General features: G+C 50.3%; 5 protein-coding genes across 5 annotated transcripts in view; 3 read left to right on the top strand and 2 right to left on the bottom strand.

The window, feature by feature from the left end:
* The window catches only part of Dpp3 (dipeptidyl peptidase 3), a 23107-nt gene extending 7334 nt beyond the window's left edge, over positions 1 to 15773 (top strand). The window contains 13 exon segments of the mRNA XM_051145858.1: positions 2142 to 2272; positions 2368 to 2498; positions 2630 to 2688; positions 3459 to 3653; positions 3823 to 3935; positions 4297 to 4338; positions 4340 to 4390; positions 5640 to 5702; positions 5792 to 5916; positions 6026 to 6146; positions 7573 to 7752; positions 13053 to 13215; positions 15489 to 15773. Of these exon segments, the coding sequence (XP_051001815.1) occupies positions 2142 to 2272; positions 2368 to 2498; positions 2630 to 2688; positions 3459 to 3653; positions 3823 to 3935; positions 4297 to 4338; positions 4340 to 4390; positions 5640 to 5702; positions 5792 to 5916; positions 6026 to 6146; positions 7573 to 7752; positions 13053 to 13215; positions 15489 to 15664 (1550 nt within the window). The 3' untranslated portion in view covers positions 15665 to 15773.
* Positions 15774 to 17279: 1506 nt separating this feature from the next.
* Positions 17280 to 32699, top strand: Bbs1 (Bardet-Biedl syndrome 1). The gene is made up of 16 exons (XM_051146888.1): positions 17280 to 17313; positions 17429 to 17466; positions 19567 to 19839; positions 20229 to 20275; positions 20360 to 20398; positions 20514 to 20586; positions 22486 to 22617; positions 23821 to 23927; positions 25257 to 25377; positions 25517 to 25675; positions 27846 to 27915; positions 28485 to 28643; positions 30344 to 30477; positions 31387 to 31521; positions 32143 to 32229; positions 32445 to 32699. The coding sequence occupies exons 1-16, from the start codon at positions 17280 to 17282 to the stop codon at positions 32529 to 32531; spliced, it is 1695 nt and encodes a 564-aa protein (XP_051002845.1). The 3' UTR covers positions 32532 to 32699.
* A 6326-nt stretch (positions 32700 to 39025) lies between these two features.
* On the bottom strand, positions 39026 to 45213 carry Zdhhc24 (zinc finger DHHC-type containing 24). Its single transcript, XM_051145857.1, has 3 exons — positions 44892 to 45213; positions 43535 to 43812; positions 39026 to 40115 (listed from the first exon to the last, which is right to left on the bottom strand). Exons 1-3 carry the CDS (start codon positions 45170 to 45172, stop codon positions 39820 to 39822), a joined length of 855 nt encoding a protein of 284 aa, XP_051001814.1. The 5' UTR covers positions 45173 to 45213; the 3' UTR covers positions 39026 to 39819.
* An 836-nt stretch (positions 45214 to 46049) lies between these two features.
* Actn3 (actinin alpha 3) lies at positions 46050 to 62333 on the top strand. Its single transcript, XM_051145855.1, has 21 exons — positions 46050 to 46216; positions 50922 to 51036; positions 51288 to 51407; positions 51726 to 51812; positions 51892 to 51979; positions 52615 to 52693; positions 52769 to 52850; positions 54468 to 54553; positions 54830 to 54922; positions 55438 to 55668; positions 55757 to 55904; positions 57770 to 57920; positions 58466 to 58574; positions 58662 to 58802; positions 59094 to 59276; positions 59672 to 59806; positions 59901 to 60080; positions 60879 to 61025; positions 61114 to 61179; positions 61934 to 62092; positions 62174 to 62333. Exons 1-21 carry the CDS (start codon positions 46073 to 46075, stop codon positions 62330 to 62332), a joined length of 2703 nt encoding a protein of 900 aa, XP_051001812.1. The 5' UTR covers positions 46050 to 46072; the 3' UTR covers position 62333.
* A 550-nt stretch (positions 62334 to 62883) lies between these two features.
* Positions 62884 to 67673, bottom strand: Ctsf (cathepsin F). Its single transcript, XM_051145854.1, has 14 exons — positions 67446 to 67673; positions 67142 to 67240; positions 66764 to 66842; positions 66605 to 66666; positions 66407 to 66482; positions 65672 to 65785; positions 65419 to 65564; positions 65232 to 65328; positions 65071 to 65151; positions 63994 to 64113; positions 63848 to 63912; positions 63659 to 63749; positions 63201 to 63259; positions 62884 to 63121 (listed from the first exon to the last, which is right to left on the bottom strand). Exons 1-14 carry the CDS (start codon positions 67656 to 67658, stop codon positions 63047 to 63049), a joined length of 1377 nt encoding a protein of 458 aa, XP_051001811.1. The 5' UTR covers positions 67659 to 67673; the 3' UTR covers positions 62884 to 63046.
* Between the last annotated feature and the right edge of the window lie 714 nt (positions 67674 to 68387).

Genomic DNA, 68387 nt, shown 5'->3' with positions numbered 1-68387 from the left:
GGCTGTTTTTACCTATCCACATCCCCAGCTAGCCCCCCGCCGCCAGCACTCTGCTCTAGCCATGGTCGGCAGCTGTGGTTCCTACATCTTGTCACCAAGTCTTCATATGTGTTGTATGAAGTACCTGCTCCCGGCTCGGAACAGCTCCTAGCCCATTGGTGGTCACCGGCACCCTTCTTCATTCCGTGGCTGGATGTAGACGGCACCTTTTCAGGGACCTTCCCCAGTAGTTTCCTAGTTGGTCTTCTGTGTCTTGCAGACAAGCCCTCTGCCAGGATGGGCCATGTGTTTTCTGTCACTGTCTTTCCTGCCTCCTAGTGCTTGATAGTACTCAGGTGACCAGTGTGGAAATGTGGGGGCATATAGCAAATGAATATAGATAGCGTATACACTCCAGGTGGAGGGGTACAGTGAGCTGCAACAGGGGGAGTGGAAGCATAGGGGGCACGCAGCCTGTTCTGACTAAAAAGGGACGCATCGACTAGAGAGATGGTTCAGTGGTGAAGAGCACTTCCTGCTCTTCTAGAGGACCTGGCTTAGGTTCCCACCACCCACATCAGGTTAGCCAGAACTCCAGTTTCAGAGAGCACCCAACACTCGCTTCTGGCTTTCCTAGGTTACCAGGCATGAGTGTGGTGCACATGTAAATACAGGCCTTCATTCATATACACAAAATATAGAAACAAATAAAGCTTATAAAAAGAAGGAAAGAAAAGGGACACAGGTCCAGGAAACAGAAGGGGATCATGTTGGAATGGAAGCAGGAACACATCCCGTGCTAGCGGGGCAGGCGGCAGGGGAGGGCAGTAGCCAAGAGTGGCTTTGGGGCTGGGAATGTGGATCACGGGTAGAGCGCTGACCTAGCATGTTCAAGGCCCTGAATTCTATTCTCCATACTAAAAGTTTGCATTTCCAGCTTCTAGTGTCTGTGACCCTTGGCTCTCGGTTCCTTGTTTCGCATAAAGTCCTGTCATCAGCTCTCATAGTTTTGAGATGTGGCTCTTTTTAAAATATTTTTTTTTTCTTTCAAGGATTTATTTCTTCCCCTTTTTTCTTTTCGAAGATTTGTTTTTATGTGTATAGATATTCGAGGAGACCAGGAGAAGGTGTCGGCTCCTGTGAAACTGGAGTTAAAGAGGGCTGTGAGGCACCTGATGTGGGCGCTGGAACTGAACCTGGGTCTTTTGCTAGAACAATCAATATGTGCTCCCCACCCACCCCACCCCGCCACACGTATATAACTTCTCTGTATAGCCTGGAACTCCCTCTGTAGACCAGACCAGGCTGGCCTCCAACTCAGAAGAGATCCACCTCTGCCTCCCAAGTGTAGGGATTAAAGGCATGCATCACCACTGCCCAGCTGGAGTACTGGGTCTTTTCGAAGGTTGTTTTTTTTGTGTGTGTTTTTTGGTTTTTTTTTTTTGAGATGGCGTCTTCTGTAATCTTTGAAGATACCCTGAAACTCACTCTGCATCTGCCATGATCCGCAACTCCTTATCTTCCAACATCTGTTTCTCAGCCGATGGTGTTGCAGGCGTGCAGTGCCATACCCCTCTGCTGCTTGTGCTTCCTTCCTTCTTCCTTCTTCCTTCCTTCCTTCCTTCCTTCTTCCTTCTTCCTTTCTTCCTTCTTCCTTCTTCCTTCCTTCCTTCCTTCCTTCCTTTCTTTCTTTCTTTCTTTCTTTTTAACATTTAGCATTTGCATACATGTCCCGGAATAGTCGTGAGAGGATGATGATCCACACAAGTTGGTTCTGTCTGTTCTCCATGTGGAGGACCTAGGGACTAAACTCCAGTCCTCAGCCTTGATGGTTGGAACTTATACCCTCTGACCCATGTCGCTAGCCCTGTGTTTTTTGAGACGAGGTCTTAACTCTAGCTCAAGTTGGCCTCAAACCTAGCATGATCCTTCCTGTTTCCACCTCCCAAGCATCACAACTCCAGGTGTGCCCTACCATGCCTGGTTTGTGCAGTGCTGGGTATCACACCTGGGCCTTTGTATATGCTAAGGTGAGCCCTCTGTCAGTTGAGCCACGTTCCTGGCCCCTAATATGTGCATTGAAGTTGTTAATAGGCCGGAGTGAGAGGCCTACTGAGGTGCCCCACACCAGCCTCTTGCCTGAGTGTTGCCTTGTTCCTCAGACCCCGCTCTCAACTCTGAATTGACTTCCAAGCTGAAGAGATATGAGTTTCAGGGGAGCCATTTCCAGGTCACTCGGGGAGACTATTCCCCCATCCTCCAGAAGGTGGTAGAACACTTGGAGAAAGCCAAGGTAGGGCTGTCTGGGGCCTGAGGGGGCAACTCACAACCCATCTGGGCAGCAAAGGTGGATGGTCCAAGGCTGACCAGAGCCCTTTTTACCCCCAGGCTTATGCAGCCAACAGCCACCAGGAGCAGATGCTTTCCCAGTACATAGAGAGCTTCACCCAGGGCTCCATCGAGGCCCATAAGAGGGGCTCCCGGTTCTGGATTCAGGACAAAGGCCCCATTGTAGAGAGGTGAGGTGCCGGGCTCTGCTTCCCATCCCCCACCCCCCTACCCCCCCAAACCCCAACTCTTCACCCTCCCATCCCCCCCCACCCCGTGCCTTCTGCCAGATCACCTCCATCTCTCTTCTTCTGCCCTCTAGTTACATTGGCTTCATTGAGAGCTACCGTGACCCCTTTGGCTCCCGCGGAGAGTTTGAAGGTAACTGCTGTGGAGCAGGGAGGGGGGTGGAACTCCCTTTTGCCAGGTCCAAGTTCACACTCCCACTCTCCCTTGAGGGCTCTCTCCTTCCCTCCTAGAAGCAGTAACAGCAGCTCTGGGTCAGCTTACTTAAAGTGTCCCAGGCATTGTGTAGTACAAAGTTAACCCGAGGCTTTTACCATAGCGGTGACTGAGCCCAGCTACGCCAACTTCAAGCATTTAGCCATTTTGCTTTCTGTGCCTGACCTGACAAGGCTCTCGGTAGACAACCTGCCAGCATGATTTCTTAGCCTGCATTTGCCCATCTGTGACCATAAGCTAAGTGGTCAGACCTGTGAGCGTCACAGTCTCGTGTACAGTGATGTGCTTGGTAGCCAGGAGTGGATATGCCACACCTGTGACGCTTCATGTGGTCTGCTGTCATCCCCAGCTGATGGCTGACTGCGTCTGTCCTCATCCCACAGGCAAATCATGGCTGGAGGACCCAGGCTGGTCTTGGCCTACACTCTCGGCCTCCCCGTTCTGTATGGACAGGCTGAATATCAAGTTGCTAAAGGCAGAAATTAGGCTGGCAGGAGGCAGGAAATGCCTACCGTACCTAGCAGCTCAGACCTGAGGTCATAGGAACATGAAGGAGTTCTCACACCTGCGGCCAGGAGCAGGCTGCTGCACACAGCTGCGGTCAATTATACATGTGATGCCTGGAGGGACTAGGTAGGATACAGTGGGATCCCGGGATGCTGCCAAACCACAGCCCTGCCTCCCCACAGGCTTCGTGGCCATGGTGAACAAAGCCATGAGTGCAAAGTTTGAGCGGCTGGTGGCGAGTGCTGAGCAGCTGCTGAAGGAGCTGCCTTGGCCTCCTGCCTTTGAGAAGGACAAGTTCCTCACCCCTGACTTCACCTCCCTGGATGTCCTCACCTTTGCTGGCTCCGGCATCCCTGCCGGCATCAACATCCCCAACTGTGAGCTCCCTTCATATCCCCCCAGCCCAAGGAAGTCCCCATATATTCTTCCCCCTCCACACATGTTTCTGCCACCAACTATCTTTGCCCCTCCCCACTTCTGTCGGGGTCCCTCAGGGTCCCTGGACCTCTGTCCCTCCCTCTGTCAGCTCTCTTCCCTGTCTTCTAGATGACGACCTGAGACAGACAGAAGGCTTTAAGAATGTGTCCCTGGGGAATGTGCTGGCTGTGGCCTATGCCACGAAGCGGGAGAAACTGACATTCTTGGAGGAAGACGACAAGGTAGGCACTGGCCGCCTAAAGCATGCAGGCTAGGCTATATACTTGGCTTCCTTGAGTCTGGGCAGGCATATGGACCAACACTGTGGTGAGGGTCAGAGTCCAACTTTGGTTCTGGTTTAGCCACCTCCCTGCCATGTGACTCTCTGTCACTCTGAGCTTCCTCACAGGATGCGCAGTAGAGGCAGTCCCTCCCTCTGTGTCGTTGTGAAGGTGAGATGGGCTGCCCCATGCGGCGTGGTGGAGTGAAGTGAGCTTGACTTCCAGAAAGCACACCCCTCACGTGGGTCTTGCCGGGAGGGCTGGTTGTGCTGTGTGCCCACAGTGAGATGGTGGTCAGTGTGGTCCTTGTTTGTCTTGGCAGGACCTGTATATTCGCTGGAAGGGGCCGTCCTTTGATGTGCAGGGTGGGGTTACACGAGCTGCTGGGCCACGGCAGCGGCAAGCTCTTTGTTCAGGTGAGAAGGGCCAGCAGGGACCACCTGACCTGTGAGTGAGGCTGGTCATCTCTAGGGAGACATTGCTGACGTTGGTATCTGGAATAGTCAGGCACAAGGTGCAGAGTCAGATGGCGCAGGCAGTGGCAGAGACTGTTCTCCCCGCTGGCCCCCCCCGCCTGGTCTCTGTCTAGGGGAGTTTGACTACCTTCAAGGGAAACTTCCGGGGCCAGCAGTCCCTCTTGGTCACCAGTCACTAGTCGAGCTGTCTTGGGTAGCCGTCTTTACCCATTCATTCATCTGGGCTCCTGGAGCATTTGATGGGGAGGTCAAATCTGTCCTGCTTAAGGGACTGTCCCCCCAGAGCACTTCTTCCCCAGTGGATGCAGTGCCTAGAGCCCTTGGCTTGCATTGGGGGAATGTGGAAAGGCCGACAGTGTTTCTTCCCAGCAGGCTAAGGAGACTCATGTGCTCCCAGTGTGGAGCCGCATGGCTTAACTAACCAGAGGAGAGTAAGGACCATCAGTGAGAATGGGGTTCAGGGTTGGACTTGCTCCCACTGGTTGGGACTGCCTTCCTGGATGAGGGAGGGCTGGGCCTGGGCTTGGTAGGTCAAGAGAATTCAGAGAGCAGCTGAAGGGGCAGCAGTCCGGCATGGAGTCTCATCCAGTCTTTCCTTGGGCTTAAATAAGTCTTTTCTTCTGGCTGGTAGGACTTCTGATGCTGTCATGGGAACTGTCGTGACGATTAAAAGGGGAGGCGAAGTGGAAGCTCTGGTGCAGTGGGTTCTTAGCAAGCATGTTAGAATCAGGAGGCACAGAGGTTTACTCGGCCTGATTCCATTTCGGGGCTCTCGGTCCCTGAGCCTCAGTTTTCCCACCTGCGTTGTGCGGTGACGATAGAGCGTTCCCCAGGAAGGATACAAGAAAGATGCTCGGCATATGGTGGAGTAGGGAGGATCACATTGGCAGCAGGAGTGTCAGGTCCAGGAAGCACATATTGGGGTATTTTCCACACAGGTCTAGAGAGTCTGAGTTCACATACAATTTCAGGTGGTCCCTCCCTTGGCTGGACCCCAGTTTCCCTCTTTACAGTGACGTGAGTGGGTGGTTCCTAACTGCTGAGGGAGGGATTTTGAGGAGGTGGTTGGCCTCACAGAGCTTTGAGGGTTGCCAGCCTGTTCCCCTTCCTTTTCTCTCTGAGCCACTGAGACTCTGCCCAGGGACACTGTCCCCTAGCCCACCCCACACTCATGACCTTTATTCTACAGGACGAGAAAGGCGCGTTCAACTTTGACCAGGAGACCGTGACCAACCCGGAGACTGGGGAGCGGGTAAGGAGAGCCTCTGTGGAGTCACGCCACTCACTGGGACAGGGGACACAGGCAGAGCCTGATTCCTAGGTCTTGCGTCATCCTTGTAGATTCAGAGCTGGTACCGGAGTGGAGAGACGTGGGACAGCAAATTCAGCACCATCGCCTCCAGCTATGAAGAGTGCCGGGCGGAGAGCGTGGGCCTCTACCTCTGCCTCAACCCTCAAGTCCTGGAGTAGGAACCGTGGGCTAGAGGGGCGGTGGGCTGAGTCCCCCGACACTGGTCAGCTCTGGGGATGTTCTGCATAGGGATAATCTGGTCATCCCTGTCCTCCCTCCACCAGGATCTTTGGCTTTGAGGGAGCTGATGCCGAAGACGTCATCTACGTGAACTGGCTCAACATGGTTCGGGCGGGGCTATTGGCCCTGGAGTTCTACACCCCAGAAGCGGCCAACTGGCGGCAGGTGGGACTGATGAGGAGCCTGCCGTGTGACCACAGTCAGGGTTCTGAGTGAAAGGCTGGGACAAGTGCAACCCCCTAAGACAGATAAACTTAAATCTACCTCTAGACTCTACTGTGGGGAAAGCCATATCACATTTCTGCTAGAAAAGGCGAGTCAGGGTTCAAATCCATGAGGCCTTCCTTCTTAGCCATTGGACTCGGCTACTCAGCCACAACAAATAGTTTTTCTGTCTTGTTTCAAGTTCTTTTTTTTTTTTTTTGAGACAGAGTTTCTCTGTGTAGTCCTGGCTGTCCTAGAACACGCTCTGTAGGCTAGGCTGGCCTCAAACTCTGAGATCTATCTGCCCCTGCCTGGGATTAAAGGCATGTGCCACCAAACCCAGCTTTATTATTATTATTTGTGTGTATGAGCGCATACACACCAGAGGACAATTCTGTAGAGCAAGTTTTCTTCTTCGGCCTTATGAGTCCTGGGAGTCGGGCTCCGGCTGTCAGGTTTGCACGGCAAGTGCTTTACTTGTCACGCCTCTTGTCCGTCCCTTTCCATCGTTCTTTACAAAACCACGTAAATACACTTTGTGGAGCCATGTCATCAAAGGGCGCGCACTGTGAAGCCTCTCAGCCACTGGGGAGCTGGGACAGGACATTTACTTGAACCCAGATGGTCCTGGGAAGCCAGGGCAACACAGCAAGATCCCATCTCAAAAGAGAAAAGAGGGCTGGAGAGACGGCTCAGTGGTTAAGAGCACTGTCTGCTCTTCCAGAGGACACGGGTTCAATTTCAGCACCCACATGGCACCTAAGAAAATGGTTAACTCCGGTTCTAAGGAACCCAAAACTTTCTGGGTTTCCACAGACACCTTATGTATGTGGTGTACATATATGCAAGCAAAACACTCTGTACATATAAAATAAAGATGAAGTAATTTTTTAAAACTTTAAAACAAAAAAAAAAGAAAAAATAAAAGAAAATCATGTGCACACACACATAGAAGAATACACATTGTAGAGTGTGGCCCGAGCTTTGCCTCCTTTAGCAGCTGTTTGGCCTTGAACCAGTCACTTCACTTATTAATGTTTTGTTACATGTAGAAGTGGGGATAGCAATGCCCATGTGGTTCCATTGTCGAGCACAAAAATGACTGGGAAAGGGAGACCTCAAGGTCTTTACTGAGGGGGCCTCATCAGTAGATGCTGTCTGGGGCATTAAGAGCTGTGGTAAGTGATGAGGGGGCATAGGGCACAGGCTTTCCACACACAGTGAATACTCAGTGAACACAGAAGAAAGGAATTTGGGTAGAAAGGACCACAGGGTAAGAGGGAATAAATGGATGATGACAACCAAATAGCACGTTGAACACGTCAAAAAGCTGTGCATCAAACCCTCAGTATTGGCTACACATGGACCTCTTTCCTCTGGCCCGCAGGCCCACATGCAGGCCCGGTTTGTGATCCTGAGGGTTTTGCTGGAGGCTGGTGAAGGACTCGTTACCGTCACTCCCACCACAGGCTCTGATGGGCGACCAGATGCCCGGGTCCACCTGGACCGTAGCAAGATCCGGTCAGTGGGCAAACCTGCCTTGGAGCGGTTCCTACGGAGACTCCAGGTAAGTGAAGGTCTCTCAGCCTGACTACCGCCAACCTCTTTTCTGTCCCTCCCTCCCATCGTGTCAATACCTCTTAACCTCCTGGCCAGTTTCTTCATTCAGCTCATCTTTCTAGTGACTGAAAATAAGCTATCGTGGTCATGAAGGAATGCAGACAGCAAACAGGGAAATAGCAAGTAAACAGGATAATGCCTAGAGTCTGGCGAGAGCTGTATGGCGGTAACACTGCTGGCTGTGATGGTGAGCAAGGTTGCAAAGGAAAGGCCTGCTGCTTGCAGAGACCAGAAGAGGTTGGGGTTGGAGTTACAGATGGTCATGAGCCACCGTGTGGGTGCTCAGAATCAAACTCCAGTCCTCTGGAAGAGCAGCTAGTGCTCTTAACCACTGAGCCATCTCTCCCGCCCCATGGGAAACCTGTCTTTATGGTACTTTATTTTTTGTTTTTGTTTTTGTTTTGTTGTTTTTCAAGACAAGAGTTTCTCTGTGTAGCCTTGGCTGTCCCAGACTCAATTTGTAGAATAGGCTGGTCTCAAACTCACCGAAATCCACCTGCCTCTATCTTCCGAGTGCTGGGATTAAAGGCGTGTGGCACCGCACCTGGTTTGGTATAGTACTTTCTACAAGAATAGGGCTGTATTGGGTGTTTTCAACAACTCACACATCATAAACCAAAAATTATGATTGTCTGAACTAGGAATTAAAGTGTGTCTTTGTAATTGTATGCCCATCTGTTTCCAGGAAGGACCAAAGCATCTTTCCATAAAATGTGGGAGTTTGGGGTGTTTTTGTTTTGTTTTTAAAGTGTGTGTGTGTGTGTGTGTGTGTGTGTGTGAGAGAGAGAGAGAGAGAGAGAGAGAGAGAGAGAGAGAGAGAGAGAGAGAGAGAAGAGAGAGAGAGAGAGAGAGAGAGAGAGAGAGAGGAGAGAAAGAGAGAGAGAGAGAGAGAGAGAGAGAGAGAGAGAGAGAGAGAGAGAGAGATTTTGAGGGGCTTTGTTATACAGATTTTGGGGATCAAGCTGAGGTCATCAGGCTTATGTGACAAGTGTGTTTATCTGCTAAGCTATCCCACTAGCCCTGTTTGTTGATTGTAGTTTTTCATTTTCATTTGTTTTTTCATTCTTTAGAAAAAGTTTTGTTTTGCTTAATATTTTGAGACAGAGTCTTACATGTGTATCCTTGGATAGCCTAGAACTCACTATGTAGACCAGGCTAGCCTTGAGCTTGTTTCCTCCTGCTCTGTCTCTGACTCCCAAGTGCTGAGATGAAAGGTGTGTACCACCCTACCCAACTAAAACACATGTTTATAAAGTTAAATAAAATTAAATTTAGGGTTGGTGGTAGAGTATGTGCTTAGTATATGTGAGACCCTGGGTTCCATCCCTTCACTGCCAAAAAATAAGTTAGGGTAAAAGCCACTAGATGAGAAACAGTGTCTGGTGGATTCTGGGATAGGAAGGGGCACTATTGGCCGAATTAATGAGACCTAGGTGGGTGGGGCTTGGAGAAAGCTGTGCTGACAGCTTCTGGAAGTTCACTGTACCATCTTTGCAACTTTTTTAGAAATTGGTGATTTTTTTTTTTTTCCTGCAAATGGCAAGAAAGAAGGAGCTGTGCCAGAATATTAGGTATAGGAACCAGATTGATCCGCTCCTAAGCTGCTGAATCAGCCCCTTTTAGAGACTGAGCCAGCTGGTTGTTTTTTATTTGTTGATTATTTTTGTTCTTGTTTTGATTTGAACAGAGTTTCACTATGTAGCCCTGGCTGGCCTGCAACTCTCTGTGTAGACTAGGATGGCCTGGAACTCACAGAGACTGACCTGTGTCTGTCTCCGTAGTGCTGGGATAGTTATGGCCGCCGTGAGCAGCCCCAGTTTGGCCCTTGTACAAAGGGGAGTCTCGCAGCATCGCCTCATCACCTGCAGGTTCCCCAGCAACGGTTTGGTTTGGGTTGGGTTTTTGTTGTTGTTGTTCTTTTGGTTTTTCGAGATATGGTTTTTCTTTTCTTTCTTTCTTTCTTTCTTTCTTTCTTTCTTTTTTTTTTTTTTTTAAGATTTATTTATTTATTTTGTATACAGTATTTTGCCTGCATGCCAGAAGAGGGCACCAGATCTCATTATAGATGGTTGTTGGGAATTGAACTCAGGACCTTTGGGAAAACAGCCAGTGCTCTTAACCTCTGAGCCATCTCTCCAGCCCCAAGAGATATGGTTTTTCTGTGTAGTTCTGGCTGTCCTGCACTCACTCTGCAGGCCAGGCTGGCCTTGAACTCACAGCAAACTGACCACCTCTGCCTCCGGAGTGCTGGGATTACAGAAGTATGCCACTGTACCTGGCTCTTCCTCAGCAGTGTTTTATAGAAAGGTGCAGCTGTTTATTGTGTCAGCCATGTTTTTTTAAATTTGTTTGTTTGTTTGTTTTTTCTTGCTGGTGTTACGTATGAATCTGTATTTGTGGCTTCTTGGAACGTCTGGCAACCTTGGGCAATTCCTATGTGACTAACTGGCTGGAACTGAGTAGCACCCCCACATTCAGACATGGCCTGCACTTCTTCATTTTGCCCAAGGACTCCCCAATTCCTGTTGGTCCTATAGTCCGCGTTCTGTATCCCCCAGTTCCACGTCCATACATTCCACCAACTTCACACACACACACACACACACACACACACACACACACACACACACACACATTCAGGAGAATCATCTTGTATGTACTAGACATCCACAGTATTTCTTCTTGCCATCATCCCCTAAATACCATGGAATAAGAATTAATTACATATATCGCATTGTCTTGGGTATTATAAGTAATCTAAGGGCCTGGGCTATTGGGCAGTGCTTACCTAGTGTACATGTGATCCTGGCACTCAGGAGTGGAGGCTGGAGGATCAGGAGTGTAGACGGTCATCCTTCACTACATTATGACTTTGAGGCCAACCTAGGTAGGTTACATAAAGCTCTGTCTCAAAAAACAAAACAAAAGTAGGGCTGAAAAGATGGTTCAGTGGGTAGTAATGCTTGCTGCATAAGCATAAGGACCTGAGTTCGAATCCCAACACCTATGTAGAAAGCCAGGCCTGGTTGCATACACCTGTACCCCCAGCACTTCGAGGGGCAGAGACAGGAGGCTCACTGGGGCTTGCTGGCTCCAGGTTTAATGAGAACTTCATTTCAGGGGAATAAAGTGTAGAGTGATAGACCAGGATGCCTAATCCCTTTCTCTGGTTTCCACTGCACACACCAAACACACGTGTGCACATACACCAAACACAAACATACAAATGAATCTTTAAAATTTGTAAGAAATCTAAGTGTGACTTAAAATATGCTATACTAGAAGATGCACGGAGGCATATGGATATAGCACACAGGTTATATACATGTGTACAGCACACGGGTTGTATGTGTACAGCACACGGGTTGTATGCATGTAGTAGACGGGTTATATGTGTATAGCCATGGGTTATTTGCGTATAGCACCCCATTTTGGATTAGGGACTTGAACATTCAGGTTTTGTTATCCACACAGGGCACTGAAACCCATTCCCCGTGGACTGTACCTGGCTGAGTCTCTTCTGATACTACCATGTTGTTAACTCTCCAGTCTGAGCTCCCTACGTCTAGCTTGTTGGCTTGATCATGTATGAAGGGATTACGTAATACCAAGAAATGAGAGAGATGATCTGAGTCAACCCAGAGTCCACATGGCAGAAGGAGAGAATGGATTCCCACAAGTTGTGTACACACACACACACACACACACACACACAAATAAACATAAAAGTAAATTTTAATAAAGAATTAAATAAATCTCCTGGAAGGAAGGCTTATAGGAAAGACAGTGTAGATCTAGCCGAAGATAAAAAGAAATAAAACCATGGAGTAAGCCAGATGTCGTGGCGCACGCCTGTAATCCCAGCACTTTGGAGGCAGAGGCAGGCGGATCTCTGAGTTTGAGGCCAGCCTGGTCTACAGAGTGAGTTCTAGGACAGCCAAGGCTACACAGAGAAACCCTGTCTCAAACTTCCCCTGCCCCCCAAAAGAAACATGAAGTAGGAAAAAAATTGGTGCAGGGGGGTGGAGTGGGGTCAAAACTAGGGATTGAGCGTAGGGTTTTAGTCATGCGGGCTGAGTGATATACCATGAGCTACATCTGAAGCTTACTAAGAGAAAGCTTAAAAGTTGAGCAGTGTTCTTGAGACTGAGGAAGTCTAATATAACCAAAGTTCAAGTCGTGCAAGAAAAAATGTGAGAGGAGACAATGTAAGAGTAGAAACAATGTTGTTGGAAGGAAACGGTGGGTATGCTTCCATAGCTGCCTCTGTGTGGGCCTTAATCCCATTTACAACGGAGAAGCGAGAACGCTTTTTAAAGCCCCACCTCTTCTTTTATTTTTCATTTAAATTAACTTTTCGTGTATGCATAAATTGTTTTGAGTATGTTGTATGTGGGGCATACGCACATATGTGTACCCTGTTCCATCACTCTCTGCCATGTGCCCTTGAAACATGATCCTTTACTGAACCTGGAGCAAGGCTGGCAGTGAGCAAGCCCCAGTGATCCTCCTGTCCCCTGACCCCTAAACTCACATGGGATTACAGGCCATGTGTCAGTGCCCAGCTCTTTATATATGGGGACTGGGGATTTAAACTCATGATTGTGGTTCTTACCCACTGAGCCAGCCCTTTAAAAAATTTAGCTGTCAGCCAAGCATGGTGGCGCATGCCTATAATCCCCAGACTCAGGGAGGCAGTAAGGCAGATCGCTGTGAGTTTGAGGTCATCCTGGTCTACAAAGTGAGTCCAGGATAGCCAGGGCTACACAGAGAAACCCTGTCTCGAAAAACCAAAAGAGAGGAAAAAAAAAAAATGTTAGCTGTCAGACATTCTGCTACCTTCCTTTAATCTCAGCACTCAGAAAACAGAAACAGGCAGTTCTCTTGTGAGTTCAAGTCCGGCCTGTTCTACGTAGTGAGACTCTGTCTTTAAAAAAAAAAAAAAATCTAGGATTTTTTATTATTTGTTTTTAAGACATTTTTATGTGTCTCAGGCTGTACACCCTCTATTGCCAAGGATGGCCCTGAACTATTGATCTTCCTGAATCCACCTTTCAAGTACTGGGATTATAGGTGTGTGGCACCATACCCAGCTTAGCCATTAAGTTTTAGCACCGAAACTTTATAGAAGACAAACCATAACACATCCTATCCAGACCTAGGCACACGTGGCCATGGCCTGCTGGCAGAGTCCTGTGGATGCAAGATGAGTGCCCATCCTCGGAACTTAATTCCTCCTTTCTGCAGGTGCTGAAGTCCACGGGAGATGTGGTCGCAGGGCGAACCCTGTATGAGGGATATGCAGCAGTCACTGATTCACCCCCAGAATGCTTCCTCACCCTCAGGGACACAGTACTGCTACGAAAGGAATCCCGGAAGCTTATTGTGCAGCCCAACACTCGTCTTGAAGGTAATGGGTGTTACAGCGTTTATGGAGCTACCCAAGGTCTCCCCAGAGAGCAGATGATGCACTCGGTTCGGGGGGACCCCTCTCTGCCATGATATTTCCAACAGACCTCAGGCCTAGAACCTTGGCATTGTCCATCTCACACACACAGGGACACTGATTGTCAGCAGGAGAGCTCAGGAAGGCCAACAGAGTAGGAGCTTGTGGAGGCTAGCCAGGACCTTGCGGGAGGTAGAGCCAGGCAATGACCTGGGACTGCGCAGTCCAAGTAGGACCTAAGAGAATTTGAATCAGCAACATTCAGGGTGGAGATGTCCTCGGCCGTCCCCTTTCTCAAGTAACATTTCCATTTCCAGAATCCCTGTCCCTGCCTGCATGGTGCTGGCACCTTGTGTGCCCTGCTGTCTCTGCAGTGCTCCATGTCCGCTCTGCTTGCTAGCCTTTGTACACGCTGTTCCCTCTGCCTGGCACAGTTCTTGTTGGTCAGGTCCCTGTTACGTGGCACCTTCCTGAGACATGCTATCTGCAGTCCCTCAACACAGTGACACTTTTATCTCCTAGTGTTATTTTCTTTGTGCTTTGATACATCCAGTCCAGGGAGGCCACTGAGAGATGGAGCAGTGGGTGGGACCAAGGCCATTCCCTCAAGCAGTTCAGAGCCCGTTAGGAATGAAAACACACAAGCGAAGCATTAACGAATGTTTAAAGGGTGCTAACAGTGCTCTGAACACTTGGATAAAGAGCTCATCTGTAGCTTCAGAGTGTCTTGGGAGGAAGTGGTGGTGTTTAAACCAGACTCGAGGAGCAGGTTGGGGTTTTTAAAGGTAGTGGTGAGCTGGAGTGTGACCATGGTAGAATTTGCCCAGTATGTAATAGGCTGTGGGTTCTACCCCCAGCACTTTGGTAGCTGGGAGTAGTGGTGATAGTGGTGGTGGAGGATTTGCAGGTCCCGGGTACTGAGTGAAATATTTTCACAATAGGTTGGGATGGTAGCTCACTGGCAGCACGCTTTTCACAGCTATATAAGGACCTAGGATCCATCCCCAGTACTGAAGAAGAAAAAAAGAAAAAAAAGGGGGAACTTTTCAAGAATTACCTCCCCAAGCCCAGTGAAGAATGGTTACTGTCCCTTCACCAGTTCTCAGCTGGGAACTGAAATCCTCACACACAGTTGGTCTTCACCTTTGCCTCAGCCCATACAGCTAAGTAGGAGCAGAGTCAGGACTTGAACTTGGGCTGTTTTAGCCTGAGCTTAGCCATGTTAGGAGGACTCTTAGCTACTGTGTACCTCTCAGTGCCACATGCCACACAGCTGGAAAGGTAGAGCCGCTGAAGAGTGATTAAAGGGGGTGCTTCCCACCAAAATTAAAGGACCCTGAGACAGGTCCATTTAACAGGTAAGATGTTCAGCAGTCGCATCAACACTGCCCGTGAGGCATCCAGCACTCACTGAGCACCCAGCCGATGCTACATCAGCACTGCCTGTGAGGCAGCCAGCACTCACTGAGCACCCAGCTGATGCTCTAGCATAGTAATCACCCTAGCACCTTGAGGAGAGAGATACTGTGCACATTCCCCACTTTACCCACAAGGCACTGAGGCTTACAGTAGCTGGGAAATTTGCCCATGGCCTAGACATATGAGCAGCTGCTGAGCTGTATTGGTTCCTCTAATAGAGCACTTGAAAAATGATTTTAGGTTTATTTTATGTTGGGTTTTTTGCCTGCATGCATGTGTGTGCACCGTGTGCATATGGTGCCCTCAAGAGGTGCAGAGATCACAATAGGGCATTGGATCCCCTTGGGACTGGAGTTACAGATGGTTGTGAGCCACTATGTGGGTGCTGAAGGCCAAGCTAAGACCAGCCTGGTCCTAAACAAGAGCAACAAGTAGTTTTAACTCCTGAGCTATCGATCTCTCCCGCCCCTGACACAGCACTTTTATCAGTCATTTTTGCTAGTGATTGTTGAGGTCATATTGGTTTTGTTGAGACCAGGATTTTCTAGGCTAGCCTTAAAATTAACAGCCTTCCTTCCTCAGCCAGTTGAGTTCTGGGATTATGGTGTGGGCTACCATGCCAGGTTTGATTTAAATCTTGATTTAAAGGGAAAGATGAAAGCAGGTAGCAGTTCATTTAAACATCCCCCCACTCCGCCCCCCCCATAATCCTGCTTCTCTTGCAGGGTTATTCTAATGCCTAGAAGTCGCCGTTCCTGTCACTACTTCTCCCCCAGTCAAGTCTTCTCTGCTGCTGTTCCCTCTCTCTCCTCTCCCAGGCTCGGAAGTACAGCTCGTAGAGTATGAGGCCTCAGCCGCTGGTCTCATCCGATCCTTCTGTGAACGTTTTCCCGAGGATGGGCGTGAGTTGGAGGAGGTCCTTACCCAGCTGGCCACAGCAGATGCCCGGTTCTGGAGGGACCAGGTCAAGGAGGCCCCATCTGGCCAGGCTTGAGAAGGAAGATCTGTGTGGCCTTTCCCCACTCCATCAAACCAAGGCTGTCAGTGGCCCTGAACTGTGTGTGTGTGTGTGTGTGTGTGTGTGTGTGTGTGTGTGTGTGTGTGTGTGAGAGAGAGAGAGAGAGAGAGAGAGAGAGAGAGAGAGAGAGAGAGAGAGAGAGAGAGAGAGAGAGAGGAGAGATACTGATTTGGAGTCGGGGGAGGGGCAGGAGCTTGGACTTTGGTGCTACCTCAGCTGAGGGTGGTGATACTAACCCCTTCCATTTGTCAGCACTTTCCAGTTTACCAAGTGCTTCCTCGATCTGCACTGCCACCTTTGCGGGGAGCTCCACAGGGTGCCTAGTCCAGTTTCCCACATGGGGAAATGGAAGTTCTGAGAAGCGACTGGTCTTGATCTGGCAGGTGGCATGTGACAGAGCCAGGGCTCAAAGCATTCTCACCAAATCCAGTGCTCTTCCTGTATTACTTTTATAGCCAGAAAAATAAATACCACAAACAACCATCGTCTTTGCAATGTGTGTGGTTCTTCCTGTCTGCGTTCAAACCCTGGGAGGGCACAGTACATCATCTCTGGCTTCCAGTCCACAGTAGGATTTTGATACCATTTCCAAAGCAGAGCACAAAGTTACAACACGAGTTCTGCAGCTCTCCTTGGTGACATATTTAAGATTTATTTTTATGTATATGTAGGCATTTTCTCCGTGTGTGTGTGTGTGTGTGTGTGTGTGTGTGTGTGAGAGAGAGAGAGAGAGAGAGAGAGAGAGAGAGAGAGAGAGAGAGAGAGAGGATTGTGAGCTGCCATGTGGGTGCTGAGAATCAATCCAGAGTCCTCTGCTAGAGCAGCAAGCATTTTCGTACTTTAAAATATGTCGCGAGCTTAAGAACTAGAACGCACTAACTTGAGATCCTGTCCTTTAATTTCCTTCTCAACCTGGACCTCTACAGAAGACAGTCAGAAAGGACAGGGACATTGAGGCAGTTTATCTTGGTTATATTAGTCCCTTTAAAAAGTGCCTCCCCACGCCTCGAAGCCAAAGTTCCTGTTTTAGATGCAGAAACCGTAAAGAAAACTGGCTATTATTTTGTCTGAGCTGGGACAATTTCATTCCGGAACGTTTGTTCCTGTGCTTTCGGATGCCCGGATTCTATTGGGCGTTGCGCGACGGCTGAGCTGGTTGCCAGGGTGACGCCAGAGAAGATGGCTGCAGCGTCTTCACATCGGATTCTGACAGCGGGCGAGTTGAGAGGTGAAGTTCCGAGCCCTCACTGCTTCCTTTCCCGCAGATGGCTCCTGGGTGCCAGGTCCCGGGCTCGTGCTCAGGCAGCTCTGGAAGTTCTGGAAGGGCCCTTTAGAAATCAGATACGGAAGCCGATGACCAAGAAGTGTCTGTGTATGTGATTGGCTGGTTGCTCTGGGCGCCAGTTGAGCCCAGATTCAGATTTACGGCATTATCCTTTTCCCTTCCGAGCTCCATCCATGCTTTCAGTCTTACGCATCATCTCTCTCAGAGATTTCTTCCTTTCCCATGGGACTCACTTTCCAACTGTCTTCTCCTTTGCCTCGCAGCAACGAAAACAGTTCGAAATGGCTGGACGCACACTACGACCCTATGGCAAACATCCACACCTTCTCCTCCTGCCTAGGTGAGTCACCAGACCTAGGAACTCTGGGTTCTAGGGGGAATGGGAGGATCAGGTAAGGGTTCCATGGAGAAACCTTTGGAATTCTGAGACTGATGCACGACCCTCTTGTGTTTTCTAGCTCTGGCGGATTTGCACGGCGACGGGGAGTACAAGGTAGGCAATCAGAAAGCTGGGTGGGGAAAACGCTGAAGTGAGATTTGCGACATGCTCTGGAACTCACTAGTACGAAAAGGCACATTTAGTTAGAGCTACGTTCTTTTAATGATTTATTTATTTTCATTGTATGTGTATTGGTGTTTTGCTTGCATGCGTGCTTGTGGGAGGGTGTCAGATCCCTTAGAACTGGCGTTACAGACAGACAGTTGAGAGCTGCCCTGTGGGCGCTGAGAATTGAACCGGCGTCCTCAGGAGAGGCAGCCAGTGCTTTTAACTGCTGAGCCATCTCTCCAACCATGGAATTCCTTTTTAATTCGGAAAGTGAATATTAATTTTGTGATATGGTCTACAAAAATAAAACAACAAAATGTTATAGTTTTATAATACCAACACATAGGATTCTCTAAAAATTAACTTGAGGGCCGGGAGTGGTGGAGTATGCCTTAAATTGCAGCGCTTGGACAACAGAAACAGGCAGATCTATGAGTCAAAGGCTGGACTGTCAAGTTCAAGGCCAGCCAGGGCTACATAGTGAGACCCTGCATCAAAACCAAAAACAACTAACAAACAAAACGACCCCCATCCCAAAACAAAATTAGCAACAAAATTATTTTTGCGATTTATTTATTTAGTGTGTGTCGGGGGCGGGGGGGAGGACACATGAAGTGTGGAGGTCAGGTGACAATTTTTGAGATTCAGTTCTCTGCCGTGTAGATTCCAGAGTTTGAACTAAAGTCACCAGACCCCTTTACCCACCTCAGGCCCCAGTTCTTTATATCTAATTGTTTTTCCTCAATTTTTTAGTTTATCATACAAAATAATGGGCTTAAAATGTGCAATGATTGACAAAGCTGTGTGTCTTCCTTCCCCCCCCCCCCCCTTCTGGCTGTGCTGGAACCCACTATGTAGTCCAGGGATCCAGGCTGGCCTCGGACTCACCTGTCTCTGCCTCCCAAGTGCTGGGATTAAAGGTGTGGGCCAGCATGCCTGGTTTCTGTGTGTCATCTTTGAGTAGAGACCATCTATGCTAATAATATCATCTATATCAGCCGGGTGGTGGTGGCACACGCCTTTAATCCCAGCACTCGGGAGGCAGAGGCAAGCGGATCTCTGTGAGTTCGAGGCCAGCCTGGTCTACAAAGTGAGACCAGGACAGCCAAGACTACGCAGAGAAACCTTGTCTCGAAACCCCCCAACCCTCCCTCAAAAAAAAAAAAAAAACCCAAAAATATTTTCTGTATCATCCAAACTTTAGTAAATGTGCTGCCAAAGTGAGCGAACAGCCTCCTAGCTTAAATGCTGTGCCATTGCTTCTTTGGTGCAAAGGAAAATACCTTGATTGGCAGTGGGCAATAGTGCCTCCTGGGGCAAAGGTACTTGCTGCTAAGGCTCATGACCTGAACTCAATCCCCTAAATGCGTGGGGTAGAAGGAGAGACCCAACTCCTTCAGGTTGCCCTCCGATCTACATACAACACATGAGCTGGGATGACCCACACACACATATAAATATATGTAATTTAGAGTATGAAGGGAAACAAAACTCAGGGACGTGAGAGTTGGTTTTTTGTTTTTATTTTTGTTTGTTTTTTCTGTTTCTCAAGAGGACATAGTTTATCAAGAGGCTGGTAATTATAGAAGCTGGTTATGTTATTATGGAGGTCTATAATACTTTTTCTCTCTACTTTATAATTGGAAATTTTCCTTAGTAAAAATTCGATTTAAGATAAATATATCTTCGCCTCATAACAGAGAAGAATATTACAACTATGAGCAAAGCTCTGGGTTCAATCTCCACCACAGGAAAAGAAAGCGAGTGAATAATGAAAGACAAACTCCCTCATCTGTCCCTGAGCAGTAACCAGGCACCATAATTCAGGATTTCATTTGATTTTCTCCAGCTGCCATGAGGTGGGCGGACCCACTTTGCAAGAGGGAAGCCTGAGCTCAGAATGGTTAGGTAGCTCTCCTCAGGGGATGCCTCTTCTGAGCCTTTGTGAATGTGAGGCGGACCTGCAGGCACCAGGCAGAAGGCTGAGCCTAAGAAGAAATCAGTAAAGAAGGTAACCGTTATGCTGAACTGTGTCCTCTCCTGCAGCTGGTGGTGGGAGACCTCGGCCCTAGTGGGCAGCAGCCCCGCCTGAAGGTGCTCAAAGGACCAACAGTGCTGACAGAAAGCCCACTGCCTGCCCTGCCGGCCTCTGCTGCCACCTTCCTCATGGAGCTACATGAGCCCAGGACACCTGCCCTAGCAATTGCTTCGGGACCTTGTGTCTATGTATATAAGAATCTTAGACCCTACTTCAAGTTCAGCCTGCCCCAGCTACCTCCAAACCCATTGGAGCAAGACCTTTGGAACCAAGCCAAAGAGGTAAGTGACATAGGGAACAAGAGTGCAAAGATGGCAGCTACTGAGAGAGCAGAAGCCAGAGGACCCTCTGCACTCGCCACATCCCCGCCTACGTGTGTGTGTGTGGGGGGGGGGTGGAACCAGAGGAAGGGAGAGGCTCCCCAGAGTTGGTGGGGATGACCTTGGCGAGCAGGGATACCTTGGGGATGCAATAGAGGATGATGGGCGTGAACATGATCCTGAGAGGGATTCAGATCAAGATCTTGGACGTGGGGTTCAATGACAGGCTGTTGGGAAGAAAGCGGAGAGGAAGGCCTGCTACTTGTCCCCAAGTATGGATGTAGTGAGCTGGCTGAGGACACGGCTGCTAGAGCTCACAGGTTTTCTTCCTTCTCCCCATATTCACACAGGACCAGATCGACCCACTGACCCTGAAAGAGATGCTGGAGGGCATCAGGTGAGAACCCACACCCCCACATTCCTCTCTTCTCCTTCCTTTGACCCCTCCCCAAACCCGCCATGTCGGCCACTCTCGTTGCAGGGAAAAGGCAGAGGTGCCTTTGTCTGTGCAGTCACTCAGGTAGGAGTCTGTGGCCGCAGAGTGGAGGGGGTGTCTGTGGCCTGGCACCTGGGGAACCTGGGGCACCTGGGGCACCTGGCCATGGCACGCTGGTGCTAGTTGTGCATGTGTGCAGGTTTCTGCAACTGGAGCTGAGTGAAATGGAGGCGTTTGTGAACCAGCACAAGTCCAAGGTTATAAAGCGTCAGGTAAAATGCCCTTTGTTTTTATTGCCCTATAAAGGTGCTTACATTTTTAAATTGTGTATGTTCATGTATGCATAGGTGTGTGTGTGCGTGTGTGTGTGTGTGTGTGCACATGCACATGAGTGTGGAGGCCAGAGGATGACCTCAGGTGTCATCCTTAGGAATGACATCCATCTTCTTTGGGATAAAGTCTCTCTTGGCATAGAGCTCACCAATTACCCTAAACTAGCTGACCAGGAAGCCCCAGGGATCCATCTGTCTTTGCCTCCCAGCGCTGGCATCACAGGGACATGTCACCATACCTGGCATTTCTTGCATGGAATCTGAGGATCAAACTCAGCTCCTTCTTGCCAGACAACAGAAGTATATTCCCAATTCCAAACATTTACATTAAAAAAAAAAAAAAAGGCCATGTAATCACCAGTTCATCCTAACATCAGCCCTGGCCAGTGGCATCTGCAGTTTTCCTTCCAGCCACACTGCATGTCTAGGGTCTCAAAGCAGGTGCATTCTACATTTCTAGTTAGCAGGATGGCTATGAAACAGCTATGACATAATATTATCAAACTTATTTTCTTGAGGGTAAGGATAATTACGTTCTTACTACAGAATATTCAGAAATAGAGAGAAATACAGGGATGATTTCATGACCTACAGACACCCACTTCTTACCGTTTCTGTGCATCTCCCTCATGCTTGTGCTTTTTATGCTGCTCCCCTTGAGTAACATTGTGAGCCTTGAGTAACATTTTGAGCCTTGAGTAACATTGTGAGCCTTGAGTAACATTGTGAGCCTTGAGTAACATTGTGAGCCTTGAGTAACATTTTGAGCCTTGAGTAACATTTTGAGCCTTGAGTAACACTGTGAGCCTTGAGTAACATTGTGAGCCTTGAGTAACATTTTGAGCCTTGAGTAACATTGTGAGCCTTGAGTAACATTTTGAGCCTTGAGTAACATTGTGAGCCTTGAGTAACATTTTGAGCCTTGAGTAACATTGTGAGCCTTGAGTAACATTTTGAGCCTTGAGTAACATTTTGAGCCTTGAGTAACATTGTGAGCCTTAAATAGCCTTTGAGACCTTTAGTAGTTCATTAATTATTTAATTGGTTATTTGTGATTTCTTTCATTTATTTGATTTGGCTGATTGCTTTTTTTTTTTTTTTTTTTTTCTTCTTCTGAGACAGGGTTTCTCTGTGTAGCCTTGGCTTGCTTTTGTAGACCAGGCTGTCCTGCCTTTGTCCCCCTGTCTCCCGAGTGCTGGGATTACAGGACCTCCACAAGAACAGTGCTCTTAACTGCTGAGCCATCTTGCCAGCCCCTGGTTTTGGTTTTTGGTCTTTATCTTTGTTTTTTGTTTTGTTTTGTGTGTGGGTTTTTTTTTGGCGGGGGGGGGGGGGGGGGGGGCAAGCAAGGTCTTGCTAAGTAGGTCTGGCTGGCTTGGAACTGGATTTTTAAGCCAAACTGGTCTTGAACATGGAGCAATCCTCCTGCCTCTGCTTCCCTAATCCTGGGACTACAGGTGTGAGCCATACCCAGCTCTTAAATGTTGGTTTTGACTATACAAATAGCTCATAAGTGGACTGGACAAAATTTACTGTGAAAAAGTTAGATTTGGCTGGGCGTGGTGGCGCACACTTTTAATCCTAGCACTCGGGAGGCAGAGGCAGGTGGATCTCTGTGAGTTTGAGGCCAGCCTGGTCGACAAAGCAAGTCCAGGACAGCCAGGGCTACACAGAGGAACCCTGTCTCAAAAAACCAAACAAACAAACAAAAAGTTAGGTTTGTTGCAAAAACCCCTTTGCCATCAGCGTCCAGGCATGCCTCTCAGGTTCACTCCTCTCTTGCCCTCCCCCTCCTCTCCTGTGGTCTGGGGTGCCTGGGACATGGTGGGGCTTCTGCAGACAGTCATCACCACCATGACCACCCTGAAGAAGAACCTGGCTGATGAGGATGCAGTGTCCTGTCTGGTGCTAGGCACCGAGAACAAGGAACTCCTGGTGCTTGACCCTGAGGCCTTCACCGTTTTGGCCAAGGTCAGTATCAGGGCTCTCCCTGGCCGTACACAAGGTCCAGGCCACATCCCCCCCCCCCCCCCGTGCTCTCCCAGCACGGGCAGTAGTAGCCATTCACTGAAGAGAACTGTGAGACTGTAGCTAAACATAAAGAAGAAGATCGCTGTCCCCGAAGCTCACTGCTACTAAACCTAGTGTAAAAGCGTTAGCATGGATCCGCCAGGTGTTTTCACGTGCGCATTGGTTTTCTAGCTCGATTTAAGCTTTATCGTTTTATATACAGGTATGTCTCTAGTTTCATTTCTGCTGCTGTGATAAAATTCCCTGACCAAGAGCAGCTCAGGGAGGAAGTGGCTCGGTTGAATTACATCTCCAGGCCACAGTCTGTCATTTCACTGGAGTCACGGCAGGAACTCAGGCAGCTAGTCACATCACATCCACAGTCTAGACAGAGGGAAGGAGCACACGCACGCTGCCTGCTGGCTCGTGCTTATGCGGCAGCTGGCTCTCTGCACTCACAGTTCAGGCCCACTCTCAAGGTGTGCCTCGACCCCTCAATTAACAACCAAGACGTCTGCCCACAGCCAACCTGGAGAATGCCTCGTCTGAAACTTCCCACAGGGAACCTCGGTTTGTTAAGCTGAAAGTGAAGTGCCACATGTGCCCTTAGCTGAACAGGCTCGTGTGCAGAATCCAATAGTTTGCTCTTTTCACGTCACTGTATGACATTAGTGTCTTCCCATGTTCACAAAACCATGTCAACCTTTTTATTGTTATGCTTTGCTTTATGCACTGTAGCCCAGGATAGCCTTGAACTTGTGATCATCCTGCCTCCATCTCCCAAGTGCTGATATTGTGGTGTATACTACCACTCCCAGATGCATATCAGCCCTTTAAAGCCACCACAGAGGCATTCTCTATGGAGACATACATGTAAATACATACGTAGATGTATTTACCTTGCCGCCTGGTGTCTACTTAACTGTTTTCCCATTATTCATGCTACTACAGTGGCCTTCCTTGTTCAAACACCTTTGAATGTCTACTTAAATAATTCTCATCCTTTCCTGGAGGTGGCAGAGTTTAGCCAAATGGTATAGACTTAAAGCTGCATAGGAATTTAGGCTGTGACCAGTAGGAAGTGAATGAAGAGATCAGGATTTTAGTCAAGAATTAACAGTTTCTTCCAACTATGGTCAGTAGGTTTGGGCCTTTTCTCTGCAGATGAGCCTGCCCAGTGTTCCTGTCTTCCTCGAGGTTTCCGGCCAGTTTGATGTGGAGTTCCGGCTGACTGCTGCCTGCCGAAATGGGAGCATCTATATCCTGAGAAGGTAGCTACCTACAGCTGTGACCTCAGAGACCTCGTGGATTCAGAGGCTTGCAAGAGGAGCAGGAGGTTTGGGTGCTGGGATTGAGGATTGAAAAGATATGAGAATTCTGTAAAGGAAGTTGAATTGGTGAGGGTGGAAGGAAGGAGGAAGCTGGTGAGGGGAGAGCCTGGCATGATGGCTGGGATACACAAGCAGTGCGGTTAAAAGGTGGAGGAAGCATGTCATCTCTTGGGTTTTATAATGTATGTAATACATGCATTAGTCTGATATTCCAGACAGCTTTGTTTGTTTGACACAGGGTTTCTCTGTGTAGCCCTGGCTATCCTGGAACTTGCTCTACAGACCAGGTTGACTTTGAACTCATAGAGATCTACCTGCCTCTGCCACCCAAATGCTGGCATTACAGACATGCCATGACTTGGTTAAATTATTTTGTTTATGAGTATTTTGCCCATGTGCATGTCTGTATACCACATACATGTGATACCCACAGAGGCTAGAGGAGGTCATCATCCCCCTAGGACTGGATTTTCAGATGACTCTAAGCCATGATATGGATGGATGCTGGGAATCAAACCTGGGTCTTTTGAATGGTTCTTACCCTCTGAGCCATTTCTCTGGCCCTTCATACAGTCTTTAACTCAAGACATTGAGCATCTACCATCCATTCAGCTCTGTATACAGAGTGTTGGAGATTCACTGGTAAGTGGGGTGTTATAAATATGGTTCCTGCCTTCATGGGGAAGACATATATTAAATATATTCTAAGTTAGATGAGTACTTATAGAGGAGAAATGGAGGCTCAGCAGGGAAAGAAACATCACCCGTGGTGGTGGCTTGAAGGGGGCATGCACCTGTAGCCCCAGCATTTGGAAGGTTAAGAAAGGAGAATTCCCAGACCCCAGACCATGTGAAACGCAGTCATTACACTGGAGAAAGTGAGTCACAGCCTATGGTTGAAAGATAGAAATTACCCCCAGTCTCTGGAAAAGGAAAACTAAGATTGAGAGACCAGAAAACTGAAGGTGAAATCAAAGTAAATGTGCCATCCTTTTCTCGAGCACTGGCTAGGCCACACTAAGGTACTCTGAAATCCCAGGCTGGCACACTTGTCACCATAATGACGGGCAGGAGGGGACTGTAGGAAGACATATTTGGTGTAATCCGAGGTCACAGATCTACTAAGTGGTAGGTGGAGAACTAATCCCATCATCTACTTAGGACCAAGGATGCTTTCAGGTTAATCTCGGGGGCTTACAAGTCATGGGCCAGCCAGGCAGATGGAGGCAAGGCTTCTCCGGGCAAAGGGATTGTGCCTTTATTCTACAGAGACTCCAAACACCCCAAGTACTGCATCGAGTTGAGCGCTCAGCCTGTGGGCTTGGTCCACGTCCACAAGATCCTGGTGGTGGGCAGCACCCAGGAGAGTCTGCATGGCTTCACCCACAAGGTGTGGTCTCTGGCAGTCCCCACCCCTCACGCCATCTGCCCCACAAACCCATTGCTCTCCGTTCTGTGTCACTCCAGCCACGCCTTCTTTCCACGGGAAGGCCTGAGGTCCCTGCAGACACTGGCTGCTTTCTTGCCAGGGTAAGAAGCTGTGGACAGTGCAGATGCCTGCAGCCATCCTGACCATGAACCTACTGGAACAGCGATCCCGGGGCCTGCAAGCTGTCATGGCTGCTCTGGCCAATGGGGAAGTCCGAATTTACCGTGACAAGGCCCTGCTTAATGTCATTCGTGCCCCGGTGAGCATATCTCCAGCATTTGTTGCTGGCTCTTCCTTCACAGGCGTTATTTTTTTCTTCTTCTTCTTTTATTTAGTCTTTGAAAGTTTCATACATGTACATAGTTGATCTCATTCACCCACATTCCCCTCTGATCCTCTCCAATTCCCTCTGACACCCCTTTTCTCAAGAGGTCTCCCTTCTGTGTGTTTTTTTTTTTAAATAACCCACTGCATTTAATTAGGGCTATCTGCATGTGTAGGGGGTGGGTTTATCTACTGGCTCATGGCCAACTTACTGGTGGCAACACCCCTGAAGAGAAATGACTCCCCTGCCTCCAGTAGCCCTTGACTGCAGTAGCTCCTTAGCCCAGGTGGGCGTCATCTGCTCTGTCCCCATCTGTCCAGCCCTGCTTCTTCACTGTCTCCCCTGACCCCAGAGGGATGCGTCTCATGATGTGCATTTGTCACATGAGGGGGATAAACACGACTAAGCCCTTGTTTCCAGGGAGCTTATGTGTGGTGACAGCTGGCCAGAGACAAGTGAGCACAGCGGATGGGAGCCGAGCACCAGAATGCAGAGGGGCCATGTGACTCATTGGCAGGGGGCAAAGCAAAGGAACATTCTAGACCAGGAGCAGCATGAACAAAGGCTGAGGAGCATAAAAGTTCTTTTTGTTTGGTTGGTTGGTTTTTTGCTTGTTTGTTTGTTTTGAGACAGAGTCTCACTGTGTAGCTCTAGCTGGCCTGGAATTCACTGTATGGACCAGGTTGGCCTCTGACTCACAGAGATCCACCTACCTTTGCCTTCTGAGTGCTGGGATTAAAGGCACGCGCCACTGTGCCCTGCTCTTTATTAGTAATATTAGTACAATTACATCATTTTCCTTTTCTGCCCTCCAACCCTTTGCATGGACCCACCCACCATCTTATCTTTGCTGTCTTCAAAATTGTGGTCTCTCATTTAGTCATTATTCTCTCTCTCTCTCGCTCTCTCTCGCTCTCTCTCACAATCTGATCCATCCATTTAATGTGTATATGATTTCAGGACTAACTACTGGGTTTTTGCTTTGTTTTGTTTTGTTTTGAGACAGGTTTTCTCTGTGTAGCCCTGGCTGTCCTGAAACTCACTCTGTAGACCAGGCTGGTCTCAAACTCACAGAGAGCCACCTGCCTCTGCTTCCCAAGTGCTGGGATTAAAGGTGTGCTCCACCACACCTGGTTTTGTTTTATTTTAATTGATTTTGTGTGTATGGCTGTTTGCTTGTAAGCATATCTGTGCATCATGTGTGTACAGTTCCTATGGAGGCTGGGAGAGGAGAGGACATAGGATCCCCTGGGTCTGGGGTTACAGGCCACCATGTGGATGCTGGGAATCCGATCTCGGTTCTCTGGTCAACCAGCCAGTGCCTTTAACTGCTGGTCCACCTTTCCAGTTCCAGGGCTCTTTTTAAAATTAACATATTAAAAAATATATATTATTTATATATATATATATATATATATATATATATATATATATAGTGTGTGTGTGTGTGTGTGTGTGTGTGTGTGTGTGTGTGTGCGCGCGCGCGCGCTCTAGAGTGAGCGTGTGGAAATCAGAGGACACATTTCATAAATGGGCGCCTTCCTCCTTGGGTTGTGGTGAATGAGCTCAGGTTGTCAGACCCCCACAGTGCGTGCTCTTACCCTCTGAGCCTTCTCACCAGCCCTGGCAAAAGTTCTTGATACAGAAATCTAAGTGGTTTGACGATTGCTATATAAAACCAGACAGCAGTGGTTGTGCCTTAGGTTAGGGGGAGAGCTAAAGAGGAGAAAACTGGTTAAGGCAGACTGGAGTATGATGTGGAAGACCTCAAACATCTCGCCAAGAAGAGGAAAAGCCTTTGGAGGTTTGTGGTTTTGAAAGGTAGTAGTGACAACCAAGGACACAGTGGAACACAGATCAGGTGGCCCAAGAGACCTATTAGAAGGCCACCCCAAAAGAGGGCGAGGGGTGTTTAGTGTAGAACTTCAGCAGGGCCAATGAGATCAGAAGGGAGATGGATAATCCTTAGACATATTTCCAAGGCAGCATTGCTGCAGTGTCTCCTCATGTCTTACCCATCTCAGCCTCATCTGGGCTCTCCCGTAACCTATCTTGCTTTCCTTCTCAAGATATTTTCCCAGCTAACAGCTGATTTCTCATGTAGGATGCAGTAACCAGCCTTTGCTTTGGCCGGTACGGGCGAGAGGACAACACGCTCATCATGACTACTCGAGGTGAGGACTCAGATCTGGGAAGGGCAGCAGGGACGGAGTAAAGAGGGTGAGATTCTGTGGGGAAGGAGGGCGTGAATGACAGGTGGAAGCCAGGCCTGTGGACATGCCCTCTGTAAGGTTGGGTTAGCTCATCGGCAGTTGGATTCTCCTGCCTAGGAGCTAATGTCAATCAGGCTGTGCCTCTCCTGTCTGCACCTTCAGCACCCACCATAGTGCCAAGAGCATCACAGTACTTTGTAAACAGCAGCTAAGTGAATGAATGAGCGAGTGATAAGGGACTGCTGAAAGCCAAGTGTGCTGTCACACGCTATAACAGCAGCACTTGGGTAGGTGGAGGCAGGTGGATCAGAAGTTCAAGGTTATGTCCCCCCACAGAGGGAGTTCAAGGCTATCCTGCGATACATGGGTCCCTTCAGGAGAAAAAGACAGATTAGGAATATTCATTCCTTTTAGAAAGTGGGTCTCGTCAGAAAGGCAGACATGTCTGTACAAGAGTTTGATTGTTTTGGGAAGAATGGGAGTGTGGGGTGGGATGGGGATGGACAGGCTTTCCTTTGCCCTCCTCTCAGGTGGGGGGCTGATCATCAAGATCCTGAAGCGCACAGCAGTGTTTGTGGAAGGGACAGGTGAGGTCGGCCCGCCACTGGCACAGACCACAAAACTCAATGTGCCCCGAAAGACCCGGCTGTATGTGGATCAGACCCTGCGAGAGCGGGAAGCTGGCACAGGTAAGACCCAGGGAAGAACACGGGGCACCCCTACGGGTGCTTTGAGCATGAGTGAGACCTTGGCCATCAAGGAAGGCCAGAGGGTGCTGCTGGTGAGTGCCAGCAGTGACTTCCAGATGCAGACATTCTCAAAAGTAGTGTCAGCAGGATTCTTCCACTGTTAAGTTTCCTGCTCATGCATTTATTTGTTAGCTATAATGACACCAGGCACACAAAGTATCTTGAATTTGGCGTCCCTACCTTGGGAGCTCAGTCCCCTGGCCAGCTTCATGTTAGGTACTAGATGTTTTTTCCAAGGGTTTCTAGAGCACATGCAGGGGAGTAAAGTATACTGTCTGGGGCATGATGATAGCACACGCCTTTAATCCTAGCACTTGGGAGGCAGAGACTGAGTTTGAGGTCAGGGAAAGTCACATCATGAGACCTTGTCTCAAAAAGAAATCAGACAAAATAACAACAAAACATGTAAGTGAAAAAAATAAATAAAATGTCAAAAAATCAATAGGGAATTAAATTTTATAAGATGACTAGATATAAAATTCTTAAAAATAAGCTGGGTGTGGTGGCGCATGCCTTTAATCCCAGCACTCAGGAGGCAGAGGCAGGCAGATCACTGGGAGTTCGAGGCCAGCCTGGTCTACAAAGTAAGTCCAGGACAGCCACGGCTACTTAGAGAAACTGTGTTTTGAAAAACCAAAAATAAAATTTAATTAAACAAAACTTAAGAATCCTAATTTTAAAAAATATTTATCAATATTGACTGGCAAAAATGATGTGGAAAGGGTCTCTTCACAAAAGCAAAGATATCCCTAGAAATATGACAAGAAAATGTACAAACTCTAGTAAGGAAAATTGTAAAGCTGTCTTCATGCTGTATGTGGTAGAACGCGTGTATAATCTCAGCTCTTGGGAGGTGGAAAAGAGGATATCAAGTTCAGTCAAGTTCATGATCAGCCTTGGCGACATAGTGAGACCCTGACTCAAAACCAAAAAACAACAGCCATCCCACCGCACCCCCAAAAAAGCACCAAGGCAATTAGAGTGGGTGCTGTGGCTCTGGAACTGGATTTGAAGAAGAGTCATCTGCACCTGGCAAATCGTTAGGGGTAAGGGATGAACCAAGGGGGCTCAGGGACAGGGGTGCAGTGAGTGGGACGGGAGCAGTGAGGCAAGGCCGTGAGGCTGGCTTCCATTATGTTGAACTTGGGTTGGATAGGCCCTCAGATGGAGATGACCGAGAGGCAGTTCAAAGCAGAGGCAGGACTGAGCACCCACAAGCTGCTGGGGACACACCAAAGAGTATCTGCATAGCTGGGCCTTAACATGTGGATTTGAAAACAAGTCTGAAGCCTTTAGGAGCTGGAAGCTGATGCTCTTTGGGGTGACAAAGTCAGGACAGGTCCTGTAATAGCCAGAGAACAATGTGGTGGGTGAGAAGGCCAAGGCCAAGAACAATCTTGACACTGGGAACAGGAGCCTGAGGGCTGGACAGAAGGAGCAGGGATGGAGATTGTGTGAGCAGTGAGGTGGTAGGAGAACCAGGAAGGAGGAAGTAGGGCATGGTCCACAGCATATCTCTGTATTCCCAGCTTCTGACTTGCGCCTGCCTATCATGCCTTCCTTTTCCCTTCTTCTCATGTAATCTGAGCAAGAGGACTCTCCCCTTTCCACTGCATCGGCACTTGTGTCCCCCTCTGCAGCCATGCACCGGACCTTCCAGACAGATCTCTACCTGCTGCGCCTGCGGGCCGCCAGGGCGTATGTACAGGCCCTGGAGTCCAGCCTGAGCCCCATGTCAACTACAGCTCGGGAGCCACTCAAGCTGCATGCTGTGGTAAGCACCTCTGTGGCTGGCTACTGAGGGGGACATCCTCCTGTTCCATGCTGTACCTCAAGCAAACCCCTAGGCCAGAGGGGTGTAAGCACAGAGTAGTTGTGATGGGACATCTCTTCCCAGGAATGTGGGGAGATTCTCCTGGCCACAGACCAAGGAAAAGAGTGACTTCTGTTGGTATAGGCAGCCTAAGGGATTAGACTTCCTGGTACATGGAAGGGCAACCCTCACCTGGGTGACCTGGGCATGTACGTATGTACACACACACACACACACACACACACACACACACACACGCAACTTTAAGACCCACAGGGCCCCAACCAGTTCTAAGAGAGCCTGAGTGTGTTTTCTCGGTGTGTATTCTAATCACTCCTTTTCTCTCCCCACACCCTGAAAGACAAGGTTTCTCTGTGTAGCTCTGGCTGTCCTGGAACACACTCCTCAGACCAGGCCGGCCTTGGATTCAGATCCACCTGCCTCTGCCTCCCACTTGCTGGGGTTAAAGGCGTGCGCCACTATGCCCAGCTTCAGTTGTTTCTTTTCTGAGGAGAGTGGCTAGATACAGAAGAAGAAAGGGTCCACTTAAAATTGGGGGTGGATGGTGGCATTTAAACCATTGAGCCATAGGATGAGTGTAGAAGGCAGCCAAACCCTGGGGTCAGCGATGAGCACAGCTGTAGCCCCAAGCCAATACTTGGCTTGCTAAGTAGTGTCCATCGAGACCATCCCTCATCTGTGCCTTGCCCATCCTGTCCACTCTCTGGGCTTCTGTGCCCTGTAAGAAGCAGATGGAGAGAACTGGAGAAGGGTAGCTTGAGGCCTTCGATGGGGAAACAGCAGGCAAGGTGGTATTTGGTGTTGAAGGCCAGTAGGTCCTTAGGGCCTCCCCATCTGCTCTCTCTGCAGGTTCAAGGCCTGGGCCCCATCTTTAAGCTCACACTTCACTTGCAGAATACCTCCACGGCTCGGCCAGTTCTGGGGCTGCAGGTCTGCTTCCTGTACAATGAGGCACTCTATGCCCTGCCCCGGGCCTTCTTCAAGGTATTGGATGGGTCTCGGTGCTGACATGGACGCCAACTGTCAGGGCTGGGGCTGATGAGGTACCCTAAATGTTAGGTTGAGGTAAGGGAGTGGCCTGCAGACCAGCACAAGCCAGAGACCAGACTCAGCCACTTGTCTCCCCTGCCTTTCTCCTAGCCAAAGAGACCCCAGGGAGCCACACAGAAGGAGCTGGAAAATAGCAGAGTTCTTCCTCTGCCCCTCGATGCTGTTAGGGAGGACAGGGGTCTGCAGAACTCATGGTGTTTCCCAGCTGTTCCTGCTGGAGGAAGGGAGCCACTGTCTGCCTGAGTCACTCCAGAAGCCAAGAGCCTAGTTTTCCTCAGGGTCCAAGGTGTCCTCAAGTTGGGAGAAACAATAACCAAGACCCTCAAGTAGAGAGGAATTAGCCCTGGCCTTGGTAGGCATCAGACACACGTGGGCCCCGGGCATGCACTTCCCCTCCCTGCTGCACCTTGTTCCCTGGATCTGGCTGGTCGTCCCTACTCAGGCTGAAGGGTCCTGGGACTCAACTGAGGGAGCAGGTATAGCCGCTTTGGAATCTGCCAACACTGTCTGGCTACATGAACTTTGAGGGCTGATTAATTTCTGTCCTCCAAACAGGTCCCCTTGCTGGTGCCAGGACTCAGTTACCCACTGGAGACCTTTGTGGAGAGTCTCAGTAACAAGGGCATCTCAGACATGATCAAGGTAGGGTGCCCTTCAGGATTTCAGAGGCAAGTGGGACCCTGGGGAAGACAATAGGACAAGGATGGACAAGACTGTGGTGGCTGTGGGCTGTGGTGGGGTATGTCAGCACAGCAGAGGCCTCCGAACCTTCCTGTCCCTTTGGCAGATAGTCTGGGAGCCAGCACGGACAGATTTGGTCAAAGTGTGCATCCTCTGCCATGTCTTCTCCTTCCTAGGTGCTAGTGCTCCGGGAAGGCCATAGTGTGCCCCTGCTTAGCGCCCACATCAACATGCCTGTGAGTGAGGGGCTGGCAGCCACCTGAGCCCTGGGCCAGCATTCAGCCTTCCACAGAATGGAGCCAGCCAGATCCTGAGACTTCCAGTGTGCCCAGCCCACTTCCCCCAACAGCAGTGTAGTGAGGCATCAGTTCCCTGTTCCTCTCTAAAACAGTCCCGTGCTCCCCACTTCTGCCTCTGGGCTTGAGCAACAACGGAGTACTCAGATCAGCTCCTTCTCCCTCAGAACCCACCCAAGCACTGCCCCTCATTCCTGCTGCCGACCACCTGCCTAGCTCTTGAGAGAAACCTCACAGGTCCCATTAAGAGATCTGAGGTGGAGCCGGGCAGTGGTGGCGCACGCCTTTAATCCCAGCACTCGGGAGGCAGAGGCAGGTGGATCGCTGTGAGTTTGAGGCCAGCCTGGTCTACAAAATGAGCCCAGGACAGCCAAGGCTACACAGAGAAACCCTGTTTCGAAAAACCAAAAAGGAAAAAAAAAAGAGAGAGAGAGAGATCTGAGGTAGTCAAGGGGTGAGCATAGGTCCAGTCCTCCCTCCCTCCCTCCCTCCCTCCCTCCCTCCTTCCCTTCTTTCCTTCCACTCATATGTTTCAGATCAAGACCACAACTGGACAAAGCCTTGTCCTGGGAACTTAGCTGAGACTGAGCCCCCTGTTGCCCTTTGAGGCTTCAGGGACATGGCTGCTGCCAGCTTAGCTCACAGGCACATGTGCTACGTTTTCTCAGCTGCAGGAGGGGCTCCACTCTCTACCCAGCAGCCCAGGAGTCACAGCGCTGTGGCCCCAAATCTTAGACTAACCACAAAGATTGCCAGAGGAGCTAGTGTAGGACAGAGAGGGGGTCCATGTGAGGAGCTAGTGCAGGACAGAGGGGGGTCCATGTGAGGAGCTAGTGCAGGACAGAGGGGGGTCCATGTGAGGAGCTAGTGCAGGACAGAGGGGGGTCCATGTGAGGAGCTATGGAGTTAGAGAGCCCAGCCTTAGCCAGAGCTCCCACACAGCAGCTACTCCTGACCTGCAAGCTCATGTCCAGAGACATGAAGTAGAAAGCCAAGCTAGACAGCAGAGCTAGGGCTGGTGGCACGAGGAGCGGTATTTGATGCCTACAAGTACCTGTCAGGATGCACTTAGGCCCAGGAGCCCATGATGGTCCTCGGGGGGCGGGGGATGTTTACTGTGCAGTAGCCGGAATATGGCCAGAGGTCACTGAGAAGGTACACACCAGAGGATGGAATGAAGCTGAAGACTAAGTGAAGATGTGTTTAGATCTTAAGTGCCAGGACCATTCTGAATCACTTGAGAACCAAGGGTTCTGTCCTTGGAGACCAACATTTTCTCCAGTCTGACCAGGTTCAGCCTAGTGTGTGGCACACAGCTCAGGCCTGCAGACCTCCACTTCCTCTCTGGTACAAGAAGGCAGTCTGAATGGATTAATTCTATACCACTGTCAGCTCTAGCACCATCAGAGCTTGGCAATTCCTCAGGAGGAAGGGAAGAACAGGTCCAAAAAGGTGATGCTGAACTGCACAACTTTTGTCCACAAAACCAATGGCCACCACTGCCCAATAACAGCTTCTGTGCTCACTTGGGGACCAGGGTGACACTGACGCCTTGACCCTTCCAAAGAGTACATCAGTGAGCAGACTAATAGACAATGGGCCTGGACCACAGAAGCAGCCCAGCCTCCTTCCCATATTGCCCATCCCCTCACGGACAGGCTCTACCTGAACAAGGATGGCAAAGGGTTTCTGCATCATCCCGCGGAGGCACAGCCGGAACGCGGAGGAGGTCTGACTGGAGATGGAAAGAGGAGAGGTGGGGGGATTGCCGCTGTCAGTCAGAAACCCAGCCTAGCCTGCAGAGCTAAATGGGCACGGAAGGTCTGCCCAACATATCAAGCCCCTTGTCACTGGCGTTACGTGAATGGGGCTGTGCTGTCACGGGGCCAGCCTATATATTGGATCATGTGACATTCCAGTCCCTTTCACCCCAGTCAAGCTGTGAAATCAGGACAATCCATAGCTACTCATGATGTTACAAGGGGAGAGACATGCCCAGGCCCTACCATGTGACACAATGTCGTACCGTGCTTGGTTGGTAAGAAATGTATGACAGGCACCTTAGTGGACATGAAACAACATGAAGTGTAATCAGTGCAGAGTGGCCAGCACACACAGGAGGGAGAGCTCTAAGAAACTGTCAACACTAAGGATGAGAAGAGTATCTTTTTGTAATACTTATTTTGAAACACACACCTATGTAGTGATCTAGAATAGACTATATAAAATAAAATGTCCTCTTCCCATCCCACAGGAGCATACCTGTGCAACAGCCATTTTCACTAACTTTTAAAAATACTACTTTTTTAAAAGATTTTTTTAAAGCTAGGCGTGGTGGTGCATGTCTTTAATCCCAGCACTCGGGAAGCAGAGGCAGGTGGATTGCTGTGAGTTCGAGGCTAGCCTGGTCTACAAAGGGAATCTAGGACAGCCGAGGCTACACAGAGAAATCCTGTCTCAAAACAAAAACAATGATTCCTTTAATTATGTGTGTGTGTGTATGGGGCTTGTGTCTGTCAGTACCGGTGCCCAAGGAGGCCAGAAGAGGGTGTTGGATCCCCAGCAGCTGGAGTTACAGGTGGTTGTGCGCTGCCCGGTGTGGGTGCTGGCAGCCACACCTAGGTCTCTGCAAGAGGATGAGCACCGAGCCACTGAGCCGCCTCTCCAGCCCTGTGCTGCTCTCGCCTCAGTGATCATTCTAGGCCTCGTCTGTTGACTCCCTGGTGAGTCATTAGTGCTCTTGAGACACCTCCCCTGCTTTCTGTGCTTTAGGTAATCAACACTCCTGCTTATGTTAATATGTGAAGTCTTCATAAAGCTGAGAATAACTCTAAACCATTTTTGAACTTTTAGACGTTTTCATGGAATTGGTACTTTGATTTTTTTTTCTTTCGTTGCTTAGATTTTTAATATACCATTGAAAACTCTCCCATCCAGTCCCAGTTTCCCCCCGACACTTACTTGAGGCCTTGCTTCTGTGTAGACTCCCCACTGAGAGTTCCCTTCTCCCTCTTCCAGGCTTAGACACCTGCATTCATGAGTTCCATGTTTTCTTTCCTTTTCTGCCCTCATTTGGTAAAACATTCCCGAGAGTAACTTCACTTAAACACCCACCCGTCATTATAGCATGGCCTGTCTGGACAGCTCACTGTGTAACTGTTTGGGTGGTAACCCAAAGCTGGGAACAGTTTCCTATAGATAAAGATCCCATGTCTTCTGCGCTGTTTTTCCTCAGTCCTGATTGTTGCTCTGTGAGGTGGGACAGATGGCCGTTCTCTCTCTGGGACTCCAGTGAAGCCCAGCAACTGACAGAGGTCGCTCCTGAGAGGACTAGGCTGCCACTAGCTTTGATCCTACTTTTCTTTCCTCATCTTTCATGGTCATCTTTTTGCTTTGTTTTCTGAAAATGAGAAATTTGTCAACTTTTCTTAGGTTTCAAACTGTTCTTCTTAGTTCTCAATTCCTGTGTTCAGTCCTTGCATTTTCTTCTCTTTATTTTTTGCATTTATCTCTTAGCGTGTGTATCCTAAGAGCATCTAATTAAACAAAAGCTCATACTGAAGATATTTAATGAACAATCGATTTCCCCTAAAGTCAGAACTGGGCTGGAAGGGTGGCTCGGTGACTGAGAGCCCTGCGCTCACTTCCCATATGGTTTGGCTCATGTGGTTTTGCCAGTTTCAGGACTCTGACTTCTTTTGGCACTAGGCACTCACATGATTCATGTGCATATACACGTAGGCAACATACACAAAGTTTAAAATAAAGTAAAAAAAAAAAGGTGTATTCTACATTGCATAGTGGTCTCACCCATGCAGAGTTACAAGAAGCATAAAAATATAAAATGCAAAAGGCAGCCAGATGTGGTGGCTCACATCTCTAATCCCAGAATTCAGGAAGTTGAGGTAGGAATGTCAACGTTCAGGGCCATCCTGGGCTACATAGCTTCAGGCCAGCCTGGACTGCTGTCTGTATCAGAATAGTTTTTTAGAGGAAGAACAAAGATGATATGATTACAAATACAGCAAACTGTAGACTCGACAGTGTGGGGCCAACTGAGACAGCTCAGCAAGTAAAGGCACCTGCCGCCAAACCTGGTGACCTGCGTTCAATCCCAGTGGGAAGAACCAAGTTACCTGCTGACTTCCACACAAGCCATGGCATAGATATGCCCCTCCTATGCACACAACAATAAAATTTTAAAAAATCTAGTGATCTTTATGTGTGCTCAACAGTCTTCATAAGTCATGTATATAACATTAAAATATGAAATACAAAAATAAAACCAATCAAAAGACATGATCTTTATCAGAAAACAAAAAGCTTTATTGAAAATATTTAAAGATGGCATGGTGGTACACATTCCTAATTCCAGTGCTTAGGAGGCAGAGGCAGGCTGATCTCTGAGTTTGAGGCCAGCCAGGTCTACATAATAATTTCTAGGCTAACCAGAGCTACAAAGTGAAATCCTGTGTCAACAAGTAAGAAAATATTCATTGAGGAGATAAATCATGTTCCTGACCTGGAAAGTTGGATCTCACATAGATTCTGGTTTTCTTTTCTCCACGCTAATGTACAGTCCATTGGGTTCCACTGGTTGGACTTTGGTGAAATCTGAGGAGCTTATTCTCAGATTGGCATGGAAGAGCAAGGGCTCCTAGCATATGAAACCCCCTAAGTGGGTAGGGATAACAACCAGTGGAACAAAATAGAAAATGTTTGGGTGTGGTATATTCAGATCTCCATGTGGAATAGAAGGAGTACCACACCACTACATGCAGTAATTTGGACACATTTCAGAAACTACGAGTGAAAAGGCAAGCTACAGAAGAATAAACTTGGTCATTGCATTTATATATAAACAAAACATGCAAAACAATACAAACACATAACACAACCAAAGCAAAGCAAGGGGATGATTAAGACCAGAAGGGGAGGGCACAGCAAGGACTTCAAGGAAGAGCTTGTTTTCCCGGACAGTCTGTGGTAAGGGTTATAAGGAGCCTCTTATACTCTTTTAAACAAAAATATGAAAATGAAGATATTGTACAGAGCGAGGGACGGCAGATCTGCCTGCACCACACATGCACCACCTGCTCTTCACGTCTCTTTATTGTTTTGTTCAAGACAGAGTTTCTCTGTATAGCCTTGGCTTTCCCGAAACTCACTTTTACAGGCCAGGCTGCCCTCAAACTCAGAGATTTGCCAGCCTCTGCTGGGATTAAAGGTGTGCACCACGACAGCTGGGACACTAGTGTTTTCTTAAAGCAACAGAGCATGTTGAGTGGCAAACAGTGACCTCTGGGAGTACAGGCAAAGCCCGTCAGAAGGGTAGGCTCCTGGGAACTCAGTGTATGACTATCTATGGATGACAGCCAGTGTTTGCTGTGGACGTTTACTTAGCTCTCTTGTGATCCAGCCCTGATTCCTGCCTTTCTCATTGCCCTTGAGATTCAGAGCTTTCCTGGTCCAGGCTGTCCTTACCACCTTACCACCTCGTCCCAGATACCACCTCGTCCCAGAAGGGTGGCTGCAGGGGTGGATGTGGTCTGTCGGGAGGACCAGACTGCCCAACACCCCACCCAAGACTGGCCCAGAGTCTCTCAGAGTGCTGGGGAAGTTATGCCTTGCTTATCCACTGCTCCCTTGAGGAACACGTGATTTTGATTTTTAATTCTCTGCTAAGCTCCCAAGCTGTCATGTTTCAAAACATTGTCAGGGTCTTTAGTGTACAAACATCTATCTTCTTTCCCCTTATAAATTTATATTATTTTTACTTCTCTATTGAGAGAACCTCGGGGCAAACAGAGATAACGTGCACTGAAGCCTGTTTAGCTGCTTATTACAGTTACATCAGAAGCTGAAAGCTGGGTGTGTCGACTCACCACACCTGGAATTCCCAGTGACTGGGAAGCTGAAGCAGGAGGATTTCTGTGAGTCCCAAGCCAGCCTGGGACAATAAGAGACTCTGTCTCAACAATAGTAATGATGAATTAAAAAGCAAAAGCTGGGTGTGGTGGCACACGCCTTTAATCCCAGCACTTGGGAGGCAGAGGCAAGTGGATTGCTGTGAGTTTGAGGCCAGCCTGGGCTACACAGAGAAACCCTGTCCTGAAAAACAAAAAACAAACAAAGCAAAAATATGGGGGCTGGAGAGATGGCTTAGTGGTTAAGATTGTATATTACTATTGAGAAGACCCAAGTTTAGTTCCCAGCACCCACATCAGGTGGCTCACAACAGTTTAGTTCCAGGGAATTCAATGCCTGGTCTCCATGGGCACCCAGATGTACATGGCCATGCATGCACACAAGCGCTCTCTCTCTCTCTCTCTCTCTCTCTCTCTCTCTCTCTCTCTCTCTCTCTCTCTCTCTCTCTCTCTCTCTCACACACACACACACACACACACACACACACACACACACACACACACACACACACAGATATTAAAATCACCCTGTATGGAACACCTGGAAGCTGGTTATTTTTGCACTAATGTTTCTCCTACTCACTTCAGCTGTGCCAAAGTAAAGTGGATTCAAGACCTGGGTTCATAGCTAACCTCTTAGGCCAGGTGTCCTGTGGAATGCCTTTAACCCCAGCACTCAGAAAAGAGAAGCAGGTGGATTTCCTTGAGTTTGAGGCCAGTGAGGGCTACCTTTCTATCCCACAATCTTGTCATGTGGTCTAGCAGGGCTTTTGTTCCTTACAGAACAAAGATCCTAACTGTGGCCCCACATACAGGTGAGCTACAAGAGCTTCCTGAGACTCCTGCTGCTGACATATTTGTGTGGAGTGCTACTCTCTAGAACACACTTGGATTCTCCTTGCCCGCATCCCACCACACCCTGCCAGGGACGGAGGAGGCAGAATCTTCGCCATTGGGATCTCAAGCTTTCATAGTCTCCAGGCCTGACAATCATGAGAACTTAAAATAGCAACCAAAACAACAAAGGGAGGGATAGGAACCCAGCAAAGATGAGGGAGGCCAAGAGCCAGGTGGGCACGATACCAGCTTGGTAGAGGGGCAGACAGGCCAAGGAGCCCCCTTGCCAGACTCTCCTCTGCCAAAAGGGGCCAACCCTAGAGACAGAAGAGCCAATGCTGGGAAGGTCCAAGGAAGGAGATAGAGCTGCCCACTACAGGCACGAAGGGCCAACCTGGCCTCCTTCCCGTGACTGGCATGGAACTGAACAAACATTCTCAGTTTCCACCTCTGCTCCCTTCTGCCATTTTCAATTCTGGCTCTACCTGGACTCAGGAAGCCACAAGACCCACATCAGCTGGAGTCTGGAAAGAGATCCCATCTCCAGGCAAAGGAGAGGCAAGGAAAGGCCAGAACCAGACTAGGGCCCAGCGTGGCCCCAGAGCTGCCTGCAGGTTGTGGCAGGTGCCCAGGTCATAGGAGTGGTGACCCCGAGCCCACTCCCAGGTGGTCTGGCCCCGAAGCAGCAGCATCCCATGGAAAAGCAGGCCAGCACCACACAGCAATGCACCTGCCACACACGTGTCCACCACGAAGGCTAAGAAGAACTGGGCCAGAGACACTTTGCCTGTGGGGATAAAACAGAAAGGGTCTTAGGGAATCGCAGTTAGCTGGCCTTCCCTATCAAAGTTAATTTTTTAAGTCTGTGTTTGTTGTTCAGTTTCTCTCTTAACCCGGCTATCACCCAAATAACTGAGACTCATGTTTGTTTAATAATAAGTTTCACAGCACAATAACTGAGCAGTTATTACTCTATTCTTAACCCTCTAAGATAATCTGGTTTCCTCCCAGCATATAGCCCAGAGATACTTGTACGATGCAGCTTTCCTTGCTCCAGCTCCTCTCCTGATGTTTCCTGGACTACTATGGCTGAATCCCCCACTTAGTCTTCTAACTCCTCCTCCTCTGGCTGGCAGGAAGTCCAGCCCTATTCTCTCTCCTGCCCAGCTATTGGCTGTAAGCTGTCTTATTGGCATATCAGGGGACAATTGAGGAGCAGTGTTTTACACAACCTTGAGACAGGAGATTCTCAGAACAAGGATTGTAACCAGATATGGGGGTGGGTGTAGGGGGTAGGGGTGAGTATCCAAAAATAAGCATTTTATTTACACAATAACCCTTATACTTAAACTTCCCAAACCCAAATCCCGCCCTCCTCCCACCAAAGAACCAGGACCCATTCCTCCACTCTGTAAATTCAGTTACTTAGCTACACCTGGGATCTGTGTTGCATGAAAAAGTTTATTATCTTTTACCATCTCGGCCTCAGCAGGCAGCTAGTTACTGCTGAGTAATTAATTGCCCTCCAGAGGCCATGGAACACTGTGCTAAGTGAAAGAAACCAAGCATGAAGGGCTGTGGGACATGCTTTCTTTGAGCTGTCATGAATGGACAAACACATACACATGACCTAACAAGGTCAGGGCTGAGGGGATTTAAGGAGTCATAGGATGGGCTGCTTACTGGACAGCATTTCTCTCTGGAGTGAAAATGTTCTGAAATAAGATAGTGGTAATGGTTGCACTACACTATCTATATACTAAGTATAGACACTTACAAATATACTAAAATCTACTGAATTGTACACTTTCAACCGGCTAAAATGATGTGTTTTGTATCAATGAAAGAGAACTTGGTCTGAAGAAATGGCTCATCCAGCTTCTTGCCCTTCCTATATGAGGCCCTGAGTTCAGATCCACAGGAACCACATAAAAATTTGGATGTGGTGACATATGCCTGTAATTCCAGCAATGATTGGGTGGGCGGAAGAGACAGATGGGTCTCTGGAACCTATTGGCTTGCTGGCCTGGCCTATTTGGCAAAGTTCCAGACCAAAGAGAGACTGTCCCAAACAGAAGGCAGAAGGTACCCAATGTTGTCTTCTGACCTTCACATGTGCGTGCGCACGCACGCACACACACACACACACACACACACCACATACATGAACACACGTGCACCCAACCCCAAACCTTGGCAAAAATGCTATGCAAAAAAAATACTAAGGGCTGGGCGTGGTGGCGCACGCCTTTAATCCCAGCACTCGGGAGGCAGAGGCAGGCGGATCACTGTGAGTTCGAGGCCTGCCTGGTCTACAAAGTGAGTCCAGGATGGCCAAGGCTACACAGAGAAACCCTGTCTCGAAAAACCAAAAAAACAAACAAACAAAAAACTAAGAGTAGAAAAAATAGACTTCATCTATTTTAATAAAAGGGAGAGAGAACATCCTGTTCAGAAGAGACTCCTAGGAGGCAGTGTCAATGGCCTGGCAGTTTAAGAAGCTCTGCTGCACAGCGGGTCTGTATGCAGCAGACACCTGAAGGACATGCCAGAGTGAGAGTAGCTGTCTCCTACACTCAGGTACAAGTTACCAAGTCTGTGGAGAGCAGATGAAGGAAGACCCAAAAGGAAGGTAGAGATGGAAACATTGAAGTCTGAGCTGCAGGTGATGCCAAGAGCAAAACATGTCAAGAATGTGGGCCTGGAAGCTTCTGAGCCTGAGAGGTCCCCTAACTCTAGACAGCCTGGTTTGTGCCGCTCTAGGAGGAAGGGCAGAGCAGAGGCCAGGTGGGAGCAAGGAGAAAGCAACTGTGCGCCTTCACAAGTCCTTTGGAAGGAGTAGGCAAAATAAGGAAGATGTCTACACATGGCAGGGGAGGCCCAGGAGCACCAGTGAAGAGAGCTGAGGCTCAGGAAGAAGAGTGGACAAAACAAGCAGAGGCCTCCAGGAAGGAGGCAACAGCTGTCAAATGCCATGGGCCCTCCAACGCACCTGGGAGTGTTGAACACAGGAACACTGTTGCTCTTTGTTTTTGAGACAGGGCCCTGAAATACATAGCTCAGGCTCACCATTCGCTTCATGTGTAACCCAGGCTGCCCACAAATTGGCAGTGCTCCTGCCAACATGGGTTTCATATGGAAAACCAGGCGAAGCAGAGCCTTGAAAATGGCATCGTGCACATCTGTTGTACATGCACAGCTCTCAGTAGCCAGGAGAGGGAAGATGAGCTAGGATGCTTGAGATGGTGGCGGGAGAAAGGGAGGAATGAAGGGCTTCAGGCTAGACAGGAGCAGGGAAGACGGGACAGAGAAGATGGGACAGGGAAGACGGGACAGGGAAGACGGGACAGGGAAGATGAGTAGAAAGGTAGAAAGGAAGAGGGATGGCCAATGGAGGTGACACGTCCTGGGCTTCGACAAGACGTAGGGGCAGGTGTGAGAGGTGTGTGTCAGACAGATAAAGGGCAAGAAATGGCAGCACATGCCTGCAACCCCAGTATTTGGGAGGCTGAGGAAGAGCACTGTGAGTTCAAAAGTCAGCCTGAGCCTCGCGTCAAGACTGTATAGGAAAGAAGGGAGGAAGGAAACAAAGAAGGAAAGGAGGAATATCAAAGTAAGCCATCTGTGCGTTGGTAGAGCTAATGGCAGTTTTGGTGCTTTTGGTTTCAACAGGTCCCAGGGCTGAGACTTGAAGGCCAAGTTGGTGACTAGGGACAGTAAGGTAGGCTATGATGACCTAGTTTCAAAAAATGCAGAACCACAGAGAAGAGCCTGTAAAAGAAACCAGCACGAGCACCTCAATGGACTTCCAGAGGCTGTGCGTGTGTGTGTGTGTGTGTGTGTGTGTGTGTGTGTGTTTTGTGTGTGTTATTTGGGACTGAGGCCTTAGGCCCTTCTTCGCTAAGATAACCTTCTAGCATCCCAACAACTCATGGGCTCTCACACTCGCCTCTCCTCTTCTGTAGCGAGAGCCCTGGGGCCTTTCTTGATTCTGGGGGCCAGTACTAGGCTCTTGTCTTAAAGTACAGCACGTCACACTCAGCGAGGTACCAGGCTTCCCTCTTGTCTTAAATGATGCTGGGACTGGGTCCCCAGAGCACTCCCCAAGAGAACCAGCTGGGCACACCACCTTTCATGGGAAGGGGCCTAGCTTCCCAACCCAGGGCAAGGGTCGCTGGCTCCTGCAAGGCTCGGAAAGCTGCCTACCTGCGAGAAGCATGAACCAAGGCAACAGCAGGAGAGCCACCGTGTAGAGGGCCGAGTGGGCCCGCAGCAGGGCTGACAGGGCAGGGCTTAGCAGCACTGAGATGTGGAGCAGGACGCCAGCAGCATGAAGCAGCAGACACAGGAAGGGCCGGTAGTTATGGAAGCCCACACAGCGGCCCAGGAGGCGGCAGTGGTGGTCTCGACGTAGGATACACACACGGCAGGCAGAGCAATGCCCACTGCGTGGCGGCACCTGGCTTTGGCACTGGTAACAGTAACTGCACGGGTGTGAGAACCACAGGTCAGTGCCGGCCAAAACCATGCCCAACCTCAGCCCCAGAGACCATCTTGGGAGGGGCACCTCCAACCCTAGCACTGAAGTTCTGAGGTGGCCACTTCCTGAAACAACCACTGGAAAGCAAAGTTTACAACGGCTTGGAAATGCTTCTGCCACTAACACCTCTTTCCCAACTCTCCGTTCCAGGCACTGACTTTATGGTTCTGGAATATTCTGGGCATACAGTGGTTTCTGTCTTTTCTTGGTCTGCTTCCCGCTCCCAGAAAGCAGTTCAAAAAGTCCCAAGTGGCTAAGTGCAGCACCCCTTCCTAGGCTTTGTGTAAAATGCCTCAGTGACGCCCACCTTGGCCACTTGCTTATTTTTACATTTTAGCTTTTACTTGCAAATGGACAAGTTAGTCTTAAAATATTTGCGGATGCTGTGGCTTTTTAGAAAAATGTAATTTAATTAAATCAAGCTCATTAACAAATCCATCACCTAAAAGTCTCGTGCTGAAAACTGACTGACTATTTAAAATTGACTAGTCCTGGGGAGATGGCTTAGTGGTTAAAGGCATTTGCTGCACCTGTTCAGTCTTCTGAACCCACGTGGTAGAAGAGAACAAATTCCTGAAAGTTGTCCTCCAACGTGTGCCGTGGCACGTGAGCCTGGATTCACATATCATACATACAAACAAAAATAATAAGGATAACTGAAATTTGCGCTCCTCGCCTTATTTACCCTGCCCTATTTTTGTTTACACGCCATCCTCTTTACCGTCTATTTTATGCAATTTACTTATTTGTTGGCCTTATAATTTATTACCTGCCCCTTCTGCCACTGAAATTAACTCCAGGAAGTCGGGCATCTGTTTTTACTTGAGTCTCCTGTAACAATCAATGCCTGCTCAGTATCTGAATGAATTAAGTAGCGGCTGCCAGGTTCTAAAGGCGTTCTTTGGCTCTAACAACCCTATGCTATGTCATCCAGTTTCTGACATCTCAAGTTCTAGGGCCTCTCTTGGTCCCAGCGCCACGGACCCCCGCTTCTGCCCGCGGACCCTCGCACCCGACACTCACGCCCAGCCCTGGCCCAGGCCGCGGCCAGCCAGCATCACTCCTCGAATGCTGGGATCCGAGCGCAGGAAGAGCCCCACGTTGCCCCCCAGGTTAAGCAGCTGATAAGCAGCCAGTGCCAGTTGCAAGGCCCGGGCCAGGGGTCCCAGCGGGGGCGGCCCGGGTCCCAGCACCATCACATAGGCCAGCTCCAGGACCACGGCGGCCGCCCACAGAGCGGTGAGCACCAGTGGCAGCCGCGCGGGCGATCCTTCTGCGCCCCGAGCTGCCCAGGGCTCCCCCATGGTTCCGACCCACCCGCTGTCGGATCCCTGGGACCACACCGCTTCCGTATTGGGGAGGGCGCGGCGACGGACAGACGTCTGTCGCGGCCAATAGGAGCTCCTCAGGGGCACGTTGTGCGCCAGACTTACAGGGAGGGGTCACAGATGCAGAGAAGTGATTGGCTGACTGGTGTTCGAAATCCGATTGGTGCTGCCGCCCAGGTGTCAGAATGAAGTCGTTGCTCTGCTTACCGCAGGGAGTGCCTCCTGGTGTGGCTGGCTGCCTGCTACTCCCGAAGGCTGCCACTCCCGAAGGATTGAGTTGCAGCCCCGGTGGCGTCGGGGTTTCCCGGCTCAGCACATTCTCCCTACACTCCTCTACAGCCGCTGCGGTATTAATAGACCTGGCTGGCCCTATCGTCTGGCCCCGAGCCCTTCCCTATGCTCGAGTGTCTCCATCACCCTAGAAAACTCCCCAAACAACTTCTTGTTACTGACTGTGAAATAGAAATAGGGGTCTATCTCGCGCGCGCAGTGCTTGAATGGGGACAGACTCAGGTCCAAGGGGCAGCCTTTAGGATGGCCTGCAACCACCACCTGGACTCTACTTTATAGATGACGAAACAGACAAGGTCCGTGGCTGTCCCAAGATCACACAGCAAGCTAACCACAGAGCTAAAATGCGAACCCGCTATCTACGCCAGTAGTCACCCCAGCATCCCCCGCGATTCCGCAATCTTTGACTCCAGCACAATCTCTTCTCTGGTCCAGACCCAACCTTCCTTCGCCCCCTATCTGGCCCCACCCATCTCCCCCATATTTAGTAGGAACCTGATCTGAGGCTGGCCGGGCCCTACTTAACCCAGCCTGAGCGTTCAAGAGCTCGCCCAGAGGAGCGGAGCAGAGCCAAGAGCCTGAAGCATGATGATGGTTATGCAGCCCGAGGGTCTGGGGACCGGGGAGGGGCCCTTCTCGGGCGGCGGGGGCGGCGAGTACATGGAACAGGAGGAGGACTGGGACCGTGACTTGCTGTTGGACCCGGCCTGGGAGAAACAGCAGCGGAAAGTGAGTGCTCACCCATTTCCCAAAGGCAAAATTGAGGCTGAGAGGCCAGGCAGTTCTTCCTGGGCATCTGGGCTGTTCAAGGGCAGAGCCTGCCTGTAATCTAGGCTGCCACTCCCCAACCCAGGCTCTGCCCACCAGCTATCTGCTGTCTTCAAGGATTTAGAAGAAAGGCTGGGATTCCTCAGGAGGGATTTAGGTAGTCAAGGAGTCCCTGGAGTTCCCTTTGAGCCCACTGCCCCACTTCTGCAGGTGAAAAGTGGATTTCGGGCAAGGTCCAGGAGACTGACTTGTTCTTGGGTGGGAGGTGAAGGGTTCTCAGGAAGTTATGTTCCTCTGTGGTTAGCTTGCTGTGTGATCTTGGGACAGCCATGGCCCTTATCTGTTTCCTCACCTATAAAGTGGAGTCCGGTGGTGGCTGCTGGCTTCACATCTACTTACTCTCCAGTTAACTATCTCCAGACACCATCCTGAGGAAAACATGGCAGGCATGTACCCAGTGGACCTGGGGGTGCAGGGAAGAAGAACCATCTTGTATCCCTCTACTGGCTTGACAACTGAAGAAACTGAGGCCCAGAAAGGGGCAGAGATGGGCAGCCTATTATATACTGTGAGGGGGAAAAAAGCATACTCCCATCTGAGGGTCTGTGTGCCTTGCCCCACCCCACTCTTTTCCAAGATACCCTTCCCTGTCTTAGAAGCCCTGAGTCTGCTGAAAAGGCCAGAAGGTCAGGAGAGAAGCCCTGGGTCCCCTTACCAGTAACTTAACCCAGGAGCCCAGATGGACACTTGTGCTGAGGCAGCGCCTTTGGGGGAGCTCAAGAGGGCCATGTGGGCAGCTGTTGCCCAGGCCGAGCCTTGTAGGGCACTGCCCCCTCCCTCCCTGAACTATTTTCAATCCTAGCTCCCCAGCGGAGGGAGCAGGACACCTGAGTTCCCTTAAGAGAAAATGATTCCATCTGAACTGAGAACACTTTGAGGATCTGTAGGGCAGGCATAAGGAGAGCGCCACGGAGCCCTTGTACTTGCCTTTTGCCAACTGTGCATGATTCCAGAAAGCAGTAGAATTGGCAAGACCTGAGAAACCTCAGAATTTAGAACCAGAGCAATTCCTCTGTGTTAGACCACAGGAGTTGAGTGCAGGGGTGAGGAGCCTGAGCTAACTGGGTTGAGGTGGCTGGGATGATCCACCCTCCACCCCACCCCACCCCTACTTTCCTGCACCTGTCTCCAAGCATGGCTGTGGTCCCTGAGTTCGGCAATCCGCCCCCCGCGCCCCCCCCCGTGATGTCATCCCTGACTCTGGCTCCAGCAGCCATTTGCTCCTTGTCCCTACCCCCAGCCACCCAGCCCTCTTCCAGATCCAAGTCTGTCTGTCCCCACCATGACATCTGCCGGTCTCATTTAAATAGATGCTCTGAAAGCCAGGTGGCCGTGCCCTGTAGATGGGCCTGCGGGTTATCTCTTCCTCATTCCACATTGTTTATCACAAGACTGGAATGTCCTTTTGGTCAGGTGCTGCCCTGCCCCATCCATCCCTGCTCCTGCATGCTTCCTTGACTGGTGCTTCTTCACTCACCAGTGACTCCAGGGTCCAGCTTTGGAGCACTCCTGTTCTCCGCTGATACCTGAGTCCTTTTCAGCTGACCGTATTAAAGGACAATTGGTTCTTACCTTTTTAAAAGGCCTCATGTTGCTGGGCACTGGGTGGTGGTGCACACCTTTTATCCCAGCACTTGGGAGGCAGAGGCAGATGGATCTCTGTGAGTTCAAGGCCAGCCTGGTCTACAAAGCGAGTCCAGGACAGCCAAGGCTACACATAGAAACCTTGTCTCAAAACACAAACAAAAAAGACCTCATGTAGCCCACCCCAGTCTTGAATTTGCCATGTAACCAAAGATGACCTTGAACTTCTGATCAGTAGCTGATTCTCCTCCTCCTCCTCCTCCTGAGACAGGGTTTCTCTGTGTAGCCTTGGCTGTCCTGGACTCACTTTGTAGACCAGGCTGGCCTCGAACTCACAGAGATCCACCTGCCTCTGCCTCCTGAGTGCTGGGATTACAGGCATGTGCCGCCACCACCCAGCAAACCCAGGGCTTCTTGTGTGCTAGGCAATCACTCGACTATCTGAGCTACATACCAGATGTTCCCTAAACACATTAATTTTTTTTTCTTTAAAGATTTATTTTATGTGTATGTACATGGAAGTCCATGGAGATCAAAAGGGAGTGTCAGATCTCTGGAGTTGGAGTTACAGGCAGTTATAAACCCCATGATATGGGTGCTGGGATCCAATCTGGGGGCAGTGCTCATAACCACTAGGCCCTAAGAAGCTCTGGAATCAGAATGAAATCCCTACCTCCTCCTACCCACCCCCATCTCCCTCTACTCCTTGTATTCATTCCCACCTCCTCATTTCCCTCTCCTGTTCTGATAATCATTGTCCCTACTCTGCACCCAGAGTTCTGGGCTACATTTGGGAGACAAAGGCAGGCAGATCTCTGTCAGTTGGCCTGTTCCACAAAATGAGTTCCGGGATAGCCAGGGTTGTGTTGGGAAGCTAGTCTCAAAGATAACTAAGTTCTGATGCCTCCCTCTTGCCTGAAGCTTTGCCAACTCTCTGTAGCTCTCAGGATCAAGTTCAAACTCCCCGGCTTAGCACGCAGGATCATGCATGACCTGGCCCCCGCCACCCCTCCGGTCTGTCTCTCACCACTGACACCCCAACGCCCCCAGCTTTGTTCCAGCACTGCCACCGTGATGCAGCCCCACAGACCAACTGTTTCTCACTACTCACTTCCCTCCTGTCTGCCTCTGCCTGGCATGCCCTTGTCTGCCCTTCCTGGGCCTTCTCTTCCATCTCAGCTCTGATCCCCACCTAGTTTAGAAAGTCCCCCTCCACCCCAGCTCCCTCTGCATGTCCCTGCCAGTACACCTCAGAGACCAGCTCTGATTGGCTGTGAACTCATTTAGGGCAGGGCTACCTCTTGTTTGTTTTTTGTTTTGTTTTGTTTTGTTTTTCAAGACAGGGTCTCTCTGTGTTAGCTTTGGCTGTCCTGGACTCGCTTTGTAGACCAGGCTGGCCTCGAACTCACAGTGATCCACCTGCCTCTGCCTCCCGAGTGCTGGGATTAAAGGCGTGCGCCACCACGCCTGGCTCTGGGCTACCTCTTGTTAAAACTCATATTCGGGACTGGGGATGTAGCTATGTTGACAATTAAGTTCTGACTAAGTTTAGCATGAGTGAAGCCCCAGCTTGGGTATGGTGGTGCATGTCTGTAATCCCAGGGCTCAGGAGATGGAGGCAGGAGGAGCAGAAGCTCATTTTTACCAGTTGCTTACATAGCAAGCAAAAACACAAAACAAAACAAACAAAAAACATGAAACTCTGGAATGAATAAGACAATCTAAAAAAAACCTTCATGTTTGCCGCCTATCACTAAGTTGCCTAGCCCCCTGCCATTTGTAGACCGAGGGCATCCAGACTCTAGTGGTAGAAGCAACTGTAGAAAAAAAGAATACAAGCCGGGCATGCACTTGGGAGGCAGAGGCAGGTGGATCTCTGTGAGCCTACAAATGAAGTCTAGGATAGCCAGGGTTACACAGAGAAACCCTGTCTCAATAAAAAACTCCCCTAAAACAAACAATAACAAACAAACAAAATGAACTGCTTGGTTCCTATTAACTAAGGACCCACTTATATAGTCATCCGTGTGACAGATCCTCACCATGGTCCCTTAGCAATGACAGCTGTCCAATATTTATAGACTCCTCTTATACTCCAGCTCCCAGCGCACCTGGGTATCTGGCTGAGGAGAGAATTTTAATTGGCTTCCAATGACATCTCTCAGGAGCATCTGTCTTGTGGTAGGAGGAATGTTCTGGATTCCGGGATCTTGCCAGGTTGGAGGTGGAATGACCAGAGACATTACAGAGCCTGATCCCCCTTACGTGGACAAATACAGAAACCAAACCACAAAGGGGTCAAGGGCCAGCTCTAGATCATGGAGAGGGATGGCAGTTGGGCTTGGAACCTAGCTGTGGACGCCATCAAGGGCCCAGAGCTGGTGGCAGGTGTATGTGTAGTGACAGAAGAGCTCCACTCCCAACAGACAGCCAATCCCGATCCAGGGAGATAGAGGGTCATTGGTGCTGGGAAGGAGGCCATGTGGACTGCAGGGCCTGGCAGGCATCAACAGCTCCCTTCCAGGAGACCCAGTGGGGAAGCAGCAATAGAGTGCTGATCAGTAGCACAATGCTCCCCCACCTCCCCCGGCCCGTTCAAGGTCTCCCTGGCAACTGATTCCCACCTCTTTTCTAGATGCCTTTCCCCTGAGGAGCTCTCAGCTTAGACACCATATCTTTGGGCAGTCTGGACCCTCAGGCAACTCCACACCTTGAAGTGTTTTCTAGTTCCATTTCCAGTGACTAAGATTAGGCAAAGCTGGAGAGTCGGCCACAGCGAGGTCCCAAGTCCAAACTGACACCTACAGTGGCCCCAGGGCCATTTCTCTTCTCTCAGAAGAACGAAAATCCCAAAAGGGAAAGGAGCTGGAGAGGAACACATAGCAAGCCAGCGGCTGCACCAGGATGTACATCCAGGGCCTTGAGTTCTAAGACCTACCCTCACGGAGGAGCTGGGTCTGTGTGCACCAGTCTCGGCCCCTTGGTCCAGTCCCACAGTCCAATCATTGTCCTCTGTCCCTAGACCTTCACTGCATGGTGCAACTCACATCTGCGCAAGGCAGGCACGCAGATCGAGAACATCGAGGAGGACTTCCGCAATGGCCTGAAGCTCATGCTGCTCCTGGAGGTCATTTCCGGTGAGGGTGCACATCTGTGGTCAGGGAAATCTGGAGACCTGTGGGAATGGTGGCAGCAGGGTGGTGGAAGGGACTTGTATTAGAGAGCTTGAGAACAGCATTTTTAAATAAATTAAAAAAAAAAAAAGATATATATTGCTAAGAATCAAATTCAGGCTGCCAGTCAGGCTAGACAAACACTGTACTACTGAGGTACATCCCAGGCTCCCCTCTCATGACCTTTGACCCTTGCTCTTGCTTTTTATACTCAGGAGAGAGGCTGCCCAGGCCAGACAAAGGCAAGATGCGCTTCCACAAAATCGCCAATGTCAATAAGGCTTTGGACTTCATTGCCAGCAAAGGAGTTAAGCTTGTGTCCATCGGTGCTGAAGGTGAGAAGGGGACAGGAGGGACCTGGGGAAGAACTCAGGGGAGTCATGTTTCTTCTATGAGACTCAGTGGAGATAATTACTCCTGCCTGTCAGAAGCAAATGTACTCAAAATGCCTGGTAGCACCTGGTGCCTAACAGGTGTCCAACGAATCATTCTAAAACAACACTAGACGACTATGGGCCACTTCTTAGGTGTTTACGTACTAGCTACCAGGCCTTGAGTGGGACACAAGGGCCAGGAGGCTGAGCCCTGGCATCGTGAGCTGAGGCCTGGACACACAGGCTTAGAGCTCAACCTTTGACCCCTGTTCCTGGCAGAAATTGTTGATGGGAACCTGAAGATGACCCTGGGCATGATCTGGACCATCATTCTCCGCTTTGCCATCCAGGACATCTCTGTAGAAGGTGAGCAGAGGAGGAGGCAGGTGGAAAGGGCCAGCTCAGATGCTTTCCCAGCTAACACTTCTACCCCTTTGCCACCCAGAGACCTCAGCCAAGGAAGGTTTGCTTCTCTGGTGTCAGCGGAAAACAGCCCCATACCGCAATGTCAACGTACAGAACTTCCATACCAGGTCTGTTTGATGGCCTCAAGAGGGTACAGTGAGCAGTGTTGGTCTATGAGGGTGTAGGCTGGGCCCTATCCCAAACCTCAGCGGCTGGAGGGGCTCCAGTTCAGTTCTTGGAACAGCCACTGAAGTAAGGTCTTAGGATATGTTGAAGCGAACAGGACTGAACAAGGTGGGGATGGGGGAGGTCTGCAGAACAGTCTGGGGCAGGGAGCTGCTGTGATATCCCTGGAAGTACATCTTAGCCAGAAAACACCCGGAGATGCCACACATCTAAAAATTGGTCTGGCCGGGCGTGGTGGCTCGCCCCTTTAATCCTAGCACTCGGGAGGCAGAGGCAGGCCGATCCAGGACAGCCCAGGCTAACACAGAGAGACCTTGTCTTATAAAAACCAAAATAATAATAATAGTAGTAGTAGTAGTAGTAGTAGTAGTAATAATAATAATAATAATAAATAATAATAATAATTGGTCTGGTCTGGCCCCTAGGAATGGGAAGGGATCAGGAGGAGCTGGGAGGAGCTGGTCTGGCAAGGAGGGACGAAGGAATTCGTACTTGACTACGTTTCACAGAAAAGGCTGTCCTACTGGAGTTCCTCTAGGCTGAGGGTGGGATATGACAACTCTTTCTCTCTGTCCAGCTGGAAGGATGGCCTGGCCCTCTGTGCTCTCATCCACCGCCACCGGCCAGACCTCATTGATTACGCCAAGCTGCGCAAGGTGGGCCTCTATAACCCGCAGACCGAACGCTGCAGTTTCAGCCTTCTGCTGACCGTCCCCTTCATGCTTGTCTAGGATGACCCAATTGGAAACCTGAACACGGCTTTCGAGGTGGCAGAGAAGTACCTGGACATCCCCAAGATGCTGGATGCAGAAGGTGAGATCAGTGGGTGAGACAGTCCATAGTACACACTTGACCCAGGCCAAGCTCCACACCGCGCCCTGATCTCCCTCCTCCAGTGATGCTCTACTCCTGCCCCATACTCTATCCCTACCCTTCTTCCCTTCCAAAATAGTTTTTAAAGATTTATTTATTAGAAAAAAAGATTTATTTACTTATTATTTAGACAGTGTTCTGCCTGCATATAACACCTGCAGGCCAGAAGAGGACATCATCAGATCACATTATAGATGGTCATGAGCCATCCTGTGGTTGCTGGGAATTGAACTCAGGACCTCTGGAAGATCAGACAGTGCTCTTAACCTCTGAGCCAGCTCTCCAGTTCCCCTTTTCAAAATCTTTGTTTTGTTTTTCAAGACAGGCTTTCTCTGTGTAGCCTTGGCTGTCCTGGACTTGCTTTGTAGACCAGGCTGGCCTCAAACTCACAGTGATCTGCTTGCCTCTGCCTCCTGAGTGCTGGGATTAAAGGTGTGCGCTGCCACGCCCGGCTCCCTTTTCAAAATCTTATGGTTGCTTTTTTTGGTTTTGTTTTGTTTTGTTTGTTTGTTTTTTGAGACAGAGCCTCATGTAGTCCAGGCTAGCTTTAAACTTACTATGTATCTGAGGCTAGCCTTGAACTCCTGATTGTCCTGCCTCCCCCACCCAGGTTAGAATTATAGACATGTACTGTATCATTCTCCTACCTCTTTTGTTTGTTTGTTTGTTTTGTTTTGTTTTTTTCAAGACAGGGTTTCTCTGTGCAGCCTTGGCTGTCCTGGACTCGCTTTGTAGACCAGGCTGGCTTCAAACTCACAGCGATCCGCCTGCCTCTGCCTCCCGAGTGCTGGGATTAAAGGCGTGCGCCACCGCGCCCGGCTCACTCCTAGCTCTTTTTATAATATTTCATACTATCACTCTTCTTCTCCATGAGCTTTCTGGTCCATCCCTCTGTCCTCCCTCTCCTGGCTTCCCTCTGTGGAATGGATCCACCCTGTGTCTCATATCCCAGCCTCCAGATTATCCAGGATAATACTGGCTCCTAAGACTGGAAACTTCTCTGGGGCACATCCTGCCTGTGCTCCCTGGGCCCAGGCAATGTTCAGTCAATGAAGAAGCAAATATTTTCTGAGCAACTGTTACATGGTATCCTGGGTGTCGGTGTATGAAGGAGAACTGCTTCCGGGGGAAATCATAAGACTTAGAGAAAAGGCAGGGATACTGAGTTACAGATTGGCTGGGACACCAGGCAATGTTCACGGATCCCTCATGAGGGCCTCCGTGTCTGCACACTCATGAATGGTCTCCCACCAGGCCCTGGGGTGATCACAGAGGGCTTCCTGAAAGAAGAAAGCCCTGGGGTTGGGGTAGCTGGCAGCCAGTGACTAGATGCCTCTACTTCTGTCATCCTGACTGTATCCTTCCCCTTCTCCCGGGAGAGGAGGGTCTTCAGTTCACTCTCCAACTTCGCTTTGGCCAACACACATGTCATGAGAGAAGCGTTGAGGAGAACACTGTCATGAGAAAAGCTGCGAGTTTGATTCCCAGTTCCTTCAAAAAACAAACCAAAACAAACCAAACAAAAACCAAAAACCGCATCTTGCTGTCCTCCCACAGACATTGTGAACACCCCCAAACCAGATGAGAAAGCCATCATGACCTATGTTTCCTGCTTCTACCATGCGTTTGCTGGGGCTGAACAGGTAAAGGTCTCATTGCTGCCTAGGTAGGGCCCAACCTTGGCGTTAGGCTAACATTTGAAGGTGCTGAGGCATATAAGTGGGAGGGCTCAGTTGTACACAATGGATCTCCAGGGAGCTGGGGCGGGGGGGGGGGGGGGGGCCGCGGAAGCCTCTGTCCTGAAAGCTCCCTCCTACCTTAAACATGTGATCACCCGTCTTTCCCAATCTGTACACAGGGAGGAAGGTTGGGGTGTCTGAGGTAGCTTGTCCTAAGCTCTCTTGCTGCCTCCACTACAGGCAGAGACCGCTGCCAACAGGATCTGCAAGGTCTTAGCTGTGAACCAGGAAAACGAGAAGCTGATGGAAGAATATGAGAAACTGGCCAGTGAGGTGAGCCTAGGGCCAGAGGCCCCTCCCACTGTACTCCTTGCCTGCCTGCACTGACCTGCCTCCCCACCATCTCTGTCAACCACCTTCTGTCAACCAAAACTCCTGGTCATTCCTGATCCACTAATTGTTCATTCATTCATTCATTGATCCCTTCCTGCTCTTGTATTTAGGCAGCCATAGGGTCCCTTTCTCCCTGCCAACCTATTTTGATGCCTGGTCTCAGAGATTGTCCTGGAACTGGGATGTGGCTCAGTGGTAGAGTGCTTGTTTAGACTATGGGAAACCATAGATTCAACCCCCCAGCGCCCTCCCCCAAAACACACACACACACACACACACACACACACACACACAAGTCACAAGTATCCTCTTCCTCTGACCAGTGCTCTATAGTTTTGAAAGTCCCCTCCATGCATTTGAGGCCTGGCCCTCTGGCCACAGTCTATGTGTGGAGTGGAGATGGATGGCGTGTGAAGGTCAGCTCAGAACTCTCTGCCTTGCTCTGGTCCTGGCAGCTGCTGGAGTGGATCCGCCGCACTGTCCCATGGCTCGAGAACCGCGTGGGTGAACCCAGCATGAGCGCCATGCAGCGCAAGCTGGAGGACTTCCGAGACTATCGGCGCCTGCACAAGCCTCCCCGTGTGCAGGAGAAGTGCCAGCTGGAGATCAACTTCAACACGCTGCAGACCAAGCTGCGCCTGAGCCACCGGCCCGCCTTCATGCCCTCGGAGGGCAAGCTGGTGTCGGTGAGCTGGGCCGGGCATGAGGGGGCTCCAGCTTCGCCTGTATGCCCTGGGTGAACTGTGACGGAGGCCACCTTGGTTTCCCACACAGGACATAGCCAATGCATGGCGGGGACTGGAGCAGGTGGAGAAGGGCTATGAGGACTGGCTGCTTTCAGAGATCAGGCGCCTGCAGCGGCTTCAGCACCTGGCTGAGAAGTTCCAACAGAAGGCGTCCCTGCATGAAACTTGGACCCGGGGTCGGTACATCTCATGGGGCTGGACTCCTTCCTGGGGCAAAATGCTTAGGACAGAGGAGATGTCTGCAGGGAAGGGGAGACCAAATTTCCTTCTCCCATTACCTCAGGAATTGCCTCACTATATAGTGCTAACTAGCCTGGAAATTTACTGTGTAGACCAGGCAGAGATTTACCTGCCTCTGCCTCCTGAGTGCTGGAATTAAAGACATGAGCTACCAAACCTGGCTGAAGACCAAATTTTTCATTCCATCTCTACTTACTGGAGTGCAATCTGGGCTCCTCTTGGAGCGAGTTTTATTATTTATAAACTTATTCTTTTTTCTATTATTATTATTATTGTCGTTGTTTTTGAGACAGGGTTTCTCTGTGTAGCCCTAGCTATCCTAGAACTCACTCTGTAGATCAGGCTGGCCTTGAACTCACAGAGATTGACCTGCCTCTAGGCTACCACCACCACCACCACTACCGCTCTGCTGTTATCTATAAACCTAATCTCCCTCCTCTCAGGCTCTGGCCCTCTGTACTCCTCTTTGATTCATTTATCACTTGGCTTTTGAATACAAAACAAATGTCCAAAGATAAATCTGTCCCAAATCTTAGCATCACTGTCATATTCCAAGCATATTGATGTAGAACCCTACGTGGGTCAAATATATCACTCTCCATAACATCATCCACGCAGGAGTCTGTTAGAGATGTCAGTCCTACAAAAGAATGAGTTCTTGGGGCTGGAAAGATGGCTCAGTGGTTAAGATCACTGTTGGCTCCTACAGAGGACCTGGGTTCCATTTCCAGTATCCACATGGTGGATCACAGCCATCTATAACACCAATTCCAGAGCGTCCCGCACACACCTCTGGCCTCCGTGTGCACCAGGCGTGAACATGTTGCACATATACATGTGTAAACAAAACATTCAAACACATAAAAATAAATGTTAAAAAAGAATGGCTCCTTAAAAACCAACCTTGTCCATTCAAAACAAACAAACAAACAAACATTAACGATGGATTAAGGCATAGTGAATAAAATAACGATATTTCAATATTTTTGTAAGAATTCCTGAAGTCCCCAGGAATGATGGCATACTTGTTTAACCCCAGCCCTGGGGAGACAGAGGCAGGCAATCTTTGAGTTTGAGGCCAGCCTGGTCTACATAGTGAGTTCCAGGACAGCCAGTGCTGTGTAGAGAGACCTTGTCTCAAAAATGAACAGAAAGATAATTCTTGAAATTTACAGCTTAGGTGACCCTGGGGCAATCCCTGAACCTTTATACCTATTACGTCCTGCAAAATGCAGGGGCCACTAATGAATTGTCCCTACCACTATTGTCATGATGATGCTATTTGTAAAATTATAATAATTATTCCTTATTAAACACTTTCACAAGAATGTTTTCACATTTACTATTCATCCATACAGTGTGTATTCATGGAGGCTCTGCCATCCACCAAGTAACAGGCACTGTGCAGTAGTGAACAAGTGAAACCAGGTCAAAAGATTGAGGGGTTCACAGAGGAATGGAGAAGCTCGAAAGTGAGACAGTGGTGGCACACACTTGAGAGGTAGAGGTCATTGGATCTCTGAGTTCAAAGTCAGTCTGGTCAATATAGCAAGTTCCAGTACAGCCAGGAACTACATAAAGAGATCCTGTCTCAAAACAACAACAACAACAAGTTGGGGGGGTCTATATCAAGAAATTCCTTGCAGCAAAGGTCATCCTAGACGGTGCTGGGTCAGGGGGCATTGACTTCATCAGCAAGCAAAGGCAAAGTGCAGAATAGCATTTCAGGGTATTCTGGGAAACCTCCCAGTCCAGCGGTGGCAGCCCCTGAGTCACAGGACCCTGTTTTCTTCCTGAGTAGGCAAAGAGGAGATGCTGAACCAGCGTGACTACGAGTCAGCTTCACTACAGGAAGTGCGCGCGCTCTTGCGGCGCCACGAGGCCTTTGAGAGCGACCTGGCTGCACACCAAGACCGGGTGGAACACATTGCTGCCCTGGCCCAGGAACTCAAGTAGGCATGGTCAGAGACCCTGCCCCGCCCCCTCCTCATTGAGCCCCACCCCCACCCGTCAGACCCTTGGTAACCAAGAGATGGCATCCTGTTTTCTCTCACACCCAGTAAGTGCTTACGCCCTTCCTGAAACACCATCCCACAGCCCCTTACCCACTTTGTTGCCTATACATTTATCCACTGGCACTCATCTGTCCTACCGCGTGGGGAGACCTGTCCCCCCATAACCTGGAAACCCCTTTCACCTCAGGGTATCAGCCCACCACCCCAGTCAGCCTTGTTCTCGCGATCCACCTCCTCCAATTCTCTTTTCTCCCTCAAGCCTGCTTCTGAATCCCCAGGCTCCACATCTGGACACCTCCAGGAACTGGAGCTGATGATCCTGGGTGCCAATCTTCCTGAAAGAACACACTGAGACCCTTAGAAGAATAGGCCCCTCCACCCCACCCCTGCTCTGGCTGGCTAACACCGTCCTCCCTGCACTCTGACCCTGCCTTGGGTCCCACCAGGGTCTGCCTCTACTCATTCCTCTTTTGCCCCATCAGTGAACTGGACTACCATGAGGCAGCCTCGGTGAACAGCCGCTGCCAAGCCATCTGTGACCAGTGGGATAACTTGGGTACACTGACCCAGAAGAGGAGGGATGCACTAGAGGTGGGCAGGTGGGCCAGGGGACTGAGAGCAAGGTGATGAGGCCAGCAAGCTGGGATGGATCTGATCTATGGTCCTCTTGGCCCCTAGAGGATGGAGAAGCTCCTAGAAACCATTGACCAGCTGCAGCTGGAGTTTGCTCGGCGGGCAGCGCCCTTCAACAACTGGCTGGATGGGGCTATCGAGGACCTGCAGGATGTGTGGCTGGTGCACTCTGTGGAAGAGACCCAAGTGAGTGGAGACATTGTGGGAAAAGTTGGAGGGGCACTAGGTGTGATGAGAGGGAAACTGGTCTCACATCCTGTCCGCCAAACCTTTGGGTTCTTGGGTAACAGAAATAGGAAGCAGCGAGCGAACAAACAAACAAACAAACCGATATGGAGTGCTATGCTGTCAGGCAAGAGGCCTAAGCTTTTGGACGAGTCCTGCACCAATTACTAGATGACCTAGCTCCCTGTTGTGCTGCTCCCTCTACTGCCTTCAGCAATTGGCTTGCTGGCTGATTCTTCCTTTCCCCACCAGAGCCTGTTAACAGCACATGAACAGTTCAAAGCAACGTTGCCTGAGGCTGACCGAGAGCGAGGTGCCATCCTGGGCATCCAAGGAGAGATCCAGAAGATCTGCCAAACGTACGGACTAGGGCTAAAGTCTGCCAACCCCTATATCACCCTCAGCTCACAGGACATCAACAATAAGTGGGACACGGTGAGTGCCACTAGCAGCCCGGCATAGTGCCCACTTGCTCTCGCATATTTGAACCACAAAGCCTCTGCCGCCCCAAGGTACGGGGAATGAAGCCCACTTCCGTCCACCTGGAGTGTGCCACAGATTCCACGTGGCATTGGGTAACCTCCAACGTCATTCCCCTACCAGGACTGACAGACATGGACTTTATTGTGTGCATGCCAACCACAAGCCCACCTATATGTCATTGGCCCCGTTTTACAGATGAGGAGCCTGGAGCCTCAAGAGTTTATCCACACACCCCATTTTGGCTCATGAGAAAAAGAACTGAGGTCTGAGGGCCTGAAGGCCACCTCACCTCAGAACCATCTCCTGGCCCCCACACTTGGCCATCGTATGACTACTCTCCTTCCCAGGTCCGAAAGCTGGTACCCAGCCGTGACCAGACACTGCAGGAGGAACTGGCCCAGCAGCAGGTGAATGAGAGGCTCCGACGGCAGTTTGCAGCCCAGGCCAATGCCATAGGACCCTGGATCCAGGGAAAGGTGGAGGTAAGGGCTTGGACGGCTGGGACAACTTGGGTTCTGGGACGAGGGCTGGCCACGGGGAGCTGAGAGTTCTCATTCTGCCTGGGTACACTCTCAGGAGGTAGGGCGCCTGGCAGCTGGAATGGCCGGATCTCTGGAGGAGCAGATGGCAGGTCTGCGACAGCAGGAACAGAATATCATCAATTACAAGAGCAACATCGACCGGCTGGAAGGTGACCACCAGCTGTTGCAGGAGAGCCTGGTCTTCGACAACAAGCACACTGTCTACAGCATGGAGGTGGGCCTTGCCCTCGGGAGAAAGGGAAGGGAAGCCTAGCTTGATCGCAGCTGGGCAGAGCACATCTGTCCCAGGAGGGCCACCAACTCAGCCCGGCAAGCTTTTCCAATGTCTTTATGGCGATTTGGCTATCCAGCAATGGAAAGTGACTGTCCAGGCCACGTGTGGTGATGCACATCTGCTAAGCCATCACTTGAGAGGCAGAGTCACGAGGATCAGGAGTTCAGGGTCATTCTCAGTTTATGAGGGAAGGGAAGGGAAGGGAAGGGAGGGAAGGGAGGGAAGGAAGGAAGGAAGGAAGGAAGGAAGGAAGGAAGAGTGGGAGGGAGGGAGGAAGGAAGGAGAAAAGAGAAAAGTGATCTCTTTAGAGTCACAAAGCATTCTAAAGCCGGATGCCAGGATTGGCCATGGCTGGCTGATTAATAATTCAAAATAAGTCATCAAACTTTAAGATAGAAAGGGATGTTTACAGTCACTTAGGAGAACCTTGAGGTAGGGACAGAGGCCCAATAAAGGGGAGGATTTGCCCAATGTCACACAGTGGATTAAGAGTAAAACTAACTAGACAGCCAGGTGTGGTGGCGCATGTATTTTAATTCCAACACTTGGGATGAAAAGGCAGGTGAAGCTTTGTGAGTTCGAGGCCAGCCTGGTCTAGAGAATGAGCTCCAGGACAGCCAGGGCTACAGAGAGAAACCCTGCCTCAAACAACAAACAAACAAACAAACCAAAGGAGTAAAACTGGAGTAAGGACCAAGACCTGGCCACCCACTTACTGCTCTGTCTCCTGCTTTCTAGCACATTCGTGTGGGCTGGGAGCAGCTGCTCACCTCCATTGCCCGCACCATCAATGAGGTAGAGAACCAGGTACTGACCCGAGATGCCAAAGGCCTGAGCCAGGAGCAGCTAAACGAATTCCGCGCATCCTTCAACCACTTTGACCGGGTCAGCAGGGGTCAAGTCCTGTGGGCTAAGACACTTGGGGGCTGGTGGGATTTGGGGTCCGAGCCTGACATCCACTGGCCATCAACAGAAGCGGAATGGGATGATGGAGCCCGATGACTTCCGAGCTTGCCTCATCTCCATGGGGTACGACCTGGTGAGTCCCGTGACCCCTCCTTCTGCCTGGCCCCCTCTTCACACAAATCACCTCCTCTGCGCATCATACCCAAAGGCTATCTAAGACACTGAGAGGTGCCGGGCGTGGTGGCGCACGCCTTTAATCCCAGCACTCGGGAGGCAGAGGCAGGCGGATCGCTGTGAGTTCGAGGCCAGCCTGCCAGCCTGTTCTACAGAGTGAGTCCAGGGCAGCCAGGGATACACAGAGGAAGCCTGTCTCAAAAAACAAACAAACCAAATTAGAGCCGGGCGTGGTGGCGCACACCTTTAATCCCAGCACTTGGGAGGCAGAGGCAGGCGGATCGCTGTGAGTTCGAGGCCAGCCTGGTCTACAAAGTGAGTCCAGGATGGCCAAGGCTACACAGAGAAACCCTGTCTCGAAAAACCAAAAAAAAAAAAAAAACCAAAAAAAAAAAAAAAAAAGACACTGAGAGGTATGTGACCATTTTTATCTTCTAAGAAAGAGCACTAAACCGTAAAACATTGGAACCGTGAAGCAAGAAGGGGAATTGCGACAGGCAAAAGGCAGACTTCTTTCTGCCTAGCTTGAAGGAGTCCCTAAAGCCAAGCTGACTAATGTCTTGGGAAGAAAAGGGTATCTTGTCACTGGGATGATATAAGCCACATACCAAAAAAAAAAAATAAATAAAAATAAAAAAAAATAAAAAATCCCCAGGAGGGAACATCTTGGCTTTCGCACGTATGGGCACGGTGCCTGACCTCTATTTCTGCAGGGGGAAGTGGAATTTGCTCGCATCATGACCATGGTGGACCCCAACGCAGCTGGGGTTGTGACCTTCCAAGCCTTCATCGACTTCATGACCCGAGAGACTGCTGAGACAGACACGGCTGAGCAAGTTGTAGCCTCCTTCAAAATTTTGGCAGGAGACAAGGTAAATCTCCCTTGGTGGAGGAGCTGGCTGGCTAGGGCGTGACCCAAGACTCATGGGCCTTTAATGTCTCCTCTCTTGTAGAACTACATTACCCCAGAAGAGCTGCGGCGAGAGCTCCCAGCGGAGCAAGCTGAGTACTGCATCCGTCGGATGGCGCCCTACAAAGGGTCTGGGGCTCCACCTGGAGCCCTGGATTACGTAGCTTTCTCTAGCGCCCTTTATGGCGAGAGTGACCTCTGACATAGGAGAGAGGGCATTTCCTGTGGCAGATCCTACTGTCCCTCAGAAGAGAGGCTTCAAGATCATCCAGCACGGTGTTTCTGAATAAAGATCAGGCTATGGGCCTCTCCCATCTCTTTCTGGTTTCTAAAGGGGAAACTGAGTCCTGGAGTTCTTGCACAGGACCAGCTACCCCACCTTGACCCATCAGGGGTCCCTAAGACCCATCTTCTCCCTCAGAGACTAAGCACTCGCACCACACCTTCTCCCTCAGAGACTAAGCACTCGCACCACACCGGGGAGCAGGACACCCTCTTTATTGCTCTTAGAGAAGGCTGGTTACAAATTTCCCGGATGTGGAAGGGACCAGAAAATGTACACCGTCGGACTGAGGAAAACCAAGGCGCAAAGCCAGAGCCTGATGAGGACAAATCTAGGTTTATGATGAGAACATCTTCACCCCCACATCTTACCCGAGCCCAGGGTTCTTGCCCCAGCGCTGGCTCTCATGAAAGCCTGCTGCACTTCAGGCCCTCCTCGCTACCACAACTCAGGTGGGCTTGAGAGGGAGGGAGGGAGGGAGGGAAGAAGGAGCCCAGTGCCCGCTGCTCACCCTGAGGTACAAAGTTCCTGTCCCTCAGCCAGCTATGCCTCCTGAGGAGCAGCCTGGGCCATGAGTCAGGCTAAGAAAGGGGCCACTTGTGGTCAGCATCAGGTCCTGTGCCAGCAAGTCCCTCAGTCCACCACTGCTGAGCTGGCCATGGTGTTCACACCACAGGCTCCAGACCCGCGATGCAAGTAGTAGTAACCCTGAGGGACAGCAGGGCTCGGTTAGGGTGCTTGGGTGAGGTGAGGCTGGAGGGTGAGGGGCCAACCAGGCAAAACTCACCTCCTCACCCCAGTCAGTGCCCCAGCTGTTCTTGATGGCCCAATAAGGAATGTTGGAGCCTAGGGAACAACATGGAACACAAGGTGTCAGTGGTCCTTCACTCAGAGACTAACACACTGCACCCTTCAGATATCTTCAGGGGGTCTACAGTGTAATAGGAACAAGGAAAACAGCAAGGAGCCAGTGAGGCCCACCTACCACCCTCATAGAGACCGCGGGCACCTTTGAGCCATGGAGAGAACACTTGCCCAATTGTCTCTAGAAGAATCCTTTAACCTCCCACAGCCCTAGCTTTCCCGCCTACAAAGGGCATGGGTGTTCTTCTGTGTCTAGGGTTCAGGACAAGGTTCCTAGGCATTACCCGGATGTCCCCCTCAAAAAGGCCCAAGAAGGTACTGCCCAGCCCAACTGTGGCCTGGAGTAGTCAGGAGGAAAGCAGGGAGGCCAGTGGAACTCACGGTTGCCATAGCCCACCAGCAACACAGCATGGTCGATGAACCAGCGACTGCAGAGGGGCCGGAGCGGGTGAGCGATCCCATGGCGGTAGAACTGAGAAGAAAACAGGGGGCAGGGTGCCAGCTCAAAGGAGAAGTGAGGGGGGCTACAGACAAAAGGTGGGGAAGAGGAGGAGAGGCCGAGGGCCTCACCTGCATGCCAAAGGCGTTGATGGCAACTGAGATGGGTCCTTTCTGGGCCAGCCAGGCTGCCAACTCTGAAAGGAGAAGGCAGTGTCAGTGGTACCTAGGCCCGGCAGCATCGACCTGGACCCCCTCCCCCAACACCCCCCACTCACTATTCTCGTTCCGGCTCAGCTGCACCGAATCGTTGATGTAGACTTTTGCCATCTGTGCCGAGAAGTTGCAGGCCTGAACATGGCCCTGGTAGCTGTAGTCATCCTCTGTCTCCAGCCCTCCTGGGGAAATGAGTAGACTCCTGTTTATCACTCACTCACGTTCTCCCAGACAGAAGTGCGCCAAACATCCCACAGACATGAGGTCACGTGTTCCTTACATACCCCCAGGGCCCCGGCACCTCTCTGAGGAAATCTCCTCAGACTAGAGATGACACATCTAGGATGAAAGGTGTGGGGAGAAAGGAGCTACAGGAACCAGCAAGGACAGGACTCCACTCCCGTCTCTGCCTTTTTGCTGACGTCTCATCCCAGGCTGCCAGGCACTTTTGCCCTTTGTTATCTGTCCTACTCTGACAGTCTACTGATCATGGAGCTCAGACCCTTGCCAGGCTCTTGGACTAGTTTCTTCCTAAGCACCTCAGTCCTTTAGCTCACCATCCACCTACCACTGCAGCCCATGGCTGAATTTAATACCTCCCCTCAGGAGAGAGAGGTGTTGTTGTCTACTTTGGCAACGGTTTTTTTCTTCTTCTTCTTTCTTTTCTACAATTAGTTATTATACACAGACTTCCAAGAAGTGAAAACACCAAGATTCACTGGGTCCGTGTCATGCATCAGAACCTTTTGTTTGTTTGTTTTGTTTTTCAAGACAGGATTTCTCCTGGCTGTCCTGGACTTATCTTGTAGACCAGGCTGGCCTCGAACTCACGGGGATCCACCTGCCTCTGCCTCCCGAGTGCTGGGATTAAAGGCGTGCGCCACCACGCCTGGCCATGCATCAGAATCTTACAACTATTCTCTCACTTGACACTGGAGATCTGACTGTGTCTCCAATAGACAAAGTGGACATTTGTAACATAACTGAGGCCCTGACAAAACGGACTTGCTGTAGGTCTTCAGCTGAAAAGGGTTAGCATAAAGACCAGGGCCCAGTTCTGTGTGAACTCCCGTGCCCAGATCTTTCCCTCTTGCTAACAGGTGGTACCTGCTGCCCCTCCTGACCAAATCAATGCATACCCAAATTCTTTATGGCTGTGTAGGCACTAGAGGGCAATCCACCCATGCAGGCCTTGTCCATCTTGTCACAATCCAAGAGCTCTAGGAGACAGAAGGCTGGTTGCAAGGGGCTCTCTGGAGGGAGCCGGCCTGGGGACTGGGGGCTGGAGCAGGATGCTCACCCTGTTCTGACAGGGAGAGCAGAGTCCCACGCTTTAGGAACCACTGGCCCTCCACGTTGCCTGTGACAGAGAAGGCCCAACAGGAGCCACACATGCCCTGTAAGACAACGGACATGGTCAGGGCTCTACCATTTCCTCAGGCCCCATGCACAGTTTCCCTTCCCACCCCCACTTCTGGGGCTCCAACCTGGTCCTTCACTTTGGTGACAGCCCCTTTTTTCCTCCAGTCCCATTCAGGCGGGGCGGGATCATTTATGGACTTGGCTAGACGCATCTGCCTGCCAGGTTCTTTTTCTAAGAGGGGATTCAGGAAGACGGTTTGGAACTCCTTCTCTGTAGGTAGAGGTGGGCAGGGCAGAGAAGGATGAGCGTTTTAAGCCAGACCTCATGAGACGCTTGAGGAGCACAAGTTCTGTGTGGGCTCCGGTCACCATGCCCACCTGTGAGGTCACTGAACTTGGTGATCCCATACTGCGCTGTGCCACGATCCAGGGCCTGAATCTTCTGTGCTCGTATCATGTTTCTGGCAAAGATAGTAAAACGCCACTGGGCTTCTGAGGACCAAAGAGAAGGGGAGAGGCTTGAACCCAAGCAGATCAGAAAAGGAGAGGTCAGTGGGGTTGGCAGGCAACATTTTCCCAGGTGAGAGGTAAGACTCTGGACTAAGCCTGAAGCTATTGGCTTGGCACTTAAGTAGGCTAGGCTAGCTGGGATTCACCCGCCTAATTTGGCCTCCCTTTTCCCCACGGCTGCAGTTACAAGTCCAGGCTAAGGTATCCAGCTTCTCTGGTAGGTTGTGGGGACTGAACTCAGGTCTTCACACACTTTCAAGGCAAGGACTTTACTGAGTCACTGCCTTAGTCCCTCAAGCTGTTTGTAAGAACAGATCCCTGGGGCAGGTAGAATAAGACGTGGGGGAAAACAGACTTTAAAGTGACAAAGTGAGAGATGCGGTCAACTTTGGGGGCCTGAACTACAGCAATGACTTATGTCCTGGAATCGCTTTGTAGTCCAGGCTGGCCTCGAACTCACATCGATCCACCTGCCTCTGCCTCCCGAGCGCTGGGATCAAAGGTGTGCGCCACCACGCCTGGCGGTCCCTGTGTTCTTTATAGCCTCGATATCAAGGTGACATGATAGGAGAAGGGACAGGTACAGACAAGGCTGGGTCCTACCTTCCCTTGATTTGTAAGTCTTGTTATAGGCAGTCATGAAGTCCTTAAAGAGTGCAGCCATCTTCACAGAAAAGCCCTGAGAAGGCAAAAGGGTGATTGTTTACAAGGAGTTCAGCCTAAGCCCAGGCTACCCCATTGAGGGTAAAGGAAAAGGAGGAATAAGAGGCAGTTTGGCTCCCCCAGACACGGGCTCCTCACCTGGGGCAGGGGATCCTTGTCCAACATCGGAAGGAACGATCTCTGAGTCTCATTTCTATACTCTGGATAGGGTTGGAACAGAGAAGCAATCAAGGCCGGATTCGGGATCAATATGGTCGGGTCTATCCCGGTCTCCTTGCGCTATCCCAGAACCTGTACCCTTGGCATTCAGCGGGCCACAGTCTCTCCACAGCAGCGCGTGTTTTCCTAGCTCAGCCAGTACTTCAAAACTGCAGAGCTGGAGGGGGAAAAGGAAGACAGTCTGGGGACAGTGTGGAACAGGGTCCTGGCGAGATCATCTAGAAGCTCCTCAAAGGAGGGTCACGTGGAAAGCAATCGTAACTTGGAGGAAGAAGGAGGCGCTCACTGGCCAGCAGAAGCAGACACCCAGCACCCACATACCAACTCTTTCAGAGTATCTCTCTATCTCTTACTAGTAACTCAGGGTCGGGGAAACCACTGCCTCTTGACAGGACCCATTTCATTCCGATTGCTTGCCAGCCTAGGGCCAACAATAGCTGGAACTCCAATACTCACCATGGTTTTCTTAGTCACAGGGAACGGGCAGACCAGGGGATCATTGCAAGGTGGCTCCTCCATTGTGGCTTGAAGGGAGAACAGAGAACCCCTGCCGGCCTGGATGGAGGAGAAGCGGAGGCTGGCAGAGCCATCCCCTCCTTTGCTCCTGAGAGCCCATTACCCATCTGTGCCTCCCTACCAGGTCTTAGCCTGCATAAGCCCTTCCCTCCACCACCCAGGGCATCACCCAAAATTTAAGCCAAATTCCACATTGCACCATTGCTGGACCCAGGCCCCGCGCCCGCTCCCGGTGCGTCCTCACCCGGCGGGCGCTGCCCCGTATGGCCCCCAGCTCGGCCCTCATCCCTGCAGCACGGCCGTAATTGTACGTATCCAGCGCAAAGCGGGCGAGCGGCAGCAGCTCCGGGGACGATAGGTCCCGGGCCTGCTCGTCGTCTGCCTCGGGCTTGATCGGCACCAGGGCCGCGGGCTGGAGCAACAACAGTAACCACAGGGCCTTCAGCAAGGGCGCCATGGCGAGGGCGAAGTTGCTCGACCCAGACTCACCGACCCACGAACTCGCCCATCAACCGACCCGGGGCGGAGCCTGAGGTCAGTGACCACAGTGTGTCTCCCTAGAGCCCTGGGCAGCGCTGGGGCGGCCAATGAGCACCGATTCCTGGCGCCTGCGCGCTCGCTTATTTACGCAAGGCACGTGGAGCACGTGGGATGGGGTGCGGGCAGAGGACACTAAGTAAGCTGAGAATAAAACTAGATCAACAAAACCCACCATTTATTCCATCGTTATTCTATTGTACGCAGGAAAAGCCAGATCCCTTTAATCATGGCAGACCTATGAAGTAAGTGCTGTCCTGTTCACAGGTAAGGAAAGAGAAGCTTACATTATGGCTCTAAACGTGAACCCAGGCAAATGGCGCCAGAACCTGGCTTCGCGGCACGATCTCTCCTCTGAGGCCTCTATTGTCATTCACGAGATGGTCGGTACTATTAACGTGTTGTGGGACCAAAGGATGTAGCTCAGTGAATAAAGCGCTTGCCTAGCGTGCAAAAAGCCCTTGTGTTCCACCCCAGGCACGGAATAAACCTAGTACGGCGAGGCACGGCTGTAATCAGAAGGAAGAGACGGGAAGTTGTGAAGTTCAAGGTCATTCTTGGAAACAGAACTTGAGTCCGAGTCCGTGGCCTCCCCACCCCCCATGGATTTGGCAATAGTGATATTTAAAGACATCCATACAAGTAATTA

The sequence above is a fragment of the Acomys russatus genome, chromosome 5, assembly GCF_903995435.1.
Source record: "Acomys russatus chromosome 5, mAcoRus1.1, whole genome shotgun sequence".
In the NCBI taxonomy this organism is placed as follows: domain Eukaryota; kingdom Metazoa; phylum Chordata; class Mammalia; order Rodentia; family Muridae; genus Acomys; species Acomys russatus.
This window is presented reverse-complemented; position numbering and strand designations above follow the sequence as displayed.

Excerpts from the sequence above, each read along its gene's own strand:
- Bbs1 (XM_051146888.1), top strand. The coding sequence starts at position 17,280 with ATGGCAAACATCCACACCTTCTCCTCCTGCCTAG. Across the intron at positions 19,840-20,228 it reads TTTGGAACCAAGCCAAAGAG|GACCAGATCGACCCACTGAC; the intron begins GTAAGTGACATA and ends ATATTCACACAG. Across the intron at positions 25,378-25,516 it reads TGCATGGCTTCACCCACAAG|GGTAAGAAGCTGTGGACAGT; the intron begins GTGTGGTCTCTG and ends CTTTCTTGCCAG.
- Zdhhc24 (XM_051145857.1), bottom strand. The coding sequence starts at position 45,172 with ATGGGGGAGCCCTGGGCAGCTCGGGGCGCAGAAGGATCGCCCGCGCGG. Across the intron at positions 43,813-44,891 it reads GGCCTGGGCCAGGGCTGGGC|TTACTGTTACCAGTGCCAAA; the intron begins GTGAGTGTCGGG and ends ACACCCGTGCAG. Across the intron at positions 40,116-43,534 it reads TTGGTTCATGCTTCTCGCAG|GCAAAGTGTCTCTGGCCCAG; the intron begins GTAGGCAGCTTT and ends TTATCCCCACAG.
- Actn3 (XM_051145855.1), top strand. The coding sequence starts at position 46,073 with ATGATGATGGTTATGCAGCCCGAGGGTCTGGGGACCGGGGAGGGGCCC. Across the intron at positions 51,037-51,287 it reads GCTCCTGGAGGTCATTTCCG|GAGAGAGGCTGCCCAGGCCA; the intron begins GTGAGGGTGCAC and ends TTTTATACTCAG. Across the intron at positions 61,180-61,933 it reads TCTCCATGGGGTACGACCTG|GGGGAAGTGGAATTTGCTCG; the intron begins GTGAGTCCCGTG and ends CTATTTCTGCAG.
- Ctsf (XM_051145854.1), bottom strand. The coding sequence starts at position 67,658 with ATGGCGCCCTTGCTGAAGGCCCTGTGGTTACTGTTGTTGCTCCAGCCC. Across the intron at positions 65,786-66,406 it reads GACTTACAAATCAAGGGAAG|AAGCCCAGTGGCGTTTTACT; the intron begins GTAGGACCCAGC and ends TTTGGTCCTCAG. Across the intron at positions 63,260-63,658 it reads GCTGGTGGGCTATGGCAACC|GCTCCAACATTCCTTATTGG; the intron begins GTGAGTTCCACT and ends GTTGTTCCCTAG.